We start from the raw sequence: 72089 nt of genomic DNA, 5'->3' as shown, positions 1-72089 counted from the left end.
ACCACAGAAAAGCTGAAAGTAATTTAAGTTATTCTTGAGGGCTCTCTCCTCCCATCCCACATCCCATGAAGACCTGCTACTACTCGTCCCTTTCACAAGGTGTCTCCTCCTTAGCTGATGCCTGGCCAGCCACAGGACAGCTAAGGAACAATCTTCCTTCCCATCTGTCACTGAAAGCTTTGTTGGGGCTGTAACAAAGTCACTGTGACCTAATACCAGTAATTTTCTAGATGGAGACCTGCCCACTGTTGAAGGAAAAGCTATTGGCTTGTGTTATTCCAACCCAATAGCTAAGATAGCTCCCCAGTTTTTAGGTTGGTGATAAGGGAAGGTAGCAGCCAGTTCCAAGACCCAGTTGGGTGACATGAAATGCAGAGGGACGAGTTGCAGGAGCGTATTTTCTTTTTCCCCATTCTCACCTCCACTGCCAACACATTGCCACTGTGGCCAAGGGACACCTCTGGTGGGTCACCTCCCCAAGCAGCCAGTCCTTCCTCCTGCCTGTGGCCACCCGATCCAGAGCCAGCATCCCTGGCCTCCGCTGCCTCGGCAGCAGGTTGTAGATGGGCTGTTCTGTATTAAAGTTTGGAAATGAAAGTGAAAGCACATGTGAGACCTGCTGAACAGAACAGCAGAACCGGAGACTTAGCTGTATGCCAGAAGCCACAACCAGATAGAAATCACAGGTTAGTCAGGAAATTACTTGCATTTAATTTGGGGCCATGTCTCCTGGGAGGAGGCTGGCCTTTTCCTGTTGTGCAGCGATGTTGCCCCTGGGTATAATTTGCCTTTTTCATAAGCAAGGGTGCTATCTCCTCCTTCCTCAAAGAGACCTTTCAAAGCCAGCTGAGGAGAATCAAATGTGGCACATTAGCAACAGGACAATGGCAAAGTCTTTATAAACTGACTTCCTTACCGTGAGCTTCAGTAATCTGGATGCATTACTAGCATGATTCTGCAATAAAATTGAAGCAGCAAGTTCCTCCACTTGAATTAAAAACACCCTCTGCCTACCACTTCAGAGAGGTAAGGAATGCTCCCATCTTCTGGGGATAAGGTGAGGTACCTGGCAGATAAGTCTTCTGCTCCTTACACATATGCCCAAGGGAGGGTCCTTTCCCAGCAGGTGTGGACATGTCCACAGCATGTAGCTTGCTCTGCAATGTCGGAAGATGAAGCAGCACACTTCACCTTACCTCCTCCCACCTCCATGGCCCCAGCAGGTCGCAGGCCTTAAGCGATGGCAGCACAACTGCTGCCTCACCACATTTTGCCTTCCTCCCCAGAGGAGCCTGCATCGGTCATTAGAGGTCTTCCTAAAGACATAATTAAGAGCTGGAGCAGAGGCTGATGCCTTGTTCTGGTCCCCAAACTTCCCAAGAGCTGCAGCCTGAGGTCCTTGGTTAGACACACGCTTGCAGCACACTACGGGGCTGCTTGTGCCAGTGACTCCTAAGCAGAGCCAGGGCTGGGGAAGCCATCTTAAAAACGGCTGGGATGCTGTAAGGTAAAGCATCTGCCAAATTTTCCCCTTGTTTTTTTCTTCTCCCACTTTCCACACAAACAATGGCAGCTTTTACAAGCATGTGTCTGCTATAAAGTGAGGACTCACTGTAAAAATAACATTTCGTTCAGAGCAAATAGGTTTTTAAAAGTGCATTTTCTGCAGGGCAAGCTTTTTTACAGTTCTTGGCTCCAGATAGAATTCATTAAAAATGTTATTGTGGATCAAATGAGCAAATTCTTAATATAATTATGGGTTGTCCCCCCTCTTAACTTAAATTTAAAAATTAATGGTTATGCGTAAGTGTAATTGCTATTCCTATTCAAGACGTTTTACTACCATTACTCTGAAACATCTGTATTCTGTGTAGGATTTGTTATGACCAATTATTTTGTGTCAGAAACTTCATGTTTTGCTGCCTTTTGGCAAAAATTGACTCTCAATGTCCTCTGCATGTAAAATCATTTCTTTACATCAGGCCTTCTTGTCAATTAATTAGCCCAGTGATACGCTTTTCTGTATGATACCTACAGAGTTCACTTGCTGAAAACAGCCAGATCTCAAAGGTCAGATACTAATACTGCCATAAATTGTGGTAAGACTCTATGTGATCATCACATTACCAAAAAATGAGCAAGATTAGTCACATGGGACTCCAAAATTATTGACTTGTATTGTATCTGCAATGTTTGGTTTTGGTTTTGTTTTTTTCTTAAGCTTTTTGGGAGATCTGATTGTGTACACCACATCTTTCCATTTTGCACACCCCAAGCTATCCAACAGAGAAGCATCATGGACATGGTGTGTCCATCCCAATGCTAAGCATTCCTCTGTTCCCAGGACTTGTTGTCATCACTAAAGAGCAAATTAATGACATAAATTAAACAGAAAAAAACCACCCCTACGCACACCCCAGTCACTGCGCAGGAACAGCAGCCATGGCCAGCCTTGAAGGGGTTAATGAATTCCAGTTTGGTATAAGTTTGGATAACGATGACTTTCCCATGGCAATAAAAGTTCATATTAAACTCAACTGATCCCGATCTCGGTTCCTCGGGCCTCACACAATCTCTTTCAGGCAACACCGCTGGATGCTGGTGGGAGTTTTGCCGCGGAGAGGGGCTACAGGGAGCCGTGGATGGATGTGGCCCAGCTCCAGGGACCCCGTCAGGGCCCGTGCAGGATCAGGCCCACCTCAGGTCTGCGGGACTGGGCCTGGGTAACTTGAGCCGGATAGGCTGGGAAGAAAAATGTACTCCTTCTTGTATTTCATGAGCTGTAGTTCTCCCATATGCTTAAGAAAATCTATTTACAATATTAAAACAATATAGACTATAAAAATGGTTTAGTGGGCTACCAAAAGATTTAGTTAAGCCCTAGTCTAATTAAAAATATCCCGTTAGCTGTGAACCTGTGGGGGGCAATTTAAAATAATTCTGGAAAGCAGTGTTTCCTGGGGTTATAATGTGCAGTTTTTCTTTTCTTTTTCTTTTTTTTTTCTTTAGCTATTTCATTTCTTTTTTGTTTTGTTTATGAATTAACATCTTACTGCAAGCTTCAGCATTGGTTTGCATTTAATACCATATATTGTCACTTCTATTAAAAATGAAAAAAAGATTCCAATTTTTTTTATTTTCCCCCTTTGACTACAGCGTGTGTAAAGAAAAGTGACCGAAAAGAAAGGTTAAGAATAGTTCCTTTTTTCAAATCTTTGTTGATTGAATTAAAATGTTTGAATTTTATTGAACAGGGAAAAAGAGATTTTTAAAAGCCTATCTGTAGCCCTCTATAAAAGCATTTTTTTTAATAAAACTTCTGTTTAAAAAGTATGTTATTAGCAGTATATCCTGTGCTGCATATTAATAAAACAATGGAATTTTGTATTTCTTTTTCTCATAAATTACATAATTCAAACCTTAAAACACCTTTAATGAACACTGACTCGGCATGTGGCACTTAATAAAACTGGGCTAAACTCGTTTTCTGCCTGACAGGCTACCAGTGGAGAATGTGCCCTACAAGTAAATGATTAAGAGGCAGAAATCTTTTCTGGACTACTATTAAACACTTCAAAGATTTTCAAAGTCAGATAAAATGAAAAGCAAATGTGTTTCACTGCCTCTCAAATACCTCAAATGTTTTAGCAGGTGCAAGCAATGAAACCTTCTGTAGTGACAGCACTTTAGGGTCTGCAAAGTGCACCCTACTGAATTATGGGAAAGCAGGGCTTACTTCATAAAAATTCATGATTTTCGATGAGGAGAGATGCATGTCCTCAATACCCATCTACATATGTAGCACAGAAGGAGAGTCCCGTCGTGTCTCCCGGTGTCACAGGCTTGTCTTAACCCCTGCTGGAATTGCTGGACTGTTTAATGTTGAGTTCCACAGCCTTTAACCCTCCCGAGCTTTGCCTTTATTTTAATGCACCAGCGGAAGAGCAGGCTGACAGTCTCTCCTCTGCATTGTCTGTGCTCCAGCCGAGGAGAGGAAATTTCAGCAGAATGAACAGCCCCTGGCAGCCAGTCTCACCGGGGCTCTCGTACTTGAAGTAAAAGGCACCTCATTCTTGGTATCTTTTGCCTCCTCGTGCCTCAGTTTCCCCCATGTACCATGCAGGCAACGATGCTTCTTCCTCACGAGGCGCTTCATGTGCTTAATGCCAGGAAGCCTGCAGGTATTAGGAAATGGGGCTGGTAGTCCGGCTGGATTTTTAAACAGCACTTGCAGGCTAAGACGACTGAGGAAATTTCTTTAGTATTAATTTCTCTGGCATATAAAGGAAAGTCTACACATATTAAATAGTTGTAGCTGCTTTGAACTTTCTCTTCTAGAAAACTGTAAATGAAAGTAGGGCTTATAAAAACAAAGATAGGTACCATCTGGGCAGGTGCTGGTAACTGCTCTCAGGCTCTGCCAATTTACCAGACCATATACTGCAATCTCAGTCTGCAACTACTTGAATTTGGATTCAGGAGGATTTTATCAGATGGCTGCATGGGTTTTGAGGGCCAGACCAATAGTCTCTTTCTTGTGCAAGTTTATCGCCTTTCCTTTGATCATGCTTTATTTTAACATTTAACTGATGAATAGTTTATCGAGGATTAATAAACAACTAACACAAGCTAAACATGTTACAGACCAGAGTGTTATGGGTTATACGTAATGAGAGGAAAAACAGGAGACAGTGATAGGATGGTGTTAAGCAAGTTATGGTTACAGGATTCTGTAATAATCCTGTATTTATTAGAATATATATTAGGAAATAATTATTTATACATCCTGTACAAATGCAATGTAGCTATGCTGCATTTACTTGTGCCCTAAATGGGATTGTGTAGCTAGAAAAACTAATCGCTTTTTCCTGGGCTGCTGAGGGGACACTTCCCTGCCTGCACTTCCATCGGCCCCATGCCAAACCCTGCTGCGCAGTGCCTGTCCTGCCCATGCAGGCTCCGTGGAGGTGGTTGCACACCTGCCTGCACACCTCCCACGAGTCAGCGATGAAAGGCCGGAGTGTATTCACCAACCCCATCGTAAACCCAAGCCCTGTGCTCTGTACTTAGGAGACAGAGCTATTGCAAACAAAATGCTGCATGGAAGAGGGGACCTGCAGGCAATGTCATTACAAGAGTGGAAGACCAGAGATTTAATAAGATTTCATTATCCCACTACTCAGCATCTGTGGAATTTATTTACCTTTGTGTCAAAGTCCTAAGTGAAGTGTCCAGCGTAAACTCCCTACGATTAATAACACACATAATTAACTTTAAAGCCCCACTAACATAACTACATGCAAACAGCTACACTTAGTGTAGAGTTAGGGTGGAAATTTTTACATGACCGACATCTTGACGGTCAGGTCTGTGCTTCCCCCAGCATCTGTGGCTTCACCCTTTCACACCAACATATTACTTCCTAGGGCTGGATGGAGTAATAGTAATTCTTCTGTTAGGATGCCTGTGAGTGTGTGGAAGGGAGGATGTGCAGGGAAATCATGTTACAAGCACAAATGCATTCAGTTGTGCATTAGTAGAACCACACGAATGGTCCCACATTAAAACAAATTCAAAGAGCCTGACATTATAGAAGCTGAGAACAAATGTTTTGCCATGTAATCCATAAAGAAAATTCATATAATATATAAAATAATCCAGATCAACTGAAAATATTTATGGACCAGCCATGCAGCTGGTGTAAATCAGCATAGCTCCACTGAAGTCGAGGGAGCGACACCGGATTTAGGCATATGAAGATTTGGCACCCAAGTAATTTGGATTTTCAGCAAGAAAAGCCAGAGCTACTTCTCCTGTGGATTTGATGATTGAACTCCTGTTTAAAAGGTTGTGTTTTGAAATTCTGAATCAAGAAAATCGTATATTACATTCTGGGTTTTGAACAGCTTTTGCTGGCTGTGGAAACATTTAATTCATCACAGTTGGCACTGAGAATTATCTGAGATAGTGTAATGGAAACTTTCAAGGATTGATGAGGTTTTTAACATTTTACATGTGTATTTACCCTTTCTATTTTTTAATACAGGAACAGGATTGTAAGGCATTGGAGTCTGATCCATATTCCATCACATTCAAGAACAGTCTTTTCATTGGTGTCCAAGCACTTTGGGTCATTCCCTTGGTCAGCCAGACTCTTCTAAGCTGAACATATATGTATATCTCATGTATTGTCTATATTTATTTTGTGAGATGGGAAAAATTAACATGCCTACCATTTACTGAGATGTTTGCACATGAACATTACATCACACATTTAAATAAATACAGATGCATTTATTTCAGCATGTGAATATCCAGACGTCTATGCTTGCCTGGCATACATCTGGATAACTGAAGCATACTATTTCCACTTGTTTATAACTCCTTTCTTTCTGAACCAATTTTTTTTCCAACTTATCCAAGCCCACATTTCTCACTGGAGACTCCATGCCAAGTTTGAACTGTTTTCAGTTACCCAAGCACAAGTAAAACATCTGAAACAATTCTTTAAGCATGCTCAAAACCAACCATATGGATTTTTACCAAACTTTCCAAAAGCTACAAAAGTATCAGCCTAAAGGAGGTGGGTTTTTTTTGTGCGTGTATGTTTTTGTGTGTGTGTGTGTGTTTTGTTTGCTTGTTTTTCTGGAAACTTATATAGGGGCTTAGAAAGGAAGTACTTCTTTAACTAGTAAGGAACCCTTAAGTACCAAATAAGTATATTCAGAAGTTCTAAAGGTCTGTTTCTGGGTAAACTCATGCCATGCACTGTCTGCTCATGTCAGCCAGGTTGAGTAAATTTTGATCCGAGTTCCATCACAGATAAGATTCAGAAAAGTGTCTTTGAAATGTTATGTGGAAACTATAAGTTGGGAATTTGGTCTCAACTTTTGCCAGTCTCTCAGAAGGATCTTCTGACCTGGGAATCCCCACCACCAGTCCAGTGATGTGTCCAGTTCGTGCTCCTGAAAGAGCAAGGTGAGGACACATGGACTTCTAGTCCAGCTGAAATTTGGAATGAGACATCAGATCTGCCGTAGCAGGAAATTTATGTTACAGGCTGGTGCGATAGTATCCTGCAGCTGAGGATGGAAAAAGTTATTTGTGTTCAGGCCCAGCTAACGGAAAGTGCAAGCAGAGGACCCTGAGCAGACAAGCCTGTTAACCTAAGCACATCCGCTAGATCCTAAAAAAAAAAAAAAAAAAAAAAAAAAAAAATGTAGATAATTTCCATATGCTATGTTTTATGTTTTTATTCTAACAGACTTTGGGTGTCGAAATTTTGGACCTCTCTTTTCTGTTAAGATACGAGACCTTTTTTCAATCAAATAGCAGAAATTAGGTTACCTTTTTCTTTAACATGTAACAGCTGCAGATAGTGCAGTCATCAGGAAGCACTAGTAAAGAACACCTTATGGCCAGGGCTTGGGCTGCACCACTGCTCCTGTCCAAACAGGTCACAGCTGGTGAAATTCAAATCCAGAACTTGCAGCTTCTCTTCTATTTAATTTTGCTTATTTTGCATATTTTGTCAGAACAATAATTTTTAAAAAATCTATTACTACAGCTGGAGGGGAAATTTCCTGCAAGTCACATCAGCATCTCTCACAATTTCTGAGTCATATTTTTGGTCATTCTTAATCTTGGTCATACAAGCCCTGCCAAAGGACACTAAATTTTCTGGGATTTGTACTGCTGATCATGAGAAAGGATGACACACAGTCTTCCCTTGTTGAAGCATATTCTAAACTGGTGATGATCAGGCATGATAATGGTACCACAGGGCTCTGCTCTCAGCATAGCTTTTCATGGCTTTACTTCTGTGATCCTAAAATCATGAGAGTTCCCATGAGAAACTACATAGACAGCAAATGTAACAGCAAGTGTAAGCAGTATTTTAAGGACATAGGTGACAGTGAAACACTATCCTGACTCTCCTCCCCATTTAGTCATGCCTTTCAGTCTGCCCTTGCTTGCTGGTGACATGAATTTGATTATCCCAGCTACTCAGCCACCCAGAGAAAAACAGCGGCTCCCATCCAGAAACAAATCGGCATGAAATCAGGCAGTTGACAGTGGTTTCTCAAAAACTGCCTTTAATGTAGTTACACTGGGGACCGGGTTACCTATTTAAACCAAGCTGATCTGTCACATCTGACGTGCAACTGTGCCTGTGTTCATCTCATCCAGTCCTTGCATGTTTTCAGTGCAGTGGGAGGCAAACCTGAGGTGTTTAATGAATACTATTATTTTATAAGCTTCTGTTAAATAGTTAGACAAATATTCTGTAATCCTTCAGGCTCATCTTAGGTCAACCACATAGTTAATGAACAATGATAACAAATAAGTTGAAATTGAAGCTTTGGGGAAAATGCCCCATCCCTTCATCACACGCATGCGTGCACACATGCACAGAGTCTGTTAAGCATTTACATTTTAGTTCAAACTTATTTGCCACACTCAAGAAAAGTAAAATTTCTGCTATTAACAAGAGGATTGAAACCAAAGATCATTTAATCTTTTATGATCAACAAGAATATTTAAATGCTAGAATATATTAAATCTACTCATAGCAATCCCTTGTTACATGAGCTCTGTTTTCTCTGCTAATGATCTGGATGCTTAAAAATAAATTGGTACAAAAATGTTTGCAAAAATATGCTTTATTTCTGAAATGTTTTACAGTTTAAACTGCAGGCATTTCCTATTTTTTACAGCTCAACCTTTCACATGATGCAATTACATCTTAGCTGAAACACAAAATTTCTGCATTCAGAATTGCAATACGATCACAGCATTGTCTCTATTTTTCTATAACCATTGTTTTTCCCAACAAAGGCTAAAATTTATGTCAAAGTATTTAAGCAGAGTGCGATGGAGACACCAAATAGCCTACCTCTTGATGCACTGATTAAACAATACCTAGAAAATGCAAATGATGGGATTTTCATGCTGGAATTGTAATGATTTGCTCTTGTTTTATACCACGCTCAAAAGAATGACAGGCACAGTACAGAAGAAATACAAGCATTTGTCATTAATATCTTACAAAAGCTCCAGTCCTGCAGATGCAATTGGAAATTCTTCAGCTTTATTCAGGTGAGTCCTTTCACATACTGTCTTCCAAAAAAACCTGAATGTATATCGTGACAGCAGAAGCACCAGAGAAACCTGCGGGGTCATCATTTCAAGAAGCTGTGAGTGACAAGCGGTTGGTTTTGGTTTTGGTTTTTCCTTCCTTTAGATTTTTCCTTTATCATTTTTGCATATTGACTTGGTATCCTCTCAAGCAGATGGGATCTTTTTTTTTTTTTTTTCCTAGAATTGTTTAGGATTTTAGGCACCTAAACTTTTACCATCTTCCTGTCATCTTTTCATTGTCAAGAGACAAAGCCCTATGCAGCACTGAAGAAGTTTAAGGAAAATATTTCTCAGCGAGGTCCTGCTGCTGTAAGGTGCTTAGCATCAGATAGAACTGGGCCTTCAGACAGAATCTATTCTGTTTTTAAGTGGTCTGCGAGGGACGCACTTTGCCTGAAATTCATTCCAGCCCAAGATTGTGAACATAGCGTACAATAGATGGATTGGTGTAAAACTATCCCAGATAACTGCTCATACATCTTTCCTCTGTCAGTGAAATTTGCCATGATGTGTTCAAAGCCAAGAGGCATTATTTGTGCTGTCCTGGATCTGTTAAGGAATGGCAGGGGGAGGACAGAGATACTTAGGGATTTAAAAGCAGAGAGAACTCTATGAAAGAGATAAAAGGAGTCAAATGCACAAACCCTATTTGAAGTCCTTAAAGCATAAGAAAAGAAAGTATTAGACTTACCACATAGGGAGAGCTGGAATTTGTGTAGCTCTGGCCCCTGTGAACTGTAGCTGCTATTTTAGGGGTGGTCTGAATGTTTGAAAAGATAGCTTGAATTCACAAAACTTTTCCCTGGTACTTATAATGCTCTTTTTATTTTTTTGATAAAAGTTGGTTCTTTTTACTGTTGTTGCGTTTATGAAATATATCCTAGCTGATGTATCTGTTTTCATGTTAGATATCAAAACCGGGAAGTCTACGGAAGCTGGACAATGGAAACGAGTGAAATATATTTTATACTGTACCTATCTGCATGTAGAAGTATTTTCTTCATCATGCCACCACACTAGGTCTCAGACAGCCATGGCTGACATAATTTTCCCTGCAAGCATTCTTCGTGTTTACTACCTCCTCTCTCATATAATATATTTTTATCATTAAACCTTCTTTTTCTTTCTCCTCTCTTTTTTTTTTTTTTACCAATTTTCTCTCCTAAGCAATAACTAGCCCAACATCAATCAAGTCAGTTTTCAAAACCAGTGTGTTCCTGTGAATATCTACTTTGGTAATTTCTCTTTTATTCAATGGCTTTAATATTTACAGGGTCTTTTTTTGGTTTAATATCCACACTGAGGTCCTCACTACACTATTGTTCATTTCAAGTTGCCAGCAGCAAAGATCAGGGAAGAGCTCAAAAGATATTGTTTGCTGAGCTGCCTTTCAGAGGCCTGTCTTAGCCCTACAATTGTATAATAAGGGAAATCCAAATTATTCTGCTCATTGGACTTCGAACATTGTGCTGGAAATCTCACGATAAGATGCTGACCAAGTAGATTCTGTGTGTTTCCTATCTCCTGTCAGCTACAAATATGGTGGGGAAAGACCCTTAATTTACCGTAGTTTGTCAAGTGTACTGTGTATCCCAGAACACAGTGTTGGAAAAGCTGCAGAGATGAAAATAAGAGGTGAGAGGGATGTCCTTCAGGCATGCCACATATTCCAAGTGAGGGTTTCTCTAAGTGTCAGAAGGATGATGCTGTGAATATCTTCTGACTAGAAAATCAGCGTCTGTGTTCCTAATGACTTTCAGCATTGCAAAAAAAAAAAGAGCCAAATTCATGAGGTTCTTTTCCAAATCTGAACAGCCAGTTCCTAAGATAATTCATACCTGTAGCCCTTTCACAATCATCTTCTGTGTGCCTGTTTTGTACCAGTACTATAAGAACGGTGAAAAACCAAGAGTGACAAAGACTTCATTGTTGGATTGGTGTTAGGAGTATAGTTTCAGGACATACACCAGCAAATCAGGCAGATCTTCAGAATTTTGACACCTGCAATATGACAACTATGTTTCAGGAGAGATGGCTATCCAAAGGAAAAAAAAAAAAAAAAGAGGTTTGGCAATAGTCATCTTGCAGAGATGTCATCTGAAGTCCGCAGGTGCACTTGCTGTGACTCTGGATGTGCAAAACAAGAAGCTGAGAGCTTTGTTAATGGCACCAAGAGCTTGTCTGTCTGTGTCTGAACTCATTACAGCCCCAGGCTGTCCATGACCAGAGCAAGCTCTACAACTCATGACCAGAACTATTTGCAAATATCACACATGAAGATATTCTCCTTTGGGAAGACTTGGTTTTGAGAAGATCACTCATGAAGCTCACTGCAATCTGTCTAAGTGTAGATCTAAGAGTCAGGCCCACATGTTCTTAGCACGCCTTCAAAAGTGACTTAAATGAATCATTTGAGTAATTGAACCATGTGAATTTAAAAAATCAAAGAACAAGGACATTCTTCCTTTACACCTGCTTTATGTCTCTTGACATATTTTTGTGTGGAAAATCCAATAGTAGGGCTGTAAATCCAGTCAGATCCTTATGCAACTTCAGCAATGAACAGGGTCGCCCCTGGGAAGACCAACAAGAAGAGCAGTTGTCTATCAGGCCCACCACAAAGAGAAGGTGTCAGCAGAGATACCACACAGTTGCTGCCCTTGACTGATGCCTGCTGTTCCTCAGCCAAAGGTCAGAACTGCTCTGGTGATGGCATTCACTCCATTCAGACAGACTTGCTTAAATCTCTTCCAGAGATCTTGTTTAATGTGGCTAGGCAGGTAGTTACCATTGGTCTGAAGTAGCTTCTCTTCAGCGCATAGTCAAATTAATAATAATGTGTAGATGTGAAATTGGTGGATGAATATAAGCCCAAATTTAGACAGGAAAAAAACATTTACTTTTCTGAATTTTAGCACTTCTGTAGATGCTCAATTATATCTCATTAGCATCATTCACCACTAGACATGTTTCATCTAAGATTCAGAGAAACTCTTTTCTAATGATTAATCTGAGATCAAGCAATTTGTAAAAGAGAGAAATAATTGAGAATCCTATTTAATTTCTGGGGACATGTGGTTTGCAGGAAGGTCCCGATCCTGAGACACAATTTCGTTGAGTGATCACACTGGAATCCCACATCTTCTCAGCTGGGCAGTATATGTCAAGGAACATAGCCATAACCGCAGATGCTTCCTTACAGGCATAATGTTCAAGTTCCAGCTTTGTCTCCTTCATTTACCAGAGACTGCACGGTGTGGAAGTCAATGCACAGGGACAACTAGTGAACGAACACTATATCCAAGTAAATCTGCCATATGAGCCTTTTGACATTCAATCTCATAGTGTTTTTTTGTTGTGAGTGCTACTCAACAGGTATCATGAGTCAAGCTTGAGTCTTTGCCCTTTTGGTTTCCATGAGCAGGACCAATAAAAGGTTCTACAAAACACTAGATTATAGGCTGAGTATGTTGGATGCAGAAGCCAAATTAACAACCTGCCATGGTGTAGAAAGCTGCAGATTTGCTCTGATGAATGGAGCTCATAGTAATTTTTTTTTTTTTGAGTGCGAATTGAAACATTATTGTACAACCATTAGTTTCCAGGAAAAAAATGTAATTGCTTCTAGATGCTGCTCGCTGTTTTCAAGAGCTCTTTAACCTTTAACTTTTTCAGTACAAAGGAAGCCTTGCTGTGCAGTGAATCTAACAAGACCATCATTTATAGTTGGCAGAGTTCATTAGTCAGTCGTAACAGTTTAATTATTAGCATTTTAATGCATGAGTGTTTAACTAGACAGAACAACAGTCTTTTAGGTACAGCATGAGACTTCTTAAAAGAAAACAAATTAATTGGTGCTGTTGTTTATACTGTGGCTCATTACTAAAATTAGACGAATAAAATTCAGGAAATTTTGAGTTAGATTTTGTCACCAATTAAATTAACGTTGTATTTGATGGACTTTTCAGTACATTTCAGCTTTAATGAAAATATTTCTCTTTATGAGAATAAAAACTCTTTTGTGTTTTAAGTCTTAAAATATAGTTGTGGTGAACTGGATGAAGCCAATTTCTTCACTTCTGTCCCTGCCTCAGAGTCTGTTTTTGCTGTAAGTTGGTTTCTCTCTGAGCTACCTCTGCTTCAGAGCTGCTAATGAAGCCAGTGTGTCAGCCATGAGACAGGTCACTAGATGCCTGATGTAAATGAATAGTCTAAAAATTGAAAAGCTTAACATTATACAAAGAATAGACATTTTCATTAAAAAATTTACATCAGACCATTTTCACTTTTTAGAAAAGATTTGATTACAACTTTCTCCTCTCCAATTTTAAATGATTCTCTAGGATTTTATTAATTTTCTAGATTATAATTTTAATCCATGTAGGAGCTTTTTTTTTTGCCTTTTTTTTTTTTTTTTAATAGATTGCTGAAAATAACAGCTGTGTGGGAGCTAGAGGTCTGAAGGCAGATCTTTGGGAAACGGTTGGATTGCTTGGGAGATCAAAGGAAGAGAATTAAAAATATGTGGATGCTTATCAGAACAGCATTTCCGGACTGTCAAAGAATCTAATTTCTAACTGTGGACCAAAGGAAAGTATGTGAACGTGGGTTATCTTCACTATCTTGGCATGGCAAGCTAATGGTGCTGGCAGAATATGCACTAAGAAATCCCATAGTGTTAAATCATCCCATGGTGATGATGCTACTAAACAGTGTTCCCTGACACACTCTTTTTATAGTTTTTACAGCCTGCATGTGCTGAGGGATAACTTCTATTAATGCTTCTCAACCTCTGGTGCCCTATGACCAGCAAATGAGGTATGACACAGCTCCCTCCCTTCATCCAGACTTGTTCTGCTTCCCCTCTGATCCTTCCTTTCTCCTTCCTCTCCCTCTGCCTTCTGGAGTATGATGTCCTTCATGGATTAAAGCAAGATTTGGACTAAAAAGCCCGAGGAACATTGGCTTGGAGCATTTTGATGGGGAAGAAAGAAGCACATCTTACACTGAGGATGGTGACTGGCTTCTGCAAATTAAGGAATGCTCTGAGTGCTAGTAAAGTACGTGATTTTAGGAGCCTGCCCCTCAGTCACTTGCTTCTCCATAATCTGAAAAGTGATAGTGGAGGTCAAGAAAACTTTTGCAGAGTTTAAGTGGAACTGTTAGGAGATGCTACCGGCGATTTTTATTTATTTTTTTTTTAAGATTTCCTGTAAAACTGACTGTCTCTCTGTGGCATTCCTGTATTTTTCAGATGATGAAATGTGTTGCAACAAGACTTAACGATAATTTTAAAATTGACACTTCTTACAATTTATTGCAAGCAGAAGTGTTACATCATACTTATGATGCTAATTTAGAAGGCTTTATTTAAGCAAGAAATACCTATTTGGGTCTAGAGTATAATGATGCCTACCCAGTTTCAGTATTATTCTCTTTGTACTCATTAATTTTAGCAGGATATTTATAATCAGGAATAAACATTTGATGTGGAAATGCCTTTTCCTCAACATTTCCAGACACAGTATGTCTTTAGCCAGACAAAGGGTTTTTATTTTCAAGGAATGGTATTTCAGAGCTGGAAATGCCAGCTCCCTGGTGCTGAGATGTAGTTTCTGGAAGTCTCTTCCAGATGTGAAGCTTTAAGGAATTAAGTTATATTGGGAAAATGGATTATCCCTAGTGGAGAGCATTTTATCGCCTTGTTAGGTTTAGGAAGCCCAAGTGATATGGAAGAGTGGGGAAAAGAGATGCTAGTACAAAATGCTTCAAATCACAGAACAACTGCCACTGATAACATCCTGATACCGCTGTAAAGTCTTTCTGAGAGCTATTGCATGCTTAATATGTTATCATTCAATCAAGTGTATGGAGAAGAACAAAAAGACAGAGCAAGTCTGGACTGTCCCTGTGCAGCACACTGGAGTTGCCAAACAAATAGAAATGTTTGGATGGAAGAGTGCCTCTGTATATCCGGCCAGCTTGCTGACAAAGGAATGCCACCTGATCTCTCAGAAGTGCATTTTTTACACTATTTCTGTAGCTGTTTTTCTCTTGATTTCTGCTTGCACTGCCCGTCTGACTCTGTTTTGCTTCTCTGTGTGTGTGTGTGAGAGTGTGTGTTTTGTACATATCATCAGATTTGAGCTTGCCCTCTGAGGATATCAGTGCCCTAATTAGCACATCAGTATTATGCAAAAGCTAGCAGCACTTCTGGTTCCCTTTAGATGCAGAGGGCTTGCTTATCCTACACAGCCTTGTCTCAGAACAAGGGAAGTTTGTTTCTGGTGCACCTCTTTGGTGTCCTCTCCCTGTGAATGGGACGCGAATTCCTCCCGGGAATCCCTCTCGAGTTTTAAATAAAGTGGCAGCCTGTTTTTTTATAACCCTATTTACATCTGTGGCATCACTCGCTTGCTGCTGGAGTCAAGGGCTACAGGTAACACAGGAACACAGACTCCGGTGCACTAAGATTTTTGAAATATACTGCTTATCCATCACATTTACCTGTGCACAAGGGTGAGCTGGGGGTGTCTGCACTGGAGTCCCTCATTTAAAACATGGTTAAAGCTTGTTAGGGTTGTACAGCACAACGCTCAGAAATCAAGGAATGTCAAAGCTACAGCTCGTTTATAAATTCATCCCTCTTTAAAATATGAATAACAGTGTAGGCAGCTTTTAATTACATAGCCATGTTCTGTTTTTCCTGGATTTATGCATGAGCGAGAGAGCACCTTGGTGTGCACATATATAGAGCTATGTAGTCTGGGAGAGCATATATTAAGCCGCTTTTTCTTACCCATAAATAGAGATGATTCCAACCCAAAGCCCTAGCTTCAAGCTAGCTACGGACCTTAGGGAGTTCAAAATCAGAATCTGGATTTGGATCTGAATTTAGCAGCTTAGGCCCATCTGCAATAAATACATACAGGATGAAATGTAGATAACTGAGATATAAGGCTATATAGACTTCAAAGTGCCTCTGATAAAATCATGATAACCACAAGAAAGAAGTGGTATGTGATCTCAGATGAGATATCCCCAAGATGTCTATACAGCTTAATTTTCCCACATTGTGTCCTTTTATCTTCAATGGATAAAAGGTGAATTATTATTATTATAGGCAGAGGAGTAGTAACGCCTGTTATTCAGGTTGTCTAACACTTTCCATTGTTCCTCCTCTCGTCATTCACTTACAACTTTTGCAGACTTGAACCCTTAGAGACAAAGTTTCCCATACTTGATGCTTGCCTCAGGTCGAATTTGATCAAGAATAGGTATTCCACCTTCAAGACTGTAGCAATAGTGCTGGCAATAAATCATGTCAACATTTGCTTCTGCATTTGTAAACTGTCATTTTAAGGTAGCTGGAGAGCGGACAGGAGAGCAAGCAAACAGACAGCTTTAAAAGCCTGCACTGTCATACTCACCTTATCAACTGAGTGATCATGTTAAATCTCAAATGACAGAAAGTCAGACAGCAGGTGGGCGTGCAATGGAAAAGAAAATGGCATTTCTCACATGATGGTACCTGTGCTTTCCTTCTCACAGGAGCAGCCCCTGCCTGAATACAGCAATCCACCTGCTTCAATATCTGCAGGACTCAGTTTTCACATAGCAATGGAAAAAATAAAAGAGGCCTAAGTATGTGAAATCCGCGCACCCCAAGAGCTGTCCCACATTCCCCACCCAATCAGCAGATAGGAGCTCTGCTCAGCGAACCTGCCATGGTAGCTGATAATTATTGTTGTATTAATTGGTGCTGTCCAGACTAGACAGAATGTAAAAGATCCCACTGTGTCCAATAATTAATGTTTTTCCCTCACTGCAATGTCATTAATAAGGGGTTCCTCCAAGAAACGAGTAATTGGATGGTTCAGCTTCATTAGGGTATTTTTAGATAAGGTTTGGTCTAGAGACACATAGGAAAGCTTATTATGTTTATTTAGACTGTATTATCTATTGCTAATGTGTTATACTGATTTTGTATCTTCCACATTCTCTGGGATTGTAATGATAAAAGGAATGCACAAATTATGATTTAAATGAACAGAAATACCACCTTTAATTCTGTTATATTACAGTGATGAAAAAATGTCATCTCAAAATAAATATCACCAATATCCTATAAATCTCCCCTTCTCTCAGAGACACACAAAGCTATTGTCACAGGAAGACAAAAGTCAGATTTTACTAATTAGAGATGAGTGTAGTGGAGCGTTCTTGTTTTGGCAATTATCTGAGCAGCTTTTGAAAATGGAATGTGTAAATCTGGTTTTGGAAATAACTTTGAAAAGAAGACTAAGGGGCTTTTTCAGGGGTATCGTTTACACGGTCATGTATGACTTTATTATTCTGCAAAGATGCCTTGGGAATCTGACTCACATGAAAACTTGATATGCAAGTGAGCTATAGACCAGGATGTGGCGGATTTACACAGGAAACATATATGGCTAGTCAAAACAGCTCTGTTTTACCACAAAGGAGCTTTGCACATGCTTTGCGAGGATTTTATGTGGGAGCTTATTCTTGAACACAGCACATAGCCAGTTTTTCACAACCCATAGTTACTCTAGTTAAATTTTTAGGGCAACGTAGCCAAACTGGTCCCTTTCACAGCTGCATCCTCTTAATCTCATCACAAGACACAGATCTCCCACTAGGAAATGATAATCCACAGTTTAGTGTCTGTATTATACTTATTGCAAACACAAGAGACCACATTCATCCCCAAGTAATTCTCTAAATGTGAGAGATCTTGTTACAACAGGGATGCACTTGGCCCACAGGGTGTCAGTGAAATGGACTCATCACACCACGCTAAATAAAAGTGAAGAAAAACATCATCAGGGAAAGTACTCGGAGAGCTAGGTAATTTTAGTTGATCCTTATTAAACTATTGTGTAAGTCAATGTTTTCAGTAGGTTCTTGCTGGAGAAGGGATGCTAAGCCAGAATCTGATCTCAGGTATTTACAAATCTAGAGAAAAGAATATGCCTCCTCCCTCCTCCTCCCAGATACTTCTCTGCCACAAATCCTGCATATTGACAGCTTTATGCAAACTGCTAGCATTACTACTATTTTAAAAACAAGAATTCCTATGAAAAACATGCAGGACACGTTCAGACAAATGTCTAGATGTGCCACACTAAGTTCATCTCAAGTAAAAGTTAATATGGCTCCAGAAAAATCACATTGTAAAATACTTTTCTAATATTTGCAATTTTAAGTAACATATCTCTTTAGAATAAATGATCTTAAATAGATACACAGAATTTTGTTTCCGGTTCGTTTCCTATCACAATGCCACAGGACCCATGTCTACTCTAGGATAGCACAGAGTAAATCACACATAATTCTGCTGAAGTCAGGGGTGTTACACCAGCATAAGTCATAGTACAATAACATCCTCCGTGTCCCAGGTTCCTCAATAAGATTCACAAAAGTAAATTCCATTAGCATGTGTAGAAATGTGTCTCTCTCGTAATGATATGACTATAAACTTTTGTACTTGAGAATAGTAGTAGAGAGACCCCTCAAAAGCCAGATATTGATAGCTTGCTTTATGTTTAAAGATGTCAACAGAATACAATGGTTCTCAGCATCCATATTAGTTATCTTTAGTAAGAGAGAAGAAGATTTAAAGTAGGGGAATGAGGTTTGCAATGTAACAAGATAAAGTCATTTCCAGCAGCCTAGAGGATTTCTTTAATCTTATTTTTAGAGGAGAGCTGAGGAGCTTTTGCAAAACCGCCTTGTTTGGATTCAGTTTCTATTTTATCTCATCCACGAAAGTTTAGAGTTGAAGAGGGAAACAGATAAAAGTTTTGAGCAAACTGAGATGGTTTCACATTGGTCTCATCAACCTTTCTAATCTAGGTTTGATTTTGCAAAACCTGTCTTAATCCAGATCTCTCATTATCAGCCTACCAAAACACACACAAAAATAGAAGTTTCAAATTAAGAAGCATTTTTAAATGTCGTATTTTCTTCTAGCTTGCATTTAGATAATTGCCACCTTTTTTTTTCCTTTTTTTTTCCATTGACAATACTGTATGTCCGCAACAAGGGTTTGATAATTGTAAGTAGAAATATTTCATCTAAATTCTTTCATGAGGACATTTCTCCAAAATTATCTTTGCCCAAGGAAAATTTCAGCATTAGACAAGGCCCTCTTTTTCTTTACAGGATTTTTTTTCTTTTAATCTTAAAATATTATCCAATACTATACCAATCTGAATACTCTGAATGTAAACAAGAAAAGACATTTTCAGGGTTCAAGAGTGTGCCTGTATTTTGCTTTTCAGTCTCATGACCTTGATAGACACATTCAGTCCACAGAAATAATATAAACGACAACCAGGATACATTCTTTTGACTCCGTGTCATATATGTGTCCACCAACATAATAAAAGGTTTATCACTGAAAATATCTTCTTGCATGAAGTAATTAGTTATCTGCTCTGAAATAGGCAATAGTCCTATCAGCAGAACAACAAAAAAGATCACTTGATATATATATATATATTTTTTTTCTGAATTGCCAATTCCTGGTTGCCAGTGTTATGGTTCCTCACAGTCAGCCTGATCAAATTTGCAATAGGGAACATTATTCCACGCTCCTGGAACTAGCAGAGAATACTAAACCTCTGCGTTTTCCACCAGGCATCAGAACTGCCACATGAAACACAAAAGATCATCCGTTTTACTGCAGTCATTCACCATGGCCTTTGAGCTGGATCAAAGTTTAGATTAAATAAATAAATAAGTAACCAACTAACTAGTCATTTTCCTTGGGTGTCCCCTCCTTCTCTTCAGGTAAAAAGCAGATAAAAGACCTATTTTTCTGGAGTGTTTTGCAGCATTTGATTCATTCAATACTGACAAATATTTTTGTCCTGTCTCCAAAAAGCTTCTGGGGATAAACATTAAAGTCCTGAAAGACCTCAGGCATTTCCCTAAAGACTGAACATTCTTATCATTTGTCCCTACATCTCTAAAGTTCCTGCAGGCAAATATTTACAAGCTCTGTCCTTTGCCTCATATTGCTTAACAAGAAGGCTGCTGGAAGAACAAGAAAGACAAAGTGGTTAGAAATGCCAGGAGTGAGAAGATTATACTTACTTGTACATCTCCTTGCTATCACATACAACATCTTACACATTTGTCAAAGTCCAGCTGCAACAAACCTGGATTCACATCTGCTGGGACCCACGGACTGACAGTGAGAAGGGAAGTGCTCAACAGGACTTGTTCCCATAATGGTCAAGGGACTTTGCCTTTGAACTGCAAAGTCAGTCTCGGCTGACTTTCAGTGTACTTACAAAGACACACATTTGGCTTGTAGAGCCAAACATAGCAATGACAACCAAAATCAACCATGTCTGACTGCACCAGGCCCAAAGGGTGTGATCCACTCTAGCAGACTTGGATCTAGCCATGGTGATTCAGAAGCTGATGAGCTCCAGGCAAGATTGCTATAATTTCTAAAAAGAAATAAAGCCACAAATGTCATTACGAACCATAATTCAACAATGTTTACTTAACAGGACAGGTCAGCTCTCAACACCAGATGCACAGAGCAATCTAGTTTAAGGTTCTGTCTTGCTATTCAAAATTACCTCTAATTCTTCAAGCAAAACATTAGCTTCCACAATAACTGACTCACTAGAAAGTAGCAATAAAGAATAATCTGAAAACAAATAAACTAAGTGACTTCTCATGCAAAGATCTGGTTTCTGTTCATTTCCCAGCATACCTGGGATCCTCTCCAGCACTGCCCACGGGGTCTGGGTACCTGGACTGGCAGTAATTCTGCAGCATCACTCACCAAGTGCTCTAAAAACAGAAAGCCTGTGTAAACAGGTTGTGGTTTTCTCTCCGCTGTGTTGAGCTGCTGTGTCACTGTGAGGAAAAGGTATTTTGATCATCAGTGGATTGCGATTGGCCTGCTTTTTTTGTTGTTTGTTTGTTGCGGCTTAAACTGAAACTGGATGAGCCAATCTTACAGCTATCATGCAACCAGACTGACTGCTTTGAAAATTTGCTCAAAAACAAATCCTTGGTGCCTTGGGCAATCTGGACACCAGCACCAATGGTTAAGAGAAAAGAAAGAAACTTAGGAGGGAACATCTCCTTGTGCTCACTGCCAGCCCTTGAATTACTGGGAAGGCTTTCCTAGAAAAAGGGCCTCCAGTCAAGGCAGTGAATGGCAGCACTGCCTCCAGAAAAATCAATTCTGTGTGGTAAGAGCCCAGTGCTTCTGTTCTGGAGGCCTTCCTTCTTTGAAGCTGAAATATCAAATGAAGCTTCAAAACTTCATCTCAGCTCTAAATTGTCATAAATCTTATTTGTGCTATGAAAGGAAACAAAATACGCTGAATGGGTAATCAATCGGTGATATGCCCTGGAAGTCCTGCTACTTCTGAGTACAAGGAAAATCCCTTCCCTGTCTCCAGAAGGTTTGAGGGGTTTTTGGTGTTTTTTTTGTTTTGTTTTGTTTTGTTTTGTTTTCTATTTTTTTTTCATTGCTCGGGGTGTTCCTAATTTTGCACAAAGAGGGGAATATCACATGCTGACACTTGTGGAATCATTTTCATTCAAACATGACTTGATTGGAAAATGAGCCAGCTTTATTTCAAGGGGATAGGCAACACTAGGAGGAAAAAGTAAGTGGGGATAAAAACCACGCTGATTGTGAATACAATAAATGATACACACGCACACACACAAAAAGGAAATTGGAGAATGGAATCTGACCCTCCTTGAAATGTAAACTGTGTACAGATTTACTTTTAAAAATGAACAGATGTTTTTGAGATTAGGGGAAACTGCTGTATAAAACCTCTGCTGGGTGCCTAATATTTTAGATTCCGCAGTCCAAGTTTTCTTAAAGCTGACATTTCAGAGCTCTCTACTTTCTAGTAAACCATGAAGCAGTCCAAACGATTCACAATTTCTGCACCTCTCCAGTTCCTGATTTTATATTTAGTTCTCAGTGCTATCAGAGATCGCTTACTGGCACGAGACCCAGCGATCTGTCATGTTGCTCTGTAACGCTGCATAACGTTATTGTTGGCAGCCCTGGAAAAGAGACAGCCGATGTGATGAATAGCACACATTTTTCCTCCAGCAAAGTATGCACGGTTGAATCCTTCATGAAACATCAAACATGGCTGCAGCTCATGCATGGTACTAGACTGATTTTTTGTGTTATCCACAGTGGATAAAGAAACTGCAGAAGGGAACATGCAATACTTTACCTTGTCACCCATCTTTCGAATGGCAGCAGGCTGGAAGCCACAGCCTTCGGCCATTTACTGACTCCCTATTAAAGAGGGTTTATAAAATGTTTTACCCATTTCATACATGCCCAGTGCCTGAGAGAGGCTCTTCAGTATCAATTTTAAATCTGCTGCTCAGTTCTCAAGTACCCACTTAGGGGCATGAAAGTACTTGATGGATTTTGTGTTTTTTTTTTAAAGAGATGTTTCCACATAGAGCATTATTATAGTACCTTTCAACCACGATCTCCACAAGAAAAGGTTTCAATTAGTAAAATATATGTTAGACTGAACTGCCAAGGGATTGGGGATGTAGCTTGTTGGGATGCCTTCACCTTTGCATTTATTCAATGCCTGATGATAGAGCAGCAAGTAACACTTCTATATTCCTATTTCTAATGATTGGAGAGGTCCTAGACTCATGGGTTCAAGACGAATTTGTGTGCATCTCAAAAATCCCATATTTTGCATGGAGAGGTAAGAAGTGTTCTGTTTTATGCAGTGATGTGAAACCATGGCTTTCAAATGTATCAGAAGCAGCAGAATGTACTGGTCCTATCTTCACAACGGTCCTGTCCGTCTTCAGAGAACTGCAAAATTCAGTTAGCCACTTACGGTTTCCACACTTAGCAACTTTCAAAGCAATATAGAACACATGCTTATCCAGATGTGTACATATATACATACACATGCACACAAAAGAGGAGTCATACTTTTTTTGGTCAATTAGCTCATTCTTAAAATTACTTTTTTAATTAAATGAAGCAAGTCAATTTGGGAGCTATCATATGCAATTTAGAATTCTTCATACACCTCAGATGTGTAGTTTCAACTCCAAAGAATATCAGCTGTGCCTGAAATGTGTTTGTAGTGTTTGTGCAACAACGCTGGCCACAGTTGTGGTGGCTAATGAAGAGATAAGCCATGAAATACAAAGCTCTGTGGAGTCCTGCAAAAATTAGACTGTGAATCTGTGATGAGTCCAGAGGAGGCAAAAAGAGATGCTTCTTCATGCCTATAGTGGACTGACTTGTTAGTTATTGTATTTAAATTCTTACACTAGCTGATTTCTGGCTTTGCATCATATTTACAACACAGTTGAATGCAACTCTGTATTGACAATTCTGTGATTAAGGGATACCGTTTTAATGATAATAGAAATATTTACTGATGTATGCAGCTAAATATTTTCTCTTCCCTTTATTTTGCATTCTATATTTGTAACCAAATAAGATCTTCAGCTAGATTGAATATGCTGAAACTGCCACACCAGCTGAAAACTGGGTGGTCCATAATATGTAGAATTAATAAAGCTATAAGTGTCAGCCAAAGACCACAAAAGTATCTTCAAACCCCTTAAATGACTTAAAGGGGGTTTGGATCAGGCCTGGAATTGAGGGGTAGAACTTCATCTCAAATGATTTGAGAGACTCTTTCATATTCCCCCTCCTCTTTCTCTTCTAGGACTCTTTGAAATCAGTGGGTAGCCAAAAAATAGAGACAGAGAATGAAAATGTTGAACAAAAGTGTGTTTGGGGTATTTAGAAATCAAAACATTGGTCTAAAGCATGTATAAGAACAAAGAGCACCTGTGCACATCAGTACTACAAGGCAGGTACCTAATGAAAAGTGTACTGTGTTGTGAATTTATTCTGAAGCTTCTTGTCTATTTATAGCCTTCAAAGTACTTTCATTAAGGTGTGAGGCACCACAGTTTGATTACCTTTTTATGTGCATTACATATGCAGTGCAAAATGATGTAATTACTTGATTGTTCCTATTAGACTTTTATAATATATATGTATATGGCCTTATTGTAAAATGTAGCAGGCAAACAATTGACATTAGAACCTTTATTTTAATTCACACACACACACCAATGAATCCAATGCAAAGGTGGTGCCAACACCATTTCTTGTCTCGTGATCTGATTTACATTCTCCATGCTGTGCCTGGTATATATGAGTAGGGGCAAAATGGCTGATGCTTGTAAATGCCCGAAAGGCTAATAAAGATCACCCTGCTCCCAGCATGCTCTCTGCTGTCAGAAACCAGCAATTAACTTAATAGGGTTCCTGAAATGCGGTAGATCCATGAGATGCGGCATGTGTTGACATTCTCCAGCTGATCTAAACAACCTCCCATCTCTGAGTAGCAGGATATGTTTGCTATTTGAATTATTTAGGAGCTTGTTATGTGAATTATAAAGCAGCACTTTGCAGTATTAAGTCTAATATTTTATGATCTTCAATTGATTAGGTAGGCTTTCAGGATTACCTATAAAGGTTAGGATAAAACAATCCAGATTCTGGCAATTTGTGTTCAGGGCTGGAGTTTCAAGCTATATGCAGCAAAAGCTGGGGAAAATAAGTCCTTTTCTCTTATGCTTTCTTCTAAAAACACTATTTTATACACACAGTAGCCACAGTATACACACAGTAGGTTTGTTCTTAGATGTCCAAAGGCAATAACAGAATTGACTCCTTCAGTGGGATAGAGCATCATTGATATTTTTATGAGTTTCAGTAGGTATTCATGCAGAGGTTTATGTAAGGAAGGAAACTTTCGTGTGCAAGTACTATGGAAGAGGAAAAAACAAAGCACATTGGATTTGCACAAGAGGAAACCAGCAGTTCTGAGACAGTCAAACAAAGGCAGTAGGTGACATGGAAGAAATCACAAAAGCAAGAATGAGAGAAACAGAAGGAGACAAAGGAGCAAATCTAAGACAAGGTGCAGAGGGAGAGTGAAAAAGAAAATATAGGATAAAGAAAAAAAAAAAGGCAAAATTTTCAAAAGAATTAAGAATAATCCATGAGGCCTCGCAAAGCCTGTGGTTGATCCTGCTTATTTCTTCTTGCTCCTTGCTTCTCCAGTCCTGTGCTACTGGCTATGGCTTCTAACAATAGATGTAGGAATATTGGCTCACTATAAACGTAATTAGCAGATTTAATGTTTCTGCCGCTGCAGGGAAGAACAAGAAATCTCTGATCTTTTCTGACTGGCCTTTTAGTGAAGCATAGGAATGAAATCTATCAGGCCTTCAAAAGGTGAGCAGCTCCCATTAAAAGCCACATTTGCATTTATTTTAAGAGATGAGGCTCAACCAAATATCACTTTCTTGGACCTTGTGATGGTCACCGTTTTGAGATCATAATGCAATATGTATCTCAAAATTACATGAAACTTCACAATGATGAATTAACTTACTCAGCAACACCAAAACAGACACTTTTCAGAGTATAATAAGCTGGACAGAGGCCCTGGAAAATTATTCTACAATATTTTCAGTAGATGTTTTTTTCTTTATAGTTTCGGACTTGAAAATTATGTTTGTGGTCTTGACTTTATATTGAAGATGGATTTTCATTTTAAAAAGGGGATTGGCCTTGGACCAAAGGGCTGCCTTTCCCAGTACAAGTCCCATGCCCTGTGGGAGTCATCACCCTGAAAAGAGAGCAGAGCACTCCCTGCTGAAAGGGGATACAGCTTTTGAAGTCAATGGTACAGCTACTAGGAAATATACACCCTCACCAAGTAGGAGGAAAGCTATTTGGAGAGGAGTGGAGTCTATCTGGGGGGAGACTGGGCTGCTTGAGAATCAGAATTTGTCTGATCCAGCCACTGACTCAACATCGGTGTTAGTGTCTCAGACCATCTGCTCCTCTGTGTCATGTACGTGTATTGGAGATTTCTTCCATCACTGCATAGATACAGCAAAGGAACAAAGTTCCTCAGCATTGCTGGGTGTAGCTGTACAGAGCTACAAATGTTGGTGTCCATGAGAGCACCCGAGTGCAGGCATTCCTTGGAGCTGAGCAGAGGACATTCAGTCAGACTCTGTAAATTCTGCAGGCAAATCTGGCTTCTTTAGCCCGACCACAATTCAGCATCATTCCTGCACCTACAACCCATTAGAGTCAACAAGTTCTCCTTTTCGACTTGAAGACAACCCAACCCTCACTTTGTGCTCTACAATCAGTACTGGTGTGAAGAACTCAGATAGCAGTCGTATGGCTTTTAACACCACCCAGAAAATCAGCCTGAAGTCAACGGCTGGTGCAGGGAAGCTGCACCGTGCACGACAGCACCCTGCTGCGTCCTGGTGCAGTGCTTGGGACACAGCCCAGGTGCTGCACCCACACACCAATCAAGCAGCCCGATCCCCTTAAATGCATGGTGATACCTGGAGACTTTCCCATAATTACACGATATGGTGCAAAGCAAGAGAGCATCACAGAGGAGGCCAGCCCCTCGCTCCTCCCCGGCCCCTCCACACCACGCCGCAGGCAGGGAAGCACAGGGAGGGGGGGTGAGAGCCTGCACGCCCTTGGTGTTCTCTGCACCAAAACGCATCCATCTCCTCATTTCTGAATAACAAAATTGTAAATGTCAGCGTCTTATCTTTACTCAGCAAACAGTTTACTAAATGCAGCTCGTAATATTTATGGAGGGCACTAATCGTGTTCCCAGACACGGCGATGGGAGCAGTGGTGTAATATAAGGGAGAACAAAACAGGGCAGGATAGTACAGAACTCGTTTAATTTATACCAGTCACAGCATTACATCCAGCAGCCTTAGATTAACGTGACGTAAATTATTGTGCGCTACTCCTTTCGCATATGCATGTTTTTTTTTCTGAACAATTATTTATTTTTAACTGCTCCCCACTGTTCTGAATGCGGTTATTGACAAGTAACAAGGTATGGATTGTTATTGCTTTTCTTGTCATAAATCCCTGCAGACATTTACTTAGTGGGAATTAAATCACAATCATGTGTCATTTATTTTGCATAAAATGAGACATAAGTAGTCTTAATCATATAGCTGTAGAAAGAACAACCACACCATTGTTTTCTATATTTGAACAATAATTCTATATTTAAACTTAAATATTATAATTAGCAGCTTTGTTTGCCTTGCTTAGAAGTGAGATAGGTAAGATTGACACCTCACTTTTGACACCAGACATTAGATTTAATAAGCATAATTTTCATTTAGTTAAGTCTAGACTGATTTTTTATCAATGTATTTATTGTAGAAAGCAAATGTACATAAAGAAAGTTGGCATATTTATGAAGAAAGCTGAAATGACTTTTATGTGCTGCTTTGTCCAACTGATAAAATACCTACTGGCAAGAAAATACCTATAACAAGAGCTGAAATCACACCAAACTGTAATTGACATGTGATTTTAAAAAATGCTCAAAGTAACAATATACTATCTCCTAAGTAAAGATTCTTCTGTTCACACTTTATCCATTTCCAAGAATCTTTTTGTCATGTAAATTTGCATTGATTAGTTTTTAATTTGAGTTTCTAAAAATGTGCTCTGAATACTTAATTCCAGCAAAAGTACTTTTTTTTCTTTTTTTTTTTTTTCCTAGTATTAATAACAATAATTGCAGTCCACAAATGTGGAGCCAGGATGGATATTTTTCACTACCCACAAACATCAGCTGCTTCAATCATCTTTAGTTTCACCGAGAGCCCAATATTAGTTACCTGTGCTGGTGAACTTGCATTGTTTGATCAAGCATTGCTATTCAAAAAGAGCAAAGGTACGCAGTCCCACCCCTGCTCTGCTTATGCAAGCAAAACTGCTGACTGCTAAGCAGGCCAAAAATTGCAGCGCAGAGCGTAGCAGGATTTGACACCCGAGCAAATGAGAATTTTGTCGCGAGCACAATCTGCAAGTGGGAATTCACCGCGGCCCTGATTGAAAGTCCTCTGCCAGCCCGGGGACCTGCCCTGGATGAGGGGTTTAGCAGCAGGCCCTGGAGAACAGCGTTTCCCTGGGGTTCCTCAGATTTGGCCAGGAGCAGCTCCTCGGCCAGCACAACTCGCTCTGGGAGCAGGGGGCTTCGCCGCCCGCTGCGGGGACAGATGCAGATGGAGCGGGTGGCTGGGGAGGGCAGAGGCTGGGCTGCAGGCAACATCACAAACACCAGAGCGTGCTTCCAAAATTAACAACAAACCCGATGACAGAAAGTCCTTCGTCAAACAAGAGAGGCAAGGGAAAAAAAAAAAACCTGCACAGTAAGCTTTAAGACTTAGCAGAGGGTAAAAAAGAAGGTAAAATGAAATAATATTTTAGCCAAATATAGATTAATAGGCATTTGTGCAAAGTTTGGGTTTTCCTCCAACAATACCTTAAAAATACAGATTTTATTCTTTTATTATAATTTCTGTTTAATATGTTAAAAAATGCTTCACAAGAAATATTAGTTTTGGATGGATTTTTTTGAAATAAAGGTAGACAATTAATTTCCTTACGTCTTTTTATAAAACTGCATTTATAAACCATAATTTTTATTGTTCATACATTACTTTTGAAGCAAGCTTTTTATTTCTTTCCTCCTTTAAACCAAAAGCATATCAAATATTACAGTATAAGCATAAAAACAAATCATGTTTGAAATAATCTAAAGATTAAACTTTATTTTTCTTAGCTGATTGCATTATTTGAACAATAATATTTTCCCCCCAAAAAATTATTCATCTGACTGATGAAAGAAATTACCTGATACATATTTTTATTCAAATATTACTCCCGTGGAATATTGGCAACATTTTATGTTTCAGCCTAAGCTACAAATTCCTTCAGAACAAATCAAATGTCTTTAAAGAATATTTCTGTTTGAAAAGGAATTAAGCTTTCCTGAAAGAATTTTAAAGGTTGTGATATTCGCAGTCTGATAAAGCAGCACCTTTAATGAAATTCTAATTAGCAATTTCATGCACTTTGCTATTAGTCATATCAGATTAGTGCACATTTTCACAGCCTTCCTTTAATTAAGTGCACTTATTCCAAGTTTCAAACACTTTCCTTATAAGATGAAAACTGTGCTGAAATGTTATTTAGTAAACAGCAGACGTGTGAAATTAAAGGTGTGTATCTGTGTGCTGATGGACATTTTTAAACTGTCCACAGATTTATACATTTATACTGCTTGCCAGCTGGTTTGTGGGATTTGTTTTGTGTTATTTGTTTGGAATCACATGCCCTTAAAAAAATGTGTGGAGATGATGTCCAGGTTTTCAGCTGGCTCAGAAGATACCCAAAGTTTTTAGTGGTTGACTTCTGCACAAATTTCAGCGTCGGGCAATAAAAGCAAGATTTTATTAAAAAAAATAAAATAAAAAATCAGCACAAGCTTAAGCACCCAGGTTATTCTCCACCACATCACACTGCGCAATCGCAGCAGGGCTCTTGGTGTAGATAATGCCTTGTGGACCCGATATTTTACCCACCCAAACCATCAGCAAAATGCCCGGATACCTTAGTGGGAGGAGGTTAGGCCTTATCTCTTGTGTAAGGATATTGCATTGCAAAGGCAAATACTTCTAAAATACTGTACATAACACTCATCTCTGCGCAAGCTGATTAACTTATGGTCAGCATTGTAAAAGGTGAGAGATTACAAACAGTGCATTAATTCACAGCGCACCTTGTTTTGCATGATAGGAGAAACACAGGGAATGATTTAACGCACATAATGATAAGCAAGCCTATTATGTACATGCAGATAAAGAATATAACGCGTTTCTTGCTCTTTCCATAGTGCACGGCTATAAAAACCCCAACGCAACAATTTTTCACATTTCCCACATTTTCTCAGAGATCCATGTACATTTTCTAGCTCTCCAGAGCAGAAGGTTTTGGTCCGTTTTGCTTTCAGGCGCTCCTTACCAGGTAGGGCTCCTCGGGACTGCTCTGTTCCAGGATTTGCATTTTATTGCATTAGCTAATTGCATGTGTTTTTAAACACATGTTCTCTTGCTGATGTCATTCATTTAGACTGTAGCATTTCTGACATTTTTAGGTAGTCCCCCAGGCCTCGTAGCCCTCTTAGCAGGGTCTTTTCAGTGAGGGGTGTTTGCTTTATGATTACTGACTGACATCTCAATAACGTGGAACATATTGAGTAGTGCATGTCTATCGAGCAGCTTTTTTAAATGCATGGTCCACTTTGTCAAGTCATGTGCGAGCCATAATTTAGGCTAATAATTACCAGACATGAATGCTATGAAACATTGATGTCTACACTTTTTTCCCCCTCTAAGTACTGAATTTTAATACATTCAGAAAAGGTTTTCCAAAGGCCAAGATAAGCCCCCCAAAAAGCTCATATGGAAGCACTTTAAAAGTGATAAATGATTTGGAATCTACACTGTCTACTGATGTACGTCTCAGGAAAGAAAATTAGAGCTAACAGGTGTTAGATAGGGAATGGTGAAGCATTTTAATAGAATTGTCAAAATGTTGTTCCCAGATGCTGACATTAATGCATGCAACAAGGAATGTAATGCTGCACTGCCATTAAATGATTATTTGTTTAAATTTCAAGTCAATGGCAGGAAATCCTAACTTTGTCCACTACTTCTCTGTACAGGCCATCCCTCCTGTGCTTTCCTCTATGATTTGCATCAAAGTGTAATGGTTATATGGCTCACATCTGCATGCTTTAAATAATCCATGCCTGTCAAATTTCATTTTTTCCCCTCAGATCAGAACCATCATAACCCCTTCCCCGCCAGCCTTGAAGTCAGTATAAATATATTTGTACATTTGGGAGAAAATAATTTAAATATTGCAAGTTATGGGATAATTAATCTTTGAACTATTTTCTTACTTCAAATGTATTTACTAAGTAATCTACATTAACTTGCGATTATTGCGTATTTGGAAGGTATTTTCCATGTAATCACAAAGTAGTTACATGGTCATACAAATCTTGTAAATTATAATGATACCGGGGGGAAGGGGCATGAGGGGGGAGCTCTGCTGCCTGCATTAAAAAGCTTTTCCAGAAATCTTTGGAATTCTCTTCAGTGAGGTAGCCTGAGAAGGCAGAAAAAGCACGTCCTTTAGAGATTACTAGAATTTCTGCCAACAAAAGGGATCCAATATCCATGTACAGTTCAGCTGGATGAAGGAGGAGAAGGGAGTGGAGATAGCGACGTTATTTTTCTTATCCCTTGTTTTAACAGTAAATCATTAATTTAAAAGTTGCTGTTATTTTTCAGAGGAATTGCTGCAGTTTGCAGACTGCTGAAAGCTCAGCAGCCATTCGTGCTTCAAAGACAAAAGCGAGATTTCTCTTTTTAATCTTTGCAGAAGCCTAAATAGGATGTAGCCTGTAGTCAGCCCATCTCCGGCTGTAATCTTGCCAGAGCTGCGCACACATGCACAGGCGTGCTCACAAGCACACGTGCGCACGGAGCCTTGCAGCCCGGGCGTTAATAAAGCTATTGCTCCGGCACGGAGGAAAGCCAGTGAGAAAGCTGGCTGATTATTGCCTTTTTTAAATACTTGGGAGACAATAAACACACCTTAGGAGAAACGAACGGATTAGAAGTGAGCACGAGGGTGGGTGAGACGAGGAACATGGGGTGGAAGAGCCTGGGCTGTGCAGTCATCAGGGGAAACCTCCTGTGTTATAAGCACAGGGCTGGGGAGTCCACAACCAGCGCTCTTATCTCTCTGCAGAGCCCGCAGTTAAAAGCCAATGCCTTTTTGGAAGCTTTTCCTTACAGATGAGATATAAAACCAATGCCTGCCTAACCACTTATGTACATTAATGATCCCACAGTGCTCTACAAAAGAGGAAAAATATTAACCCAGGCATCATAATAATATTCTGCTTACTTATAAGCCCCACACAATTTAAATTCAATCTGGTGTTGTGTTATTTTTGACTTCCTGACCCAAATTGGCGTGCGTGCAGCTCTGAGCTGTTAAGCAGATGATTGTTCCATCCCAGCAGCAGACCCATCTCTCTGATGCCTTGGAAGGGATTTCATAGCCTGCGTTTCAGTGAGCGTCTTCTGGAAAATGTGCCATATGTAAAACCATTGGCTGAACACGACACAGCATCCACAGGGCCATTTTTACTGTACACACACATCCTTCCTCTACGAATACACCATTGCCAGAGACTGCAGATGAAGAAAGGCTCTCAAATCCCTCTGTTGGTAAAAAGGTGAAAATGCTCCAGCAAGATTTTCCTCTCCTTTTCCATCTACCCACAGCTCCTTCAGACAGTGCCCACGCAGCAAAGCACGGTGCTGTGAATGCCAGAACCAAGCAACAGGCTCTCACTTTACCACTAAAATCTTGGGAGCAGAAGGGAGAGAAGCCCTCCTGGTTCCTGTCCTGCATGGGTTTTCCTGGGAGAGCCTCGGTGCCTGGGGACCTGCACCCCCTGAAGCTGTTTGCACCCTGCGTGCTCCACAAATTAGCAGAGACAAAGCAGATGCTGCAAATGGTTGGTGAAACAAAACAGACAGCTCCCTGGAGGCTGCAAAAACACCGCCCCGGCTCAGCAGAGTGGGAGAGGGGCTGAGCGGTGAAGGGAGGAGGCGTGGTGTGGCACTCCACTTCTGGGCAGCTGGAAAAAATCCCCTGGAAGCTGAAGGTGCTGGAAGAGCAGACTGGTGACTGATTTCCTGCACATATTGCCCTCCTGAGCTTGTCATTGCCCTCCCTTTCTTCAACGATACTGAGTGCTCGCGAATCAGGATGTTCTGCCTGAGAAGGCCACCTGAAGATAAGGCCACCAGATTCCAGCGCACAGGCTGGAGCCAATGTAGTCACTAGTCAGGAAAAACTCATACAACACTTAACCCAGCTCTCTTTGCTGCTGCTGAGCACCTGCACAGGGTTCCTTGTACAACTGCACGCAAACACGCCACACTGCAGCTCTGCACTCACATGTGTGATGTCCTGGTGTTGTCCAGGGAGCTAAACGAAGCAGAAGGTGTTCAAGAGCTGTTCTAGGTATGTGTTAGGGCGTGAAAGAGACACCTGTTTGTCATGTCTTCATCAGAAATTTCAATAGACTCACTTCAGTGGGAAGTTCTGATAAGCTGAATGGTATGAAGTATCTTGTCATCATTCCTTCAGAAAGTAGCATGGTCCTCCCCAGTCTGTAGTCCTGAGCAGACATAGGAGTTTGCTTGCTGTCACATGATTGTGTGCAATGACATGAGCTCCAGTCTCCATTTACAAGTTTTTGCAGTCAATAGTATTGTGAAAGATTGCTTGATAACTATGCTTGCAAATTTCTGTTTCTTACTGTCCTAACAAGCAGCAATGAGATGTTTTTAGTTGCACATGTTTTGCAGTAAAAATGCTGGATTTGTGCATATATTTCAGTATTATTAGTGCAGGCAGCTCCTATCATTTTAGAAATTTTTTTGCGGTATTTGCAGCCAACAATTTTTCCATGTTGTTTTTCCTTCCTCTTTATAAAGGTAGTATAGCTCTTGGTATAATTCATGTTAACTAGAAATGAGCCCAGGCGGAGATCAGATTTTGGATCCCTCAAGCCCAATGACATGAAGATCTGTGTTTTTGAAACGTCCTAAAGATTAGTTTGGAGCCTGTATCCTGTCCTGTCAAAGTCCCTGAGGTGTTGTTCAGACTTATTGCTAAAACTAACTCAAGAGGGTAGTATTTTCAGTGGCCTACTCACCTGTGCTGTCATGGTCCCCTTACCCAACCAAGATCCGTTCCCACCCAAGTAACAAATTGTATATAATGGATGGACAGCTATCAAAGGTAGAGCCATCAGGCCTCCTTGCCTAAGAAACACCAATTCAAGATGGAATGGGTCAGGGATGGGTTGCAAAGATACTTCCCTGCATGAGAGAAGATGACAATTTTTTCCTTGCCCAGCTTTGGAAAATGTGAAGTTGAAGGTATTGTTGCCTGCACCACTACAGGATGAAATAGACAACAATGTTTAAAGAAAAAGAAACTAATATAAAGCTAGTCATGAATAAATAAGTGGAGGCTTGGAGTATGAAGGAACCTAGCTCCAAAAGGAGCAAGCTTCTCTATCAATCTTCCAATTATTGGTTGCAAAGAAATGCAATCACTTTCAGCTATAATGCACTGGAAAGCAATGAGACACTCAGTCCCTGGTACACAGGATGTGTTTTCCTGTAGGGAGTGCTTTACAAAGAACAGATATAATCACGCAGCAGAACAAGTATTTTGATGAGTATTCTAAGGTCCAACGTGACAAGAAATAGAGAACATAGTAGATATGCTCTCACCTGAGCTGCCATAGAGCACATACTCGTTTCTTTTGTTTCATTATTCTTACTTCAGGGCAGAATCCCCCTCTCAGTCCTTTCTGGTAACAACAACATACCAGAGAGGTGATGAGAAATTGTCGTGTCTCTGAAAGAACCATCTCACTGGGACCAGTCACACCAAGAGAACCACAGATTATCCTACTAAAGAAGTGGAGGGAGTCTTGTTTTCATTTCTTTTCCAGAACCAATTCAGAACATTTGCCACAAATGTTCAAATGTGGAAATTTGCCACAAATGCAAAGAGAGAGGAAGGAGCATGTAGACAGGGAGTAGGAGATTCAAACGTTTTGACCAGTTCATCACATTTGTTAAAACTTTTACCTTTCTTTTCTTTTTTTTTTATTTAAATTTGAATGCCCAATACATAGTGATTGAAACAAAATGCCTTTTAGAAAATAAAATACCTCTGAGCATGAAAGACTTTCTAGGAATGCTCCAATCTGACATTTCACGGTGGCTGTGTAAATCACTTCTGTGAAGCTTTTACATTTGAAGGAAACAGCCGACTGGAATGGAAAATGTCACCTCGGCCCTTCTTCCCCTGAGTGTCCAGGTAGGGGTGTTCTGGGACAGTGTGGTCCTTGCCCGTGGGCTCTGATGCTGGCCAGACCCTGCCCTCACCCGCTACCTCCCAGACCCAGCTCAGATTCAGAGGATGGGTTGCCGTTGATAACAGCCCTGGTAGGGAAGTTCTGGTTAACCAGCGCCCACCCCTGTAGCTGTTGATGGGGTCAGCTGGGAACATTTCCGAGGGCCTGTCCTTCCCTGTGAATGGTTGAGGTAGTGGGGGTTATTCTAAATACTCGCCTTGGGATGAGAGAAAGAGAAGGTAATTAAGTGTGGCAAGACATCCTTCTGCAGACAGGCAGATCATTGGGGAAAACAGGTGACCTCAGAGGCCATGAGAATATATCAGAAGTGTCTCCGCTTGTGTAGGAGAAGACACGGACCTGGAGCAGACCCTCAGCTGCTGCAGAGAGGCTCTGGCAATTCACCTCAGCTGAGGAGCCCCTTCACCCCCCTTGTGTAACAACAATGCTGCTCCCTGCGTGGAGCTGAATAAACTTTCTCCCAGCAACTCTTTTTTCTGCCAATATTGAAGCGTGCCCTGACCCCAGGATCACTCCTGCACTAGCAGAGAAACCTCCCTCAGCTCAGCCAAGGAACGTGCACATGAGCCCTGCATAAAAGAAGTATTTCACCCAGACAATATTTCTTGCTTAAAGTAGTTGTTCTCCCCACAGCATTGCCACTTACCCAGTACGTGAATGCTTTTCATTAAACACAAATAACATATTTTCTATCGACTCAAGCCTACGCTCTTTGTACCATTCATCATTATGCATACCTAATATATTTTGCAAACCCCCAATTCTCCAGCTTTCTGCCTTTTGAGGCATTTCTGAAATCAAATAAAAATATTACACCCCTGTTTACTTTTAGACATGTATTTTTTTCAAAGCAAATGCATTCTGTGTTGTAAGTAAGATACCACCATGTATTTATGGGAGTTTAATAAGTTCTTCCATTAATAACATAGACAAACTAATTTACCAGAACGTGTCTGTTTTAAACTTTGGGAACAAAGAGTGGGAGTATGAAAATCAATCTTTCCTTTGTACTTGAGCCACTGACCCATTAAAGCTTTGAAGATCATTTCTTTAAGAAATTGTGAGGAGTTATTTAACTACAAACAGCAGCTACCTTCCCATTCCAGCTGCGTAATCAAGCGTAATAAATTAGAGGAAAAAAATAAAGGTTCACTCCATTTTTTTTTTATAACTGAAAATTCTTAATAGCACTTTGACAAATCGGCCCACAGCAGAAAGAAACCAGCATTCTTCCTAAGACGGCTGTTTAGCACAAGTTAAAACATTGCTTAAAAGGTGTTTTTTGTCTTTAATGAAGGTTCAAAAATGTTCTTAGTTGCCTAAGCTTAATTATTTAACTCAAATTAATTGTAAAAGTTAGCCATCACTGGGAAAAGTTAGCAAACCTGTGAACTACAAAATTGTTATTGTCTGCATGCATGAAAATGTAAAGCAATTCTTTTTTGCTTGAGAAATGAACTCCTAATGGCATTACTTATTGTTAGTTATCATTAATAACTATTTCACAGTTTAGCACTGATAATATGCTATGTTATACAAGAGTGGAAATATAAATTAATCTTCATCTTAAAGGGCTTAAGCAATCTACATACTAAACAATTATAATGATGTTCTAGTTATCAAAAACTTATATGAGAAATGTCTAAGTGGGATGTCACTAAAACCTGCCTCAGAGAGGTGGAAAAGTGTGAGGCTTTTTTAAAGATCTAAAATATGGCCAGCGTAATGATGATTTAAACAAAACTGGAAAAAAAAAATCTGTTTCCTCAATGCTGAAGGAGTCTATAAAATACACAAGAGATTTCAAAGGACTCAGATAACCTAAAATAGCACCTTGCTGCAAGAAAGCTGGTCAGGATCTGAGTACAGTGCTCTAGGAAGGAGTGCCAGTGTTTAACTCTGCAGCATTCCCCATTCCCAAAGCTTAAAGGACTACATGGAAAAAATCAGAATTATTGCCTGCTTTTCTGAAGGGTGTTTGCTAAATCTGCATGGATTGATACATTTTCCAAACATCAAAATCAGAAGTCCTTTTCCCAGCCCACTCAAGACACACAGGGAAGTCTGTGACAGAAGAATAGCTTAATAAATATTTTACAATTCCATAACATAGGACACAATGCAATTTGCATTTTCAGAGATGGACACGTGAGGGTTTGTCACAAAGTGTAAATGCAGTTTATACTTAGGAGGTCAGTCACTGAACACAGACCCAGCACTGCCCACACCATACCCGGGCAGGCACTTCACTGGGTATTTTTTTGCACAAGATTATGTGTTTCTAAGCAAGCCTGCAGTCATTGGCTGTCATTTTTTGCCCTCAAACTGGACAAGTATTAACATTCACTTAACACATTCAATTATCTTTTAACTTACATGCTTCAGTTAGGTCTATTTTAATTAGAATTGCCACTTAGTTTGTATTTTCATGTCTACATATATATAATATATATAAGGCATTCATATTTGCCCAACAAGCAGGCCTGCTTATTGTTCTGAGAGATACTCAGTCCAGCTGCAACACTTTGCAAGTCTATTGTAGGTTTTTCTTTGTAGAAGTATCCCAAAATGCATATCCTGCACAGGTGTTAACACAGTGTATGGATCCACTGGCCCAAGGTCCAGTTCCTTGGGGGTATTTAGAGGAATATATTTTATTGACTGAAGGATTAAGTTCCTTTGAGAGTCTCAGCTGAAATCCTCAGCTTCACAGACTTCAGAGAAATGATGCCCTTTATTACTACTGTGGGTCAAGTAGTTGACTCCAGGGCCTATTTTGACCAGCTCAGTGTTCCACTTCTAGGTTGCTCTAAAACCACCCCAATTATGCAAACCTTTCCATTAAGGCAAACCACACCTGCAATTCTCATGAGAACAGCTTCTCCCAGAACATTTCACTGATTTCTGCTCTTGGAACTGGTTGAACATATCTGCTGGAATCTCATTAATTATTATTTTTTTACTGGTTTTGTTTGGCTAAACAAGTTCCTTGGATTTGGTAAAAGAGTATGGTCACATAACAGTCAGACAACGGGTTGCCTGTGAACTCTCCATGTTCAACTATTTTCTAATCGTTATTCACGACATACATTAGTCACCCTGAAGCTCTACAGCATGTGCTCATCCTCCAGGGAGCGAGTGCTGTCTTCAGCAGAAACTCAATGAAATCCAGTGGAATTCACCTCGCAAGCAAGGAAATCCCCTGCAGACCGAGTAATCCCATGGTGTGTCATCTGTGAAGAATGTACGAGACCCTGAGCACCAAAGGTCTGCCAGTGACCATGACATACACTGAAGGTAACACCAGGAACAAGGAGAAAGACTCCACAAACAAAGCATTGTCTATCCAGGAGATTACAACTTCTGCTTCTTGATCAAATCCCAAAGTTCTTCATTCAGTAATGTATTTAAGGACTTGTTTGAGGGTTTCTTACAGCAAATAGTGTACCTGTGTGCTGATTTTCTTTTTAACATACAAGTTAACAGCAAATGAACAACAAAATGACTTTCATTCTTGCAGTAAAATTATCATCCTTTTAATAGTTAATGAGACCTGGGGATTCCCAAGTGTTGCCAAAACCAAACATCCTGATTACCCAGTACCCAGATAGTACCAGAGAGGAAAAAGTGTCAGGAACAGCATAAAATATGGTGGATAAGAGTTTCAAAAGCATCATAGTCACTGAGGAGCTCAGCCCCCATGGACATACCAAAACAAGTGCCTAAAATGCTTCTGAAAAAAAGGCCTGTACTAGAAATATCTTTGTTCTCATAATTTCTTCTGTTGATAAACTAAATGCATGGTAAAGAAAAAAAAAAGAAAAAGAAAAAGAAAAAGTCCCTTTTTTTCAAATCACTGTAATTTCTCCTAAAGTATTCTTCTGATTTAGCTGGGATTCAGTTCATAACATCATTAGAACAACACATTTCTGTGTCAATTATTAATGTACTAAGAGGTCTGCCCTAGCAACTAAGTCAACATATTCTCCACCAATAGAGATCATGAAATACAGACAGCAATAGTGTTAAAAAACAAGCTTTTAGATCCATTTTACTTTGTTGCAACACTGCTTTGCAGATACTGAATTAGAGCCCATTTAAACCATTCAAGCATATAATCAAATTTCAGTAATGAGTTATTAATTAAGCAGGGGCATCCAATTCTGTGCTAACTGCCTCATAAACAATCGACAGGAGATTTGTGAATTTTGACTTCCTGACACTATTAAACAAATCAATATTAGGTTTCAGACACAGCAATTCAGACAGTTTTCCCTGTTATTTGGCAATCGTCTGCCTGGAATACTAATGAAAGAATTAAGAGCTGTAGATTTTGCATGTGTTCCATCAAAAAGATCCTTATCTGTGGGGAATTGGGGCCTGATTTGCATGGCAGAAGACTTTGCTTTTGTAGGTACAATTTTTCTCAATATGTCACTCATTAGTATTTATAAACTACTGAGCAGTGAAGCCGTCAGCCCCTATTCATAATGAACAGTCATATCCCTGCTGGAGATACAACGGAACAAAGCCAATTTTTTATTTATTTAGTGGTCCTTTTAATTTATGGCTAGCCTAACCTGCAGAAAACTCACATCTAAGCATATCTTTGAGCAACTTACATGTAATTTATTTGGAGGGAGGCAATACATATATGTGTGTGTGCACGTATATATGTACATATGCATGTATACACAATGAGCTTATTAGCAATTGGCTGTATAAGCAAAGAATTTATTTACATGCGGGAAATTCAGCACCCAACTATTACTTCTGAGAAAAAAAATAAATAAATCAATATCTCTTGCAGATTTACCTCTCCTTTCACTCTCCCTCTGTGCCAAGCCTGCCCTCGCGTAGCCAAGCTGGGGAGTGAAGCAGGGGCTGCGGCGTTTTGCTGAATTAGGGATTAGTGCTGTGCGCCGTGCTGGGCTAGCCGTGCTGCAGGAGGGAGCCCGGGGAGCCAGCACAATAGGGATGCCTCTTCCGCTGGCTGCCCTTCCAGTTGAACTTCACCTTGGGATCAGCGAGGGTTTAGCTTCCATAATCACACAGTCCTTGGCCCCTTAATGAAGCAGACAGTGGGGGCCACCAGCACCTGTTGAGGTGGCAGCTTTTGCCAGGAGGATTATCCGCGGCGGAGAACCGGGCTGAGACAGCACGTGTCCGTCTCTCGGGGTGGCTCGTTCCAGTGGTTTCGATGGTTTTACTGGAGATTTCTGGACGTTCTTTCCAGAACTGGGTGAAGCAAAACTATGGCCCAAAATTCTGCCCTAAATTTTCTCCTCCATTAGTGCCTGTGATTCAATATTCTGCTCAAACTCTTTGTGGCTTAGAGACTCTATGGGAGGCTGTTTTCTCATGTCCGTTTGCTATTCCCCAGGCTCTAAATACATTTTTCCTTGGCTTCAGTGTCTCCAGCTCATTCCCAGCTGCAAGAAAAATGCAGAAAGGTATACCGGACTTAAAATGAAGTTCATGTTTCTATTACATGCACCTTCGTTTCTAACACAAAGCTGTCTCCTGCCAACAAAAATATTGAATCTTGTTTGGTTAGTAAAACTTGTGCTGTATTTACATAAACAAGTATCCAACAATTTAAAGGACAAAAGCCTCACTAGCACAGAAATCATTGTGAAAATAGGTCAGAGACCAAGTCTTTTACAAAAAAGTGGTGAGGAAGGATAAAAGTACTGTAGAGTGATCACTCCCAAAGTGGGTCAGGATTTCTTCTGAAGGAACAAGCCTCCTCTGACATTATTTCTCCTTTAGGGTACTGATGTGCAGGCTCTATCCCAGGACTCCCTTGTTCTAAGCACAGAGCAAAAAATGGTCTCTGGCCCAAATAGCTCATAGTCAAAAGGAAAAAGTAAATGGCAATGGATACACATAGTCAGGAAATGTCAAATTACAACACAGGGAAATTAAGCTGCTTACTAAACGACAGGGGGAATGTGGGATTGAATGCATCTTAGGTCTGAGTTTTGTTTTATTTAGCTTTTCCACCAGCCTCTCTCTCTTCTCTCTCTTTCTTTATTTCCTTCTCTCTAGGATCTTAAGACATCTAACTCATTAAAAATCTTCTTTTTAATTATCTGCCAGGAAAGAAAATTAGCATAATTAAGGACATTTAAATTTAGATTAACAACCAACCTAATACGTGGCACTGCTTCCAAGAAAAGAACATTTCTTTTAAATGGCCATAGAAAAACCAAGGATTTGATTTCAGTTTCTGTTTTGATTTCTGTTCAACATAGCACTGAAACTGTATTTCACTGCACTGAACATATCACTTGATCTGTTTAAGCAGTGTGCTCTCATTTTCGTGTTGTGTTCAGCTCCTTTTAAAAACACTTGCCTCAACGCTGTTCCCTGTGGTGGGCCCCACTTCTAAAAGGATAACTTCAACATGAAACATAAGTAGGTCTGTAGTTCATGAAACTGATTGATGTAATGTTCCCTTAAATATTAACCTCAAATCTACAAAATAAATTCAGTTTCTAAAATCACTCTAGAAGTCATTTCAGGCATGACAATTGCCTTCCTTGGTGTTTGCCCTGTGGGGGACAGCAAGGATGTTTGGTTTTGCAGCCACACAAAAGCTTATTTTTTTCTTCCCCAAAGAACCACCCAACCAGGTGGAGCTCCACAATCTCTCTGAGATGTGCTCAGAGACCTATTCCTGCTTGGGTCCCTGCTGCAACAGAAACGATGAGTGGCACTGTACATTGGCATGGCTGTTTGTGATGACTTTCCACAATATTCAGCAGCAGGCATTGTATCTGCTTTAAGGTCTCACTGACCTGAGTTAAATGGAGGACTCACCCCCTTAGCAAAGGACACTGAACCCTGCTGCCTCTAGATGGAGACTGGACTTCCGAGGCTTGCTTGCTGTATCATCAGTACTAAAACGACTAGGGTTCAGGTGTTTAGCAGTCTGAATACCTCAAAATGAGCAGAAAGCAAGTTTTGAAGACTCGGGGAGAGCGGAGAGAGCAAAGGTGAAACCACACAGGGAGGGATGCAGACTGGGCTGAAGGTCAGGTGGCAGAGGAACGTGCTGTGCAGGAAAACCCAGACAAAAACATAGGATGAGCACCACCAGGGACTGGATGGGGATTGTTGGTTTGTGCTACATTTCCATCCAGTAAAATAGAGGTGTTCTACTGTGCCACAATGGCAGTGTGTTAAATAACCCGAATAGCCAGTGTACCCCTGTGACTGGACCAGGTCAGACCTTCTGTACATGCTGTATGTATCTGCACCCATTCAGTGAGCTCTGGCATTGTTCTGGGCATCCAGAAACCCTAAACAAGCACAACTGCCCAAGCAGCAGAGACAAAGCATCCTTAGCACTTTCTAAGCAAATCCCAAATCTGCCCGTAGTGCCCCAAATGGGGGAAGCTACAGCAGGTGGGCATTCCCCACGGACCCTCAGTGATCTGCAAGGCTGAGCTCAGACCCCAGCCACAAAGCTTAGAGGAAACCGGGTTTCATCAGCTCTGCCACTCACATGGCTGCTCTGCTCTTAAGGTGAGAATATCCCTTCAGTGCGGAAAAATATGAAGCCTGAATAAATTAAAAATGGGAGCTGTGTTACACGTTACTGTCATTTAATTAACATCTCATAATGTGTTGCTTAAGGAATCAAGGCTCTATCAGGATGAAGCCTATAAGCATTTTCCTTGTTTAATCAAAAATGTTGATCTCATCGCATTTTATTTCTTTTAAAAATTACATACTTACTGAGAAAGCTATGATTAAAATTTATATTAAGAGCCATTTCTCTGAATTAACTCTTCTCCTAAAAATTCAGTGTCAAAGAGGAACATGGAAATTAGTGTATAAAATTTCAAAATCTGTAAGGATAGATGGATGGGTTCATTTGACTTTATTACATTTCATTCATAATGTGCTGATAATGTCTTGTCTGTATTTATCCCTGTAAAACTATATATATGAATATATACTGACACTGCATCTTGGGCTGTTGACCTCTTGTTTAGATGGCTTAGCAGTTCATAATATGAGAAAGACTTTTTTTTTTTCAGTTTTCCCTTTCTTTTCCTTTTCTTTTCATTTTCCTTTTCCTTTTCCTTTACTGTTACTGCCCTTAAGAAAAACACATCCATTTGGGACAATTTTCAAGCCCTCAGAAACCAAGGTCACTTACTGCAGATGCAGGTTTTTAGCAGCTGTGGGTTTCATCCCACAAGAACAAGACAAGGTGTCTTCCAGCTCACTGCTGAGCAGAGCTCCAAGGAGCCAAAAAATGTGTTGGGACCCAGTGCTGGAGACCAGCCCACAGAAGCAATTCTCCTGCACGCTCAGCCATTGATTGTTCAGCCCAGACACATTCAAATTCAAGAAAAAAACCTTCAGAGCCACAGAGAAAAGGGGAAAGAGGTGGCTAGAGCAGAAGCAAGGACAGAAAATTTGGACAAGTTGTACAAGGACGGAAGCATAGACATTAAAGCTAAGGTGGCTGAGGAGGAGACATGGATTCAATAATTTGGGGATTTTGTCTCTTTTAATCTTGATAGAAAATAGGGAAATGCATGCCAAGAAGCTGTGCTGGAATACAAAGTAAATGCAAGCTTTTTAAAGTTGAGCAATATCAGGATTAAAGTTGCCTGGGAGGTGTAATTTGTTTCTCAAGCATAGACAGAACAATACAGTCTTTAACTAAGTGGCAAAACGTTATTTTTCTCCTCACGACCCCTGTGTGAGACACATTCAGTGTCCAGAGACTTACTCAGAGGACAAACTTGTATTGTTTGCTGGAGGAGGGAAGAATCTGACAGGCTGTAGGACAAGGAAGGAGGCAAGGAGAAGAACAGTGATCTTAGACTTAAAGCAGGTGAGATACCCTGGAAAATGGCATGCTGTCCTTGTCTCCACTGCATCCCTGCTAGATATCAGGCAGCTGTTGTCAAAGGTGCTCCCTGTGTGTGGCTCCCCTTTTCTGGGTGCCAAATGAGGGACCGAGCCCAACCTGCAAAGCTCAGCGCACTCCTGGTTGGAGCTGGCACAAAGAGGAGCTGGGCTTTAGGCACCACATGCATAATTTCGATGTCTTCTTAAAATTCAAACCTTTCAAACTTGTCAGCTAAATTAGTGGACGTTTTGCTGTCATATTCTCAGCATTTAAGTTCCTATTTTGAAGCACCCTCTCCTCTCACAGACACGCTCTGCAAATAAATTCACTGATGTTTGTGAAGCAACTAACTCAGCAGAGCACTGAAGCCACAAACTCACATCCGAGGACAGCTATCAGTCACTTTTCAGAGGAAAATTTGAATGGAATACAGTAAATTAGGTATGGGACCCACATCGAGTGAAGAAAATATAGTACTTAATAACTACCTAATAGGTGAGTGCGGGGCATTCTCTGCCCCAAATGAGGCCAGAGGTTTGTGAGAAAGAATTGCGTGTGACAATATAATTAGAGGCTGTGCCGCAATGCCTGAAATACACTTCTGAGCATGTGATTACAACCCTACTGCCTCTCTTTCATATGCAGAAGGAGACTGTGAGCTTGAAGGGCCAGTACAATGCGATGGGATGCTGGGTTAATGTTTGTAACTGATGTCTTTTTCCCCCATGTGACATCAATGGCAAAATTGTGTACCACTTCACCTGGGAAAGTAATGCGAGTAGTTTTATTACCCTGTTCTCTGAAAGGAAAGGACAAGTTGGCCTGCAACACAGTAAAATGCTAGGCTGATCATTTTCTAAGCGCTTAATTAAGTTATACTAATCTGAATTTGTATGGAGTTGTGACTGACCTTATTAAATCAAGTGTAATGAGACTGCATTAAACCTTTGCCCTTTACCTGGCCAGACATTGCAGAACAACATGAATTATCTCCCAATAGCTCTAAATATGTACTACTGATTACAGAAGTCTAATATATTATAGAACTAATGATAAGAATAAAAATCAGTCCTTCAGTCTAAAAAAAAAAACATCCTTGCTCTAGCTGTTTTATTTTCAAAATATAAATCAGGCAGCTAGGGCTTGATTTTATGCATCACCTAAGCTTTTCTTGAAACTCGGTCCAGGTAGAAATAAGAGTCTTGAAAGCTAAATTATAGGGAAACAGCAGTTCTTTGGGGAAGAAAACAATCAATCTTCTCAAAGTTACCGCCTCCTTTCAAGGCTCGCTGGCATTCGCTCTCAGCAGTGTGGTGTGTCTGTTTGCATGGGAGAGGGTATGGCTATAGGCAGATATCATGCCTGGAGCTAGAAAAACAGGCACTTCATTTGTGAGCTCTCCCAGAACCAGACTGTGGTGGATAAGCTGGTCCGTGCCTGGACTCTGAAGGTGCAGAGCCTCTCCCAGGAAGCTGCCTGAGACCTTCCCTGGTAGCTGTTGGCAGGTCCCTCAGCCCCATCCATGCCTCTGGCCACAGACGTAGGAATATTGATGTTTGCCCATCCGGGGGGAATCTTGCACAGATGTGTTCATGCATGTCTGACGTGGACTCAGTCGTCCTGACTTTTGAAAAAAGAGACTAAGCAGGCAATTCTCTGGCAGGTACTCCCACCTTAACTGATGCATGCAATTGAGTTGGTATGACTGACATCTGGTGAATACAATTAAGAATAATTACCTTTCCATATTTCAGCACAGCTGTTTTACTCCACAAGTCACTCTTCAGAAGCCAGTACTCAGTTTCTTTGGTAGGACACCGTGGAGTCCACCAACTAATTGTAATGACAACTGCTGGACTGTGCCCTTGTGATTCCAGCCTTCATCCACACGTCCAGTCCAGCATACACTCCTGGAGATATCCTGCTGAGAAGAACCAGCAGGTTTCTCTGACGGTTCAGCAGAGCTCTGGCAACTCAGCAGAATTCTGGCTGGTCTGATGCTAAACATGACTGATCCTGAGCTCTAAAGTTAGAGGTCAGAGAAATTTAAATAAAAATATACTGTAGGAGGTTTACTACATATGTATCAAAGTTTAACATGGATAAATACCTGGTTAAATATATTCAATTAGATGAGGAAAAAAATAAGAAAATCTCCTGTAATTGCCTTAGCCTGCACAGCACATTTACCATTGAGTAGGAAAGAAAATCCTGGATTCTGTGGGGCTAAGGAAAAAAAGTTTGTGGACAATGGTAACAGTTATGGGCAATCCCTGTGTACTCAGGACACTTGAAAAAATCTCATTCCATAATCATTGTGTGACACATCAGACCCAACAGACACCTATATAATGAGAACTTTCCAAGCCTCTCTTAGATGATTAGTTGTTAATGTATTCAAGAAAAGGAACTGTAGACATATCCCAGTAAATATAATTTTGTTTTAGAAGTTACTACATATATCAGGTGAAGGAAATTAATCAATTTGGTGATCATATCTGACAGAGTGATAAAGGTCACTTAATACCTTTTGAGCTTTTTATGTTTTTGATATCATATCTCATTTTCAGCATGAATGGAAAATTCAATTGATTTAAAGAAATCTGAGCTTTAATTTACAGCAGATGAAGCTTAGATCATCAGATATCCACATTTCCAACAATCATTAAAATTGTATAGTTGGTAGCCACCTTTCTAGACATTGGCAGACTCAGCACGTAAACACATGAACAGTGCAGATTTCTGAGTGCTTAGCCATTAATTTAATTCTGAACCTTGTGCTTGGCTGCCTGCACAAAGGGGAACAGCATTCAGGTGGAGCTGGAGATAAACTTCAGATTTATGCTCCAATCTGCACATGCCCACCCACATATTTCTCAGTAAAGTAATATAGGGCTAAATCCTATGGGTGGAAAGAGTAACACTACACAGTTTTTGGCAAGGTTCTCCATTTCAGTACAGTACCGTTTCCTTACAAAAGAGCAGTTGTTGCTTTTCAGCATATAATACCAAAACTAGTAACAACTCGTGTATAGCTGCGGGTACTCATAGCCATTTTGGGCAGCTGGGCACTGTCATCATTTCAACTGAAATATTACAAACCATGCAATGGCAAACCTAAGGCAAACCAAGCTACCACACTTCAAACAAGATCTGGACATATATATAGTAAGAAAAACCTTTTCCTGGATGAATCATAGCTCTGTTTGTCCTGATTTCCACCATTTACTTTTCATAGTACTTTCCAAGACTTTTTCATCCCTTCTAATGTAAGGGGTCCTTCCTTTACATGCAGCTGCCCCTGTCTCAGGTTTACTCCTCAAGCTTTTCTTCACCACACCAGAGCACCTCATCCTGACACACTGCCTCACTATATCCCTGTGCCAGCCTGTGATTTGCAGCTGAGCTAAGAAACTGAGAAGTGACTCCCTAGAAGACAAGCACAAAGGCACTTAGCACTGCCCTGAGCTCAGAGACTCTGAGACCAAACTACTTTCCCACTCTGAGGCATGATTTGAAACCATTTCTATGTTTATTGCTTCCACCAAACACTAATGTTAGCAACAATATTCTGGGCTAGGATATTGCAGAACTAAGAGAACCAGAGAAACCTGTACTTGAGCATTTTTGAGCTGGAAGGCTAACAGCTAATGGTATGTCAGGCATCAGCATGTAAAGACAGTCACAATATTCCAGTATGGCTTACGTCAACATATGTCAAAGTTTTAAGTTCCATGTGGACTACTATAGTCTTACATGGTTGGAAGAACGTCGCCCCTTCCTCTTGCTTTCACTTAAAAATGAAAAGAATACTTGTGTCCTGTGTGAAAACCTCTAATGGTACCAAAAAAAAAAAAAAAAAAAAAAGTCCTATGCCCTAAAGGCCAAAGATCCCCAAGGATTTCTTTGGGTAGCTGAAAAAGAAAGAGAGTTCTGAATTTCTCCTGGAAAATGAGCTTGTTAAAGGGCTGTTAAAATCTGGTTTTGGATAACAAAAGATCATCAAAGTGGAAAGATTTGTAATATGGTCTCTAGAGTGGTCATATTCTGGATTTGTATAATCTCCTTTTGAACTTTGTACCAAAGATGGGCTATGTCCTTCTTTGTTCATCAATTTGTTTTCCTGTAAATGTTCTGTAAATTCTGCTTATAAATTGTCTGGAGGCTGAGAGAGAGAGGTTCTAGAAACAGTCAGATAACTCAAGAGTGTAGTCTTAAAATTTAAGCTGCACTACATCTCCTGAAAACTGATTCTTTGGTTTAAGCCTCAGACTTTGTTTGGAGGGTTATGCTTGTTATAATGTTATTTACATAGCAATGCAAACACGAACAAGGTTTTGCAGATGGCTAGAGATAAATTCTGTAGGCAGGAGGTGATTTAAATATAAGCAAAAAGCACTATAAATTCAACCTTTCTATAGTTAATAACAGTCTTTAAATGAATACCTCATTTGCAAAAAGGATGATGGTAAACCACATTAGCTATCAAGTTTTGTTGATAGCATTCTCCTTGGCTAATGCACATACATCTTATAGTGGAGGAGTGTGCACATGCATTAAAATGTTAGGAATATTCTGGTTTACCCAGTTCTGACACAGCATTCGACTCGCCAGGAATGTTCCGCTTTGCATGAGAAAGGCGCAGCTTTTGTGGAGCTTCAGATATTGCCTTGTTTTAACAACATTTGCAGAAACAAATCACGATAACGATCACGCCTTATTGTGCATGAATAACTGCACTTTTCACGCTTTCATGGGAGTCTGGGAAAGGAAGAGGACGATCATAGCTGAATGAGAGAGGCATCCGCCCACGTATTCCGCAGGAATTATGAGCATCAGCAGCACAGCTTACGTGTTCACAGCAGGACCTAGGTACAACAGAGACAGCAAAGTCCGAAATTGTGATTAAGAAGCCCACTTATCCACTGCCTGCCAATTCTGGAAGCACCTGAACTCTGGAGGTGTCTTGCAGCTCAACTCAGCCCTCATACTTGCTTTGGGCTGCATCTCTGTGCACCCCAGAACTGCCCCACAGTCCCAACCCCTGCAGCCCAGGCTGAACCCTGATATTGCCCCAAAATAACATTTAGCCAGACAATAAAAGTACATTTGGAACTGGATGAATGTTAATTCCCACACCTGAGGAGTCATTGAACTGCACTTATTCATAAAGACATCACCTCACCTCTGTTTACGCTCCTACAAAAAATAAGAATAAATAAATAAAATAAAAGGTCCTTAAAATTCTGGTAGTCTGCTTGAAAATTGTGACCTATTAGGCTACAGTAATACAGCTGATGTTATGCCTCAAGACAGGAATTTAGGAGGAGATTTTCAAAGGCAGAGGGCAGTTAGTTTCCCAGTAGCATTTAACTTTCATAGTGTATGGGAGCTAACTTCTAACATGCCTGGGAACAACGTCGTCTTCGGTATTGTTTAGTTGGCTCACACCCCTTTCCAGAAAAAAAGGAAAACAATTCTGGTCATTTAGAAAAACTTAATTCTAAATGGATTCTAAAGTTTTGCTAAACGTCAAACTTTAAGAGAAAATCATATTACTTTAGAGTATTTCTTGAGACTATATCAATTCCAGACTCCTTGTTATTGTGCCATAGCTCTGGAAAACAATTCGCAAATGCTAAAACAATCTAACAGAAATAAATGAAGTAAGGATGAAAGAGAATAGCTTTGGACTGGGGGGTTTCTTCCACAGTTCCCATTTCCCCATGTCATATGCAGCTCATGATTAGCATTTGGCTGTGTGTTTTGTTATTATTTTCAGCACAGTAGTAGAGTGTGCATTAATTGGGTTAATTATTGTGAGCTGTAATTTAACTCAGTAATCAAACTCATAAACCAAGCATTATCAAATTTATAAAATCAGCATGCTCAAGTGTCCTTAACGATAATGAAGTTGCTGAGTCAGATTATTCCCTTTCAATTGTTGATAATGTTGGAAAGAAATTTGGACTGTCTTGCAATAAGTATTTCCTACTGCTGTGTTACATGGACAAATAAAAATAGCCAATACTTGAGAACAGAATCCTCAACGTGCTCAATATTTTTTTAGCATAAAGCAGCAAACACTTTTTTTTTTTTCTTGTTTTAACCTCGCAAGATGGGTTTGTTTTGATTTTTACTCCAGTGGCAATGAAACCTTTTGTGGCTTTGCATACTTCAGTCTCTTCCTCATAATCATCCTTGGGTAAGACAAACAAGTATCTGGTATCTACAGAACTTTATTTCTACGGATTCAGAAAATTTTGGCCTCTTTACACAGGTCAAATGTTGTGCCAACAGAAGCAGGGCTGACTTCCTAACATTGTTGTATTAACACACCTCAATTTTAGCCTGAGGGAGAGGGAAATGATGTTGTTTGGAATGAGATGGTAATTTACTTTCCATGCTTTCTCAGTCCTAAGGCATCTTTTCAGGACGAGACAGCCAGCTGTGTAAATTGAAATTGGTGAACAATTGTCCACTGGAGGCTCTAACATCTGAAAAGCAGAGTTATATGTTCTTCTCTGTCCATGTAGAATATGGTGTTTTCATTTTACAGGGATAAGGGATTTACTGTTAAATTAATGGACATTTCAAACTCCAGTGGCAACACATGTTAGTGCCTGCATTACTGGGAAATAACTTGCATCTGTGCAAGTTATCACTTGGAAACAACAGCTTCCGGTTACTTTGTGATGGCACGAGAAAATAACACATCCGACCGGCGTGCCAGGGGAAATGAGGTCACAGCTCCCTCTGAACGCCGTGCAAGTGGATATCTCATGTACAAGTTAGGACAGGCATTAAATTGGTTATGCTTCAACTTCTGATTTTTGTTTTCATTAACATCTGCACTCTTCAGTGGCCTGGAGCATTTTGGCCTTTTTGTAGCCTTCCTCAGTAAAGCCACGGAAAGCTGATCTCAAATTCACTTTAAAGGCCTTGGATTTTCAGGTCATTCCTGACAGCAAAGGCTCAGTTCTGTTGCTTTTCTCATGGTGTGACACCCACACCCCAGTGGAAACCCTCACCTTCACAGCCTATCTTCACATCACTGTTTTCAGCTGTACTTGGTTAAATCACGAGGTCTTCCTGCTGAGTAACTTAAAGCTAAGTGCTTCTAGGCCAAAAGGATCAGAAAGCTACCAAACTGTGAGCCACATACTACGGATTAAAGGTCATTAATGGTCGTTTACCCTACACACCACCAAAAACTGAAATCTGTATAGAGTCTTCAAGGTTTGCATGTGATCCTATGCTCTGTCTGATCCCTGAGCTCATCCCATCTTCCTGAGCTGAGAGCAGGATAAATAATAGGACTTTTCTCGTTCTTGTGCAGGAAGGTCCTGTAATTTTCAGGGAGTAATCACAGTGCTTATATGTACGTGTAAGGCAAAGTTTCTGAAAAAAATGCCTTTCTTCCAGTGCCTAGGTTTGAATGGCAGCAGAATCTGTTAGAATTCACTGAGCACCTATATAACTGCAAGCTGTTGGTATAAGGACACAAAATTATTGAACGTAGATGAAAATAATAGTGGAGCCAAAAACCTGAGGTTCCTCATTCACCCTTCATTCGGATCCTCTTTCCCTTCAGAGTAGCAGTGGTGTCTTCTTGTGTGCAGCAAAGCTGAGGGGTGCATGCCCACAAGCCAAGCAGTGAACTTCTTACCCTGAGAAGAGAGAAATTTTGCTGTGAACTGAGTGAAGCTTTCCTATAAAAGTTTTCTTGTTGTTGTTGTTTTTGCTTTTGTGTTGGTTTTTTTTTTTTTTAAGTACACTGATACCACTGAAGCAATTCAGAACTTTTGCCCCATCCCAGGGTAAGCAAACACTGCTCTAGAAGCTTGTTCACTACAAGCCATTTTAACCTCAGCATAAATGTTTATTTTTCCCTTCCTTGTCTTACTGTGCTTTGCCGGGTATAAGAAAAGACCATGTGGTGATACTGATACCTTGTCAATCAGATGAATCAGATGACAGGCTGTCATTTTTTGTTTAGATGTGGTAGTAAGTGACTTTGAGGGGTAAAAAGGTTATATTTCTGAAAACTGGCAAAGCATTGAAAAATAGTACCCATACATTGGGAAATTCTCCTAAGTATTACTAAAAATGATAAATCCTAATTTTCTCAAGACTAATGCTGAGATATATTTTGTACACATAACTGCCAAGGTCAAACGAAGATAAAAGATCTGGAAAATACCCTAAGTCCCTTGCATATATCATTGTTTTGATAAACAATTTTATAATATCCTTTTTTAATAAAGGAGTTTCAAGAAACGAAAACATATCATTATGACTTAATTGATTCTCCCATAATAACTGCTTTTGATTTAGAAGATAAAATTAAATTAGCAGATAAGCTCTTTTATTTCTCCTCAGCCACTAGTGTATTCAAATGGGTGCAACTTGTCCCTTTAGAAGGCACAGGAACAAAAACAAAGTGTAAGGCAGTCACCTAGTAATCTCTGTTTCTGCATAACTATTTTGAAATTCTGTTTTGCTAACATTATTTAAAGCTCATAAACAAGACATAGAGTCAGTGATTCCCGTGACTGGAATTCATGGGAATTGTCTAAACAAAACGTATTCACTCCTCTTATGTGTAACCAAATGCATAAATGTTGTTGTCTTTTTATGCCTTACAGATGGTTTGTATCTCCAGAGATTTACAGAAGAATTCATAAATTGGCATCACTGGTATGTCAGCAATGTGAAGCAGCCTCTGCTCCCATTGTTGCCTGACTATGAACCTGCCACTGGCTGAAAGAGTTTGCTTGAAATATCGAACTCACAGTACAGCGCTAGTGTGATGTGAAGCTGAACCTCCCCTGCTTTGGGAGCTCCTTAGAACCAAATATACAGCTTGATAAGTATGAATTGTCATCTCTTTAGGTCATCTATTTCTACATCTTTCATTCTCTTACCCTGGCACTGCAGGCTAAGTAGACAGGAGATATTGATTAAGTAACTCAAAGGAAATGATTGTAACCAAATGCTCTGCTGAGTGCACCCGCAAAGAGCTCCAAAATCATAATAAGTGAGCTGGTGCACTTGTCGTCAGGAGCAACATATTCATCCAACAGTGACCTGTCAAATTGACTTGTTAGCATGGCTGATAATACTCCAGCATTTCCACTGCTAGAGAAGAGCAGGGAACATCACATATGCTTTCAAATATGTTACGAAGAGCATCAGAAAAAATGCGTTACTCGTACTTTCACAGACGATTTGTGGAAAGGCTGGGAATTGAATCCAGATTGCCTGATTGCTTATGCGGGGCCTTATGCACAAGACCAACCCCCCTTTTGAAGCTTGACATTCTGGTCTTTCTCTATTTGACAGTCCTTTCCCTTGTTCTCATTTGTCTTTTGGATGCGCTGAGTTGCTCATGTGAAGATTGCTAAAATCACAGCACACAAGATTTTGGCAGATATGATTTCTAAAACCTGTGTTGCATATATGTAATATCACACAGGTCCAATGTAAATATGTACAGTGCTTTAGAAGTAGATTAATATGAGACTGCCCACAGGAAACTTACTTGTGGAAGAGCAGCTCACTCAGAATGAATCCAGGCTGGACCAAACGAACACTAGTTCTGAGAAATTCCCAAGACTTGTCTTACACACTATTGTGGTATCACAGAGCTTTCCCTGCAGGATTAATAACAACATCTTTTGTACATTTCCCTCTCCTTGATCAAATACAGAAGCAATATGGAGAAAGGGAGGCAAACCCAGTCTTTTTGGAAGAATTAAAGTGAGTTTGAGTATTGGACGAATCGCTTACAATGAAAGTATTTTCTCAAGGAAAAAAGTCCTGAAATATTTTCAAAAAAAAAGAAAAAAGAAAAGGTTTAAAATTTGGATTGACCTCATCTTTTTTTGTTGTTGTTGTTGTTAATTTGCCCCATAAATTTGATCCCTACAACTGTGAAAACACTGTCCCAAATCTCTGATGTTTCATAATTTGTCTTGTCTCAAAAAAGATGCATTTATCAAAATGATTCCTAGATATATATTCACCTTATGATCTACATGATTGTACATTAATTTGTTAAGACCTTAAGAGACCTTAAGACAAACGCCTAAATGTGGAATCCACTAGACAGTGACCTTGAACCTGTGGAGAAACTGAGGATCATAGCCTGGAGCAGGATAAATACCGTTTCATTAAAAAAGCAATCCAGCCTGGGTGCAACTGATATGTGGACTTCTATAGCCAGGTAAATGAAACATCTAAAGTGGGACTTGTCTTGGAAACTGAAGATAACTTTTCATCCAAGTTTAGAGACAAGTCAAGGTCGTTCTAAAATTTCACTCTAGTTGAATTTTGTATATGTCCAAAAGGAGATAGGAACATCCTTTTGAACATCTTCCCCATTTTGGCTGGTTCAACTAGGGCCTAGAGAAGTTATTGCTGAATTCACTGATTTCCCACAGACATTCTGACAGTTTAGTTACGGCAACACTTGCAATGGTCAAGAAGTCGCTTTAACTGAGCATCTCCAAGAGTTAAGAGGAGTCTGAGCAGCTGTGAGGGAGTCCATGGGACCAAGAAAGAGCTAAATCCTGATTTCATCCATGAGATTCCAGAGAGCAGGCGTGTAGCTTGATTTACAGGGAGGTGCAAACTCTCGGCAGGAGAATGCAGAAGGAAGAGCCTCAGGGGGATCTTTGATGAGAGAAAACAATCTAGACATAAATAAAGACTTCAATGGATTTGTCCCTTCATTATTTTGGAGCCTGCTTGAAAGCCTCACTAAGTCAAGAGAAGAATTCCAGCTGGGGTTTAGGTGAAGAACCAAGGGTGCAATTTACACACAACTCATGTCATTCAGGAACATTTCTGCATTGCAGGGAAATATGCTTGTTAAAGTACTGAGCTGACACTGAGAAGCATTTGGCTATTACAGGATATTCTTTCATTGAGTTACTTGTTGCTGTCCAATAAAATAAAATATAGGAAACCCTTTAGTGTTTCATCAAATTCTTGCTCATTTCAAAGAGTACCAATATTTCTGTGTCTGGCTCACATATTAAAAAGTTTGCCTGCATATTAAGTTTCTTTTTTTTTTTTTCTTTTTTCTCTTTTTTTTTTTGTCATAGGCTTAGCTTCAGATCTTTCTATGACTTTTACTAGGGGCTATTTTTGAAGGATTTGATTCTGTTTTGCCAGTATAACCTTCAATTTCTAATGAGTGTTATTTCAAAAGAAATTTTTCCATTGGTAGGTAGGAGAAAATAAATTTACCTTGAAATTTAATGTGTTATTTACTTTGTATCTATTAATAAATCCCATCATACATCCTGCTTCTCAAAATGCTAGAGGTTATGATCTCTTCCTATTTGCTGTCCAGAAGTTAAAGAAACATTTAATTACTTCACTTAAGGTAATCTTAGACTTTTATTTTTCTACCTTTTGATTTTTCACTAGTATAGCTGGGTGACACTGTTACTATCACTAATTCTTAAAGTTTTAGAAACATATTGCAATTTTTCATCCTGTTCACTCAGTCAAGCATTCTCCTTCCAATATTATGAAGATATGATCATATTTTAACCACAACATACAGATGTTTCTCATTTCTTCAAGGCCCAGTACAAACCCAATTACAATTAGTGCAAAGGTTTTCCCTGGACAGAATAGATTTTAGATAAGAAGTAAAGCATGCTGTAAATTCATATTCATATGCATTGTGTGTGTATGTGTGAGCACATAAATACCTTGTAAACAGTGTTAGGTTTCTTGGTAAACATACACTATTATTATCACTATTATTATGATACGTTAATAACGATACACATATATATGCATATATACTCCATTAGCCCATTGACATCAATATGATTTTTAAAATCAGCAGCAGAAATAAATCTGTATCTATAGCTTTAGTGATCCTAATACATTACTATTATTCATGTCGTTCTGCTTTCTGTTGAATTATACCATAACAGACCTCTAGGTTGTATTTTTTACATTCAGTTACGTTATAATAATTGCCCTGCAATACCTGGGAGACAATTGAATGAAATTAGTACATGCAGTTCTGTGGCATGAAATATTTCTCCCCTTGAACTGGGATCCTTTTAGTGCTGTTTTACTGTTAATAAATACACAAGCAGCTTTGTCAGTTTAAGGAACAATTTTTTTTTTTAAGTCATGCAAATTAGGTATCTTTGGGGAGGTTTTGAAAATGTGTTTGAAGAACTAATTAAAAGGCTGTTACAAACAATAATAACCAGCTTTTGCCAAATTGCTTTCAATTCATTAATGCAACTTAAACCATTTTTATTTGCTTAAAAAAAAAAAAAGAAAAAACATGTTTCAGCCCAAAGTTTCTTCTTCCACCTTACATCACTAGTTAGATATTAAATATATTACACACATAAAAACATAAACAACAACACACAGTATCTTTCTCTTTTAATCATTTTAAATTTTGCTATTAATTCTTTAATTTTCCTCACTCTGTGTAAGTGTGTGTGTGTATGCGTATGAGTGCACGCATGTGCCTCTGATCTGGCTTATACACTGTACTAAATTGTTCAGTAAATACACTGCAGCAGGATAAGGTCTAACTGGAAGAAAATTGTTGTGAGTTACAGGAAATTAAAAAATTCCTGCAATACCAACCCACTACTCAAAGTCAATCTGTGGTATCCCACAATCCACTCGGCTCTGAAGTCAAGCCAGAATGATTTTTGAAGAGTAATTTCAAGCCTTATAAAGGGTCACATCATGTATTAAAGCCATATTTGCTTCTGTGTTTTGTAAATTTTGAACTCATTACTAAACCTTTGTCTCTTATACTGTACGTCTGGCTCTGAACTCTCCTTCATCAATCTGATCCTTAAAACTCCAACAAAAAAAAAACATGCAACACATTTTCCATGTGAAAAAGTGGTAAAACATAAATAGTTACAATCTCAAGGTGAAAGCATTTAAGAAAGGCTCTAAGAAGCTTATCATTTTTTTTCTACTCAAGATAGCAAAATCTTGAGCAAGAGGTTGCCCCAAACTGATATTTTCTGACCACCTTTGGGAAGTGCTGAGTGCCCTCAACTCCTGTTGACTTCACAAGAGATTAAGAAAGCTCAGCACCTCCCAGTATCGGTCCCACAGATATATATCTATATCTATTCACATACACACACACATATATAATGAACTGCTAACAAATAGTGGATCATCTACTCCTTTCCCTAGCCAAATTCTTTGTGAAAGGATCAGACCCAAGGTTAGAGGTAAAACCATATGCAATTTACAATAAGCAAAACGTGTCTATAAACAAAATACAATTGGAAATCTGGGAATCATTTATATAGAAAGTGCTGGCAAAGTGCAGGCATATGTGTACAGAACAGTGCAGCACCTCTACAGATTTCAACAGCCCCATTTCTGAAGTTGCTAAGCTGAACCTTTGTCGTAACTTGGGACTGGGAAAAAACACAGCATTAGTTAAAGAAAAGGGTTTTACCCTCACAGCACCTTCAGAAATGGGGTGACACTGTACATCTAGAAACCCAAGAAAACGGTGTGCACAGCTTGGGATTTGGTTCTTCCAGCCTATCTCCCCTTAATGGTTCTGTCATTGATCTGTTCTCGCTCAAGGATACCCACAGTATTTCATTATGTGCCTACATCACATATTTACACTGACTGGTCCAAATCCCTTCTATTTTCCCTGAATACATCCTTTTTTTTCCATGGTAATAGTCCTGAAGTGATCCAGCTAGAAGAATCTGGAACAATCTAAACAGACATTCAAGGAAGATACCCAGGAAAGTGGTTCCAAAGCTAGGATGAGATGCAGTTTAGGCAGGGACCACAGCCCCCAAGAGCGCACATGAGGAACCACATGAGAAAACTCACCCATCATGTGGCTTTCCTCTCTCTGTGACATGGATGGCCCAGCCAGGTCTGGATGTGGGCAAGGAGAAAGAAGGACATATTTTGGCCATGCTTTTCCACCATGTGGAACACATTGATAGTCAGAGCTGCTCAGGCAGACAGTGGGTCAGAAACTAACCACTCCTGGTCTGGCAGTCACGTAGGCTTTCTTAAGAAGTCAGAAGATGCTTAGATAGCTACACAGACATCAGGCTGGATCTGGATGAAACACTAAGCTCTGCTGAAGATCCAACATGTCTTGACAAGTAGAAATACCCATGTATTTCCAATGCCTGTACATTTTCACCTGAGCTGCAAGCTCCAAGAGACTTGTGACTTGGTCCATTGGAAACACAATAGCATGGACAAGAATAACAAGAAAGGATGGCTGGTTTAGTATCCAACAGGTCACTGAGACTAAGGGAAGAAGAATCCACCACTGTATTTCAGCATCAGGCAGTGGTTTCACTGTGCGAAGAGTTAGTACAATAACTATGATACCATCCTGAGACTGTGGGTCCTCAATCAATTCCTTTTTCTGCCCTGGATGTCTTATGAGGTGATGTGCAGCTCATTTGAGCTATTTCTTCACTGAAAAGACACTTCTACTAGTGGAAGAGTGGTGTGGCTGGTCAGTGACAAATAAGCTGCAATGCATGATAAGAGTAAGGACAGAGCAATGTTATCTCAAGCCTTTTGGCACACCAGATAATGGAAGTAAGAAGTTCCACTGTGTTTAAGTGAAGTGCTTTGGGTTTTAATTGTTAGCATGAAGATAAACCTTTCATCTCTGTAACCACTATTCAGCCTGTATTGGTCTTAGGAATCTATTTTGGTACAAGAGGACAATGAATTATTTAGACTACCCAGTCTCCAGTACTGTCAAATTCTGGTTCTGTCTACTGTTAATGTAAAGTAGCCTTGGTGTTTAAATTAGCAACTTGAATAGGAAGCGTAAATACAACCTTAGTTTCCCACCTACAAAACTGGGACAATGACATTCATGATACTCTGTAGGTGAGGAGAAGAGAAATATTTTGAAAAAGACCGTGAGATTATATCACAATATTATGATATGGGACATAATAACATTATAAATCAAGAGAACTGAGACTGAACCAGAAGTGGTCCAAATTAAATTATGGAGGTTGCACAGGAAACCTGTTGCAACACGCGAGATACTAACTTTGCTCTGAGACAAATGACAAGAATTCTTGTGTCTGATGAGACAAGACAGGTGAGTGATGTATATGATCTCCATGAAAAAGTGGCTATCTCAGGCTGGAAATGGCACTCTATTTACTACTTGAAGAGAGAAATTTCACAAGAAAATGAAGACAAGGCATTAAAGGTAAAAGAACTACCAGATAAAATATATTTGTATGTTTTCCAATAAGCATCAGGTCAAATACACATGAAAATGCAAGAAGAGAAGTGGAGGTTTATACTGTTTTCATTGAAATTGTATTGCATAGAAAACAGCATGTTGGTGTCACAGTACTTAAAGGATTTAAATGTATTAATTGTTGATGTACATCCATTAACATAGACATGTGCTCAAAAAATATTGCATACTCTCTGTCTCTACCAGCATTTATCACAATAGCTCTGCTTCTAGTGGAACACAGAATCCTCTAAGTCCCAATAAAATACATGCTAAATGACATAAAACAGTTAACATAACCTGTGCCATAATTATACATGTGGTTGTTATAAAATTATGTTGATAAATTTCTCTAAAACTGTACAACTCACATTTGGGGGCTTGGTTTGAGGTAACATGCATCAGAACCACGAAATGAAGGAAGAGGCGTGCTTGGACGTTCTGTGTGTCTAATTTAGAAATTTATTCAACTGAAAGAAGTCTCCTTGGAGGCCAATAGAGAGACGGTCTGCAAATTTCCTCTGCAGGAACATATACATATGTCAGAAAAGGCATCGCTCCAGTATGATCATTACAGCCCCATGAGCACTCCACGCTAATTTGACGGCAGACCGGGTGACTCCACCCACATCCAGGAATCAGATTCTTTGGAACAACTTTAAAATCGCTGTATGAACAAATGCAGCATCCCCCAAAAGCTTAGTTCTTTTGGAAATCCAGTGGCTGGGAAGATTCTAAAGATGCCTTGAAGAAGCAAATATACAGCAAGTTATGTTTATAAATCAGACCTTCAGCCTTCTATGAGTGGAAAAATAAATATAAGGACTCCAACTCTATCACAAATCACATCTTTGTTTCTATATACATCCCCTCTTCTGACTCCTTTTGTGAATAATAATAATAAAAAAAAAAAACACAGAGAACTCAAGCGTGATGGAATATAACTCTACCACTCTCCTTCTACATTACATATCTCAGGAAACAGAAATACCTAACTCACAGGAGCAGTTTTAGGATATTTTGTTGTGGTACCCAATGCTTATGTACTATGGAGAAATGCACTGCAGGAAACCTGAATTAAAATGGTGGAAAGAAACATAGCTTATTTAAACATTTTCAGTACTGATACAGATATGATTTTCTTTGATGAATATAGAAAGAAGAAAAAAAAAAGACAGAAATGAGCAGAAGGAAAAGTGGCAGTTTATAATGGGACAGTGGCAGCTCTACCATAACTGTGGTTAGGATTGTTTCCATTATAAATCCAGGCATGCACTCCCACTGCTACAAATCACAATAAAATATTTTCAGCTTCAAATATGGCATACATGGCCCCTGGCCAGTAAATTGTTTGGGCAAATTTGAGGTCATATGTCAGATATCAAATTTTTTTTTTTTGAAAATGAGTCATAGTTCATGCATTTCTATTTTCACTATTTAGTCACACCCCAAATAGCTGCTGTACCACATGGCTCATCCAGAACACATAAAACAAGGCTAATTAAAAATATACTCCTGAGATATTGTACATAAGATCAAGTCTAAGATATGAAAATTATATTTTAAAATTCCTCTCATGATTCAGAAATACAAGATTGGTTAATGCAGAAATGTTTGAGATTTTCAGCAAACAGGACATTTTTCATGATGATGAGTTATATAAAAGGTGACTTCATCAGAAATGTCAGCCTATGCATCAGCATTGGCACTACATCGTGTCCATCCCAGGACTGAATGAGTGGGTACTCTCTTTGGATAACTGTATGAAAAAGCATGAGAAAATAAGTCATATCACAGTGAAACAGTAGTTCACCATAGGGAAACTAGTCTAAGTACTAGTAGTGGCAAAAAGGAAATTTGGTTGTATTTTGGGCAGATTACTTAGAAATATTTGAGGTTCTCAGTCAGATATCCAGTGTAAGAATACTGAATATATTAACCAACAGCCTTAAGCCAGATGATCAAATGACCCTGGAGGCTGGATCTGTTGTGGTGGTTTTAGGAGAGTGCCTAGTTCAGGACAAAGGAGTCTTGGGCCAAATCCTGACTTTCACCGAAGCCAGTGAAGACATCACCACTGAAACCAGTAAGCACAGCATTTAATACATGCCAGTTTGGTTGTGCCCACTCTTCATGGTTGTGCCTACACTTTGCGGCCCAGGCACACAATGGTGCACTGTATTCATCTGCTGACTGCAGGGCAAAGAAATCTTGGGCTGTGCCATTCTCTTTGGAGAGAAATTCATGCAAAGGGACAGAGGGAGCTTCAGTAAACTCCAATGGATGTTTTGGATCAGAACAGATGTGAGGACAGCATCAGATGCCACCCCAGAAAGCATCTCCAGGACAGACAGTCCTAGAGGCCATTAAATATTTCCAGTTTTCCAGCTTAAATTGAGAGTGCCTCCTCTTTTGTACGAAACCAAGTAATAGAGAGGACTAAAATTATGTAAATTCTCTGATGCATTTTAAGAAACTATGTATTATAGCTTTTTCTTTAAAAGAAATCCTCTTTTTAAACGTGCCTTTGCATCGTGTAACTCAATGTGCATAGAGAAGTATTCATAACTAAAGTTAACTTCTTCTTCACAATAGAACATGTGCATATCATCATGTGGAATTTGGGCATCGCTATAGTGACTAACATATTTGTGGCACCGCTCCTCCAGGAATTTGATTCCTAGCAATATAAGATCAGGTTCATTTGATGTTTATATTGAATCTTGCCATTGGTTTGGCCATAATTGAGTTGCTTTTGATAATCCATTAAACAGTTTCTGGAAAGTATTCAAGTGCTAAAATATCTTTTTATTAAGCTAATGAAAATCACTAGTCTGATATAAAGAGATGCAATTATGAAATCCACCCTGAAATAGCTTAACATCTTTTATTTCATCCTGGTAAGATTACAATACAGACGTACTTTTAAATAGGAACCCTTCTTTTAAAGGGTTACAACTGAGTGTTTTAGGTTAGCTGTAAATGTTGGCAATAACTTAGGGAAGTTCCAAATGCAAACAGATACTTGATACAAATGTACCAAGCTTCAAAAGAATCACTAGAATTTCCTTCAAAAAATAGCAACCAAATTAATATATAATAAAATTATTATGTTTCTATATGGAATGAGAAGACACGTAAATGGTCAACCTCCATTTTCCAAAAGCCACAAGAAGAAAAAAAAAAATCTGCTTATATCATACTTTCCAAGAGTCTTAGATGAATTGAGAATTGAGGGCTGAATTAGCCTCTTACAGAAAAGATGTTTCCATCCCAGTGGTGACATAACATATGTCCTGGGGGTGCGCTTTTATGGCCATTTTCTCAGCAGAGTAACTGCAGAGCCTGAACATGTTCATGGAGCAAAGCTAGACCTCCACGTGAGATCTGCTACCTGTACTATGCTGTGCTTATTTGATGGATTTATATGATATCTGACTCAGCATGGTGATTATTTGGCCACTTTCTGAAAACGTAATCCAAAGAACATACATGGCAGCAAAGGCCTCCCTACTAACTTCAGTAGTACTTGGATTAGGCCCCAGCTACAATTAAAACTCTGACAGATAGGGGCTGGTAGTGCCACTACAAGAAATGCATGACAAAGCGTGCACCTTAGGGGAGAAGGTTTCAAACCTTTGCAGATTCAGGTCCGTAAGTTATCCAGTGTGTAGGTTGGTATGACCTCTGTGCACTGTCTACTGAGTTACTGTGGCTCCACTAGCATCTCCTGCCTGTCCTTAGAGGACTCTTAATCCTTTTTCCACGTGCCCTGCATGTTTGCCATGGCACCAAGCTCTGGAACAGAGCACAAGGACTCTGCCTGTCCCCTGTGCATTGTTAGAACCAGAAGAAATTATCTCTTTTGAAGCTTTGCTTTATTCTTCAAGGTAAAGATACATGGACAGAGACATCTAAAAACAATTATCCCTCTTTCACTAAGGTCTTCTTGTTAAGAAATGTATTTGAAAAAGCCAAACTCACTATAATATCTTCCAAAAGGGCAGACCAGATGTTTTTTCTATTTAAAACCATTTTTAATTTCCAATTTTCCTTCACTTTTATTGAAAAATAAGTGTTGAAATTAAATATGAAAAATCTCATACACATCCAGTATAATTGTGTTCCATCTGGCCAAGTAAAATACTTTTACCCATAAAAAGTTTGTTTTTTCAATCCCTCAGAATTTCAGCAACAAAAACTAAGAATATCCTTTTATTTACACAGTTTTTAAACAATGATTTTGCTTGTTTGTTTTGGAGTTGCTGGCAAGCCAAGAAATCAGTTTTGTTCTTGGTGATTTCCCCACTGTTAGAAGGCAGCATGAGAGGGAAACTGCCATTGTGCTATGTGAGAAATGAAAAACCAAGGAGCAAGACTGGGAAAGAAAAAGAGAAGAGAGAGAAGTTGGAGAGAGGAAAGGGTGAAGATAAAGGCAAGAAACCAGGAGTGTGAGATGATTTCCTCCTTGCCACATCCAAGGAGTCAGTATGGAAGATCAACAATATTCTCAGTAGGAAGGATAATGAAAGTAGCTAGAAGCCCAGAGCCAAAGAGTAAATGGTAATATGAAGCCCCCAGCAACAATTATAACTGACAGCGCATTATTTTTGAACAGATCTCAGAACTGGAGAGTGGAAGGATGTTCAATTTTTCAACAAGTCAAAATTCCATGGAAAGCAGATATTGCTGGGGGCAGAGGGGTTGAAGAAGGTAAAGAGAAATCATTCAACCAAATCCAACTTTCTGTCAGAAATTTCTTTGTTGGAAGATAGTTAATTTTGTTTAGGGCATGTTCTTAAACTTGAGACCATGTACATTTGTTTAAACTTTGCATTCCCATCTCCCCATATAACGTAAGTCTTGAAGCTCAGTTAAATCTGAATTCCTATAAGTTACAACAGCTCTCTTAGAGTAGGAAGGGACGTTTGTAATATGGACATGAGAGCTGGGGTTTAATACGAAAGGAAGCAGAGTCTGTGAAAAGGTTACTTCAGTCATAAAGGAGAACATCAGAATATTGATATACGCATGTATATTTGAAAATGATCACACACCAAAAAAAAAAATCATTGCATAAAACAAATACATGTTTATTTGGAGCTGACTGACTCAGTCGTCATCTCCAGCAGAAGTAAGTTGGTAGTTGTTCTGAGTTCTCCACAATCCAGCCTTTCAAATCACAAAGTAGCACAGAAATGCCCAAGCTGAAATCCCATGCCTGCCTTCTCTTCCCCACTGCCCCTTAAGCCCAGGCCAGCACCTCCCCATGAGGAACCTCATGGTCCTTGTATCTCTCCCTTTCAGTGACATTTACTCAAGTGTTAAAATCTTACATTTCATTTATATCTATGGACATTAGGGGTTGTCCAAATGCAGTTGTCTTGCAGTTGGAGCACAGCCCTCTTTGAGCATATCAGTTACAGGACAGGTAGTGAAGAGCACATCTCAGCCTGGTGTCTCAGCTCCCAGCAGGTGTGTTATTTCACAGCATTTTATCACAGCACTACAACAGGTGCAGGTCATAGCTTTCTGTCCAGGCATTTCATCTAGTGCAAGGCATAACATCTTGGCAATAGGCAAAACTCTTTCTGGGGAATGTTTTATAGCATACACATAGAAAGGCACTGAGAGAGTAAACAGCAATTAGGGAAAAGGCTAAGAACACTGTTAACCCCCTAAAGTTCCAAGTAATCATTGCCAAAGTCTATTTATTCTACTGTGGAATTTGTGTACAACCACAGGGGATATAAAATGGAATTGAAATCCCAGAAAGACCTTGACTATGACTCTAACATAACAAGACAGAGCTACTTTGTTCATCCTAGTAAAGGCAACCGTGCCCCATGAACCACACAGGATAGCAGCATCTCATTGTGTGTCACCACTGAACATCTTGTTAGATTTCTCTTCACCTTTTTAAATTAACTCACAGTTAACTCCCTCTGCTGCACCTGCTCATGGAACAACAATGTGTTTTCTGAAATAAGGACCCTTCAAATGCAAGCTGCATGCTGCTTGTAACTTGCCCCTGCAAATGTGGGCAACCAAGAAGCCACCATAAATCTCCAGTCATTGACCATCAATCATAAAGCTCTGCGACAATACACAAATAGAATCACAGAATGGCTGAGGTTTGAAGGGACCTCTGAAGATCACCCAGTCCAACCCCCCTGCCAAGCAAGATCACCTAGAGCACATTGTGCAGAATGGCATCCAGGCAGGTTTTAAATATCTTCACAGAAGGAGACTCCACAACCTCTCTGAGCAACCTGTCCCAGTGCTCTGTCACCTCACAGTAAAGAAGTGCCCCCTTATATTGGGGTGGTGAATAGACAAATTAAACAGGAAAGGCAAAATGAGAAAACCTACAGTCTCCACTCCCTGTGGTAGCAAAGGCTATGGTGAGGGCAATCACACTTGAGGAGGTAAAACATCATGTCTTTCAAGCAATGATAAATGAACAAATACCATCAGACACTTGCTAATGACTTCCAACAGGCTCTGTACATCTCTCAAACAGTGAGGCGTCAGAGCTGGGATCTATATCAGCCTTCCCAGGTCTGGCAGACATGGGCAAGGAGAGGTGACACAGTCTGAGAAATGGGACATGAATCTTCACCTCCAGGTCCTTGCCTTGGAGCAAGCAGTGCGGAGCTCAGCAGAAACCTAAAGGCATATAAAGCTAACAAGGCACCTTCTGGGAGGGAAAACACAAAACACAGTGAGCTTCAAATGCACAGAGCTTCTAACGCACAACAGTAACAAGTTCTTTCTCGCTCTACCTCCACAGAAGATGTAGACACTGAGTGCCCAGCTCCCAACACAGCAAACTTCCAGAGCTACCATCCAGCAGCTGCACAGCACATTAGCTACACGTTGTTTCCCTGTCTTAGTAGGGGCAGTAGGAAAAGACAGAAATATTTAGCTTTATATTTAGGCAAGGGGTCATGCCAGCATCGCCATCCAGCTTTCAGACCAGAGTTGACTGGTATTTGCCAGCTCCCGCAGAGGAGGCTCCCTGTCTGTGAGCAATGCAGAGCTCTAACAAGTGCAACCATGAGCACCATGTAAAGACATGGACACTCTTGTTGATTTTGGTTTTACACTGTTGTGCTACTCATGTTAAGCTTCTGAAATATTTAATGACTACTGTTGATCCAGAACTTGCATACCTTCTATATGTGTTAATGTGCTGGTGCTTGCACGTTTCAGGTTTCCATTTGTTAGAAGAAAGGAAGATATCTAGCAAAACTTTTAAAACAAAAAAATTCCATGAAAGCATACTCTCTAGCCACAGAAACACATTTCTGAACCACAAAGATGTGCATACTGTAGCATAAGAATATGCATAGAAAATTTAAAGCAATATTCCCTTGAAATTCAATACTATAAAACATTAAATATCACAAGTTAAATCTGAATTCAATTTTTCTTCAAAATCACTAACCTGCATCTCTGTCTATGCAATATTTCTTTACACGATTCTGTATGACATCCTTCTCAAAAATACATTGGAATACCAAGATCCATTCCATTAATTAATTACCTGTGCAGATTCTTTTATCTTCAAGAAATATTCTTACTCCTAATTTCTTTTTTTTTTCTCTTTGGAATCAGTAAAATTAATGCAAGTTTAACTCAGTCTTATTGAGAACAATAAATTTCTCCTATATTTACGCCAAACAGCAAGTACATCTCTGCAAGTTCATTAACTTCCATAGAGACTAACTTATTTGATCTGGAGAAAGACAGGGGCAAGGTGTAGCAGCTCGGCACCTGGAGGGCTGTGAAGTGTTCACCAGTGACATCATTACTAACAGCTGAGGGCTGCTGATAGCAGAATCAGCTGCTTAGAAACTGGTGTGCCTAAAAAGCCAGTTTACGGGCTGCCCCATAGCTTTTGGGGAAGGTGGAGGGGGGAAGAAATAAGAGGGTTTTATAGTGCTTCAGTTGCCTTTGATCCTGTGTTTTAGGGTGTGTTTGCTAAAGAAATCAATTTCTTTTGATTTAAAACCAAAAGTAGGGTTAAACTCATGCCTGATGTAACTCTTATGGAGTTACACTAGTGATTAATATTTTAGGGCAGTGGTGCAAGCTATTTTAGGTGCTGTGCTTTCTTTCAAGCACCTCTGAATGTATATATGAAATTCAAGGGTACCATAAACTAAACAATATTAGGAGTTGTAAATAGAGTCTGTGAAAACAGCAGAAGAATCTAGTAACACAAAAAAGGTGTTTTAGTCAGGAACAAATCCCATAGAGTTCAAGACAGAAAGATGTCACCATCACTGTAAAGGTCTTTTTCATAAGGATAACAGGAAAAAAATTAGAAAAGGCACAGATGATGGGTTGCCATTTTTATGACTCTGGAAAACATCCAGAACCTAAGTTGAGGAATATATTGAGCTTTCATTTCTACATAGATAGATCCCTGTGAAGTGTAACCTATACCCCTGCTGCTTTGTGTGCAATGGATTTCCAAGGGACTCTTTGGGGAGAGCATGAGATTATTGGCTGGACTCAAAGCAGATTTCAAGTTTGAGAGGTGTCTAAATAAAACAGGGGAGAAGCACTTCTAAAACGGAGGCTCCTCTGATATTAAGGAAATACCTTTTAAACAGTTCAGCTTTCCTCCAGTACTAATCTTTTACTTCTCCAATACTAATCTTTTCCTCAGAGAAGGATGACTTAGAGACTTATTGCTATTTTCACAAATCATTTTATCGTATTTCCTTGAGGTTTAATAGGTGAAACTGCTATAGGTTGTGTGATACAGTGCAACCGAAGGATATTGTAAAGCCAAATCACATCTTTTCTTATCTCTTTGCTGTATCAAATTAGACAACTGAAAAGATTTCTCTTTTCATGAGTATTAAAAAAGATGTTTAGTGTTCTAACGGTATAACTTTATAGAAATGCAATTCTGTAAAATACATATAATTAGAACCAGAAGTATTCTTTTGGAAGAGAAATAGGTCTGCTTAGAGTTCTTTAGAAAAAAAAATTAGTCTGCATTCACCAGCAATTCCAGAGAATTTTTTCAATCTAGCAACTTTTTCAAGCAATAAATCATCGTTACATTATATTACTTTACATAGAGAGATAACTTATACTCTGGCTGATCGACAACTTTCTTATTCAGCCTTTGACATCAATTATCTATTATCTATTCTTCTGTCAATATCTGCTTGCTAAATCTCATGCAAAAGAATTACACATTTGCAGAGGAAAAAGTGCCTTTACTAACAACAGAACTATCCAACATGTGAATGACTGCATTTATTCAGTGTTCAATAGGACTGGGCAAATAATTTAATCAGATCAAAGCCACCCCAAATTTGTTGGAGTTAATGAGTTTTTGCAAGTCAAAACTTGAACATCTTTACTGTTCCCTTGGGAAGTAGGGTCCCTGGGCAGGATCGTCTCTGTATGCAGTTCTCCAGGCTGCTTTGCAGGGGTGTGCAGGGGATTTGAGGAACACTCTGAGATATGTTCCTGTGCCTTGCAAATGCCCAGCTGCTGTTACAGCCCCTTGGAAACATAGCCAGCTGAATAAGCAGGCTTCAGGCTACTGTAATTTAAGGAAATAACTTGAGTGTTTTCATGTTTGCAAAGAATCACGTATCTAGTCTTTGTTTTTGTTCAAACTCTGGGACTTTTCAGGAAAAAAAAAGCACCAAAGTGTTCATGTCCTCCTGGACACAGGATTGGTTGGACAAGAGGGAGACAAGATGCAGAACCCACTTCCACAGCAGGTGTGCTGAACATGGGCTGCCCTAGGCACTGCAAGGACATCTGGGGCCTGAGCATGGACCATTGGAAATGATAACTGGACAGCCCTAGCTATGCTACTGTAGAGTGGGATTGCAACATTTCATACAGAGTTATTAATTTCAAGAAGTGGATGCTGGTCAACAAAATACTCAAAAGAAAAACAAAAACACTTTACTAAAGAAAAAGCAAGGAAAAGCATGTACACTAATACAGCAGTTGTGGGATGGGTTGAATGGACACTATGGGAGTGGTTCAGGTCTACTGAGCATATAATATGCATTTAGGAAGACCAATTAATTTAATCTCTTTCTAATCTTCCAGAGAACTTTCCAGTCTTGGGAACATTAATAACCTTGCTCGGTGAAAGAGGACACGTATATTTAAGGTGGAGCTGAGGTTTTCAAATTTTCTATTTTTTTTCTTCTGAAAGATTTTCTTTAAATAATCAATACCTTTTTGTTTTTGTTAAAAAACTGAAGTAATATTGTATCTATTCCACTTTTTTTGAACATCCACAAACTTAGCTGAGATGCTTTGGATGCTCAGCAACAGGTTTACATCTGCCATGGAAACAAAAAACCTGCCAGCAAATTCTCAGTTAAAGCAGCCACCACTCTTCATGGCTTTTCCTTCAGGCTGATGCTAGCTCAGAGTCACGGTGACCCAGCTTTGTCATTGTGTGTTTTAAAGCAAAATTCAATCACAGTTCTCTCCAGTGTCATTGTTTCCACTTTATTTTCCAGCATTGTTATTTGAACAGTGACATACTTCCAGAAATCTGGAAAGACAGAAGCTGACAACTTGGATTTTGAACAAATGTCTTATAAAATGACAAATGAAAAGGTGAAATTAACCAAAAGCCCAGGCATTTGCCACAGCAAATGATGCAGCAGGATATACTAGGACTTCTTCGCAGCCATTTAAAGAAGAAAAGTGGTGATCTGTAGCAGGACAGGTCTATCCATTTAAAGTTATTTTGGTTCTCCCCAGAGTTGCCCAAATGGCTGTTCTGGAGACTGGGAGCTCCATTTTGCACTCAGATATTGACCTTTGTGCAGCAAAGAGGGAAGGTGCTTCTAAGCTGCTTTTCTGATGTGTCCAGCTGTGTCTACTGAGTCCAACCAAAAAAACACCAAGGTGGAAAATGGCTGGAACAAGTTCTCCCAGGCACTGGGGCACTCTACATACCCTGTTCTGCAGAGGTTGTGGACACCAAGCACCACGCTGTGCATCCTCCTGCCCTACATCCTGCCATTCTAAGGAAATCCCTCAGTTTTTGACGTCTTTCTGAAGCGGCCCCTGTCAGAAGTTAGGGTTTTCCATTTGACGCATGAAGCTGATGTCATCTTTGCATTTCTCAAGATGTTAGTAAAGATGGCATTAATGCTCATAAAGACCATCTGGAATTCTTTCCGTATAGTAAGGATGTACATCACACGTTCAGATCAGATATTAACCAATATCTTAAGTTGGTCTGCTCTCTGTGTATTACACAGTTATATAAAGAGAGACTGCAAAATTTTCTAGGAAGGTACTCTCTTCTTTGTCTACAACATCTATGAACTGCTGCCTGAGTCCTTCAGGAGTTAACAAGTTAAAATATTAACAGATAATAGTTAAAGCTCTGCCTGCCTGCTGTTGGAGACACGGCAAGTAAATCCCTTCACAACCCTTAGCAGAATTTTGGAAAGACCTTCCTTCCTCACTGGCCCTTATAATGCCCTGACTTTGATTCAGGAAACACCAATAGTTGTTATGTGAATATCCAACTTCATGATCCGGCTCCAGTGCTCTCATGGCAGATTAGACCCAAATTTTATGTTGACGTCAAACATGCTGCAGTTTTCTGGACACACACACTTCTACTACAGCTTTGGAGAATTTTTAATGGAGATTTTACCAAATTAAATACAGTATATTTACTGATAACACAGTGCGATAGTCTCTGTACTATTTCATTTGATGCTACATTCAATTCAGTATGCAGAATCTGAGCATTTTCTGACCCCAATGCGTTAGTTTGTTGTCTTTAGTCAACACAGCTCAAAATGGTCAGAAAAGCCAAAGCTGGACTGTTTTCTATTCCTTGTGTGTTATTCAGTTAAAAGCTGAGATTCTGAGCAACAGTTCAGAAACAAGGGGGAGAAATTCATTGCAAATTCTACAATCACAGAATACAGGCGCAGACTTATGCACCTTTCAATTATATCTTTTTGGTTTTCTTTTCAAAAAAAAAAAAAAAGTGACAAGGGGCACTAAGGCCCATCCTGGAGACTCAGCTCTGGCCTGTTTTCACAGCAACAAACAGAAGTTGAGATTAATAGATCTAGAGCTCTTCAGAAAAAGAAAACCCCTGCCAGTTGTAACTTTTGCCACCAGCCCCAAAATAGCTTTCTGTATTATTTTTCAGTGCTTTTACCTCCCAGTCCTTCAAGGAAGGTTTATGTTTCACAAAGACACAGACACTGCGTATCTCTAAAAGGGGGAGTGTACACCACATAACAAGGTGGTTTGAGGTTTAATGGGTGATTATTTCATTTTTTCACTTTTTTTTTTGTCTACAATCGTTCAGTTTTTTCTTCTAAATATTGGCCTGATCATAACATCCAAGCCAAGAAAAGGCAAAAATAATCTCAGCCCCTGGGAATAAGATCAGTGGCTGTTTACCTGTGAGTTTTCTTCTAATGGGTGGCAAGAATGAAAAGCCTTATTGTTCAAAGGCAGATAAATAAAACCCCATATGCTGTAGACATTGAGGGAGTATACATATCTATACACCGCACAGAACTCTGCCATTAGCTAATAATAGCATTAACAGTTCAGAAGTTTAAAAAAAAAAAAAAAGTCTCTAATACTTAGTCTTAGCAGCTGATAATGTAAAATAGGGTGGCATTTGGAAGCATAGGATGATGCCAGTCCCTGGGGAGAGAAAGGTGTTAACTTCTAATAGCTTTTCAGTAATAGCCAAGCATCTGCAGTCCCCCATAAAAAAGGGTTTTTAAAAATTAAT

The 72089-nt window shown here is 39.6% G+C and overlaps 1 long non-coding RNA gene across 5 annotated transcripts; it reads right to left on the bottom strand.

Moving 5' to 3' along the window:
• Positions 1-36559: 36559 nt before the first annotated feature.
• Positions 36560-68010, bottom strand: LOC310902670. 5 transcript variants are annotated; one of them, XR_014586886.1, is made up of 5 exons: positions 66852-68010; positions 51571-51692; positions 48607-48890; positions 45762-46045; positions 36560-40576 (listed from the first exon to the last, which is right to left on the bottom strand). It is a non-coding gene; the product is annotated as an uncharacterized lncRNA (long non-coding RNA). The 5 variants fall into 5 exon arrangements; XR_014586887.1 differs by lacking the exon at positions 36560-40576 and adding an exon at positions 41590-45662; XR_014586888.1 differs by lacking the exon at positions 36560-40576 and adding an exon at positions 41590-45646 and having other exon boundaries at positions 66852-68007.
• Between the last annotated feature and the right edge of the window lie 4079 nt (positions 68011-72089).

The sequence above is a fragment of the Anser anser genome (genome assembly GCF_964211835.1).
Source record: "Anser anser genome assembly, chromosome: 7".
Taxonomy (NCBI): domain Eukaryota; kingdom Metazoa; phylum Chordata; class Aves; order Anseriformes; family Anatidae; genus Anser; species Anser anser.
The sequence above is the reverse complement of the archived record's forward strand: the minus strand, read 5'-3'. Positions and strand labels throughout refer to the sequence as shown.